Here is a 70,408-nt window from a genome sequence, read left to right as displayed (position 1 = left end):
AGAAATAGGGAGAGAGGAGAAAGAGAGAGAGAGAGAGAGAGATAAGAGGAAGATGCAATGAGAAGGGGAGGGGAGGGGAGTGCAGGGTGGTAGGGTGCGGGGGTGCTGCAGAGATCGAGTTAATTACACTTATATCTCCTGAAGTTTTTAGTTTTTTCACATATACCCCATGAGATTTCAATAATTACACACACCCTTGAGGTTCAAAATTGTTGCATATAACCCTCTATAGTGAGACGAAAAATGATGATAAATTATGCAAAAAGGCATGCGAAATGGTTAAATGACTTAATAAGATTACTCAAGGTGTAAGGTCCAACCTCAATACAAATTTTTTTTTTTTTGTTTATTTATTTTTTTCTCTTGTAAGAGGTTATATGCAATAGTTTTGAAAGATCAATGGGTGTATGTGTAATTATTGAAACCCCAATGGGTTGTGTGAAAAGACGATAAACCTCAGGGGGTGTAAGTGTAATTAACTCGGCAGAGACCAGGTGACGGAGGAGAGGGTGGGTTCGATGGTATTAATATTATTTTTATTTTCATTTGGTTTGTTTCTTAATTTAATTTTCTTAGTCATTTTCTTAATCCGACTTGGCACCTATTTGACATGGTATCAGTCCCACTCATCTCCATCTGCCAGTAAATTATCAGAATGCCTATCCACGTAGGCACGGACTCATGGACGGAGCTTACGGAACTTGCCTTATATGAGTAATTTGTAAAAATTGGGGGACAAAATGGAAAGATTTAATTTTAAATAAGCAAAATGAGAATGAAAGATAGTTTCAGAGAGTATTTGTGCGAAAAAACTTAAAAAAAATTTAGAATTTGACTCCAAGTTAGTTAGCAAAGTACTCATGGGTGGTAGGTGAGATGTAAAGCAAATAAAGCAGCGCATTGCTTTGCTAGTAAGAAGAAGGAGCATTACCAATTGAGCTATTCAATAGCACAAACCCATAATCTCCTCCACCAAAAGACTCTGGAGATTTTCGAAGTTGGGTTGGTGGGTGTTTTCACTTTTAACTGTTTTGGGGGCTTGGTTCCATACTTGCATCAGTTACTGTTGAGAATAACTTACCTGAAACGGGGATGCTGGTATCCCTCTCTCTCTATCTGTCTCCTCGCTAAGATAGGTTATTCTCGTTATTGTTTCATGTGTTCTGTTGTTTGCTGGTGGTTTTCCTCGTTTGTATCGGCCAAACAAAATCTTTGAAGTGTGTGTGTGCGTGTGTTTTCTTTGCCTTTTGGCTTAGCCAATCCAAGCGAAGAGGCAAAGCAAAAATGAACCCACTTGAACAGAACTTATTAATATTTTTTGTCTCTCTATTTTATGGATAGGAATAGGATAAAAGAATTGTAAATATTCAAAGCCTATATATATGACAGAGCTGCATGCATAATTGATGAGGGCAAATATATCTTTTTCCCCCTTTGGCTTGAAGGGCAAACAGGTCTTTATATGTTGATATCCGAATCAGCAGATCATGTATATCCATATCCCATAAAAAGAAAAAACAATAATCCAAAAATAAAAGGAATCATTTTACTAAATTTTTTTTTTTTTTTTTGAGTGGGCATAGAAACACAAACCCTCCAGCCACCACCAACAAAAAAAACAAAAAAAAAAAAGAAAGAAAGAAAAACTACCCAAGTTGCTGTTTATGTTCTTCAAGATCTGAGAGACAGTAGCAACTCCTTGTCTTGAAGCTCTTGAGCCTCCTCTGAAGCATTTTTGGTGTTCTTCTTCCCTGCAGCTGTTCCTTCTCATCAGATGAAGATTGGTCTGATGGGTCTTGTTCTTGTTCCTTTTCCTCTTCATCATCTCCTTCTTCGTTCAAGGCCAGTAATGGCATGGACTTTGGGTTGGGCCAGTTGTAGAAGGAGGATGACTTTCTTGACCACTTGGAGGCAATCAAAACCCTCCTCCTCTTGTTGAATGGGTTGTCTCTCTTCTCCACCTCCTTCACATTACTCACACAGCTCACCTCTGATAGTGAAGCAAATGACTTTGATTTTCCAGAGAAGTAGTTCGATAATCCCCTCCTGCAAAAATAAATTAATTAATTAAAATTGACCCGAATTGATCAAATTAAGATTCAACCGCAACATATACAAAACCCATTAAACATAAATTATAGATCTAATCCATGCAAGGCTTACTTGATTGGAAGAGAGTCTTCTAATGAATCCAAAGAACCCAACCCTCCGCCGTTGAACTTGCTCTGGACCTCGTCGCCGTCGTCGTCTCCGCCTTTAGAGTCGTCTTCGCTATCATCCGGAGCCCCGATCGAGGACGAGCTGTCCGACAAGTCTTGAGTCTTTTGTGGGCCGGAAACCCCGATACCCGACCCGACGCCGTTCTCTTTCAGAAACAGGCAGGCGACGGCGTGGTTGTCCTGCGGCGGGACGTACGGCGGCGAAGAGACATTGATGGTGAAGGTGGGTCCCACCAAGACATCCATTAACAACAACAACAACAACAACGAGGTTGTTAGTTGTTGTTGTTGTTGTTGGGTTTGGCTAGATGGGTGCTCTACAAGCTAATCAAGAACGAACACTGTTAGAGCAGGCGATGATGATGGTGGTGTCGGTGGGGATATTTACAGATTTACCCTTCGCCGCTACGCCTTCTCCTTCGTTTGAGCTTCCAGATTACAGGGCCTGTTGTCATCAATCAATTGGGAAACTAGAAGATAGATATGGATCCTGAAATTAAAAGCGAGAGAGAGAGGGTAGGGGATGCGCAGGTTAAGGAAGACGAGGAGGGTGGAGGATAAGCTTAAAGATAAGAGAGAGAGAGACAATACAATACAATACAATACAAGTAATACAATGAACAGAAATGACTCGAAGCTAAAAGCCTAAAACACGCTAGTATATATATATATACACTGATACACATGTAACACATGACATGAAGTGATAAGCATAGAGAGAGAAACTAGAAGAGGAGAGAGAGAGAGTTGTAATTTTTATGTATGTGTTTGTAGGGGGGAAGGCTAACGTCCGCCGCCGGCGTAATAGGGAGCAACGCGCTTTGACACGTTCCAGATTACGTGGCAAGGACAGTGACCAGAAAAATCCACTCTCACTTATCCTGTCTCCTTCTCAGATCAACAAAAAAAAAAATTCTTGATTCTTTATGCTAATATATCTATTAATCTTGACAATTAAAATAAATTATTTGTTTAAAGAAAAATAAATTGTTGATAATTAAAATATTTTGCGGTATGGTACAATTAATAGGTAGTCCCAATGCAATTCCACCTCATGCCTCATGGTCCTTATCCAATTTATACATGTCTTGTTGAGAAAGGTACCTATTACCATCTTTTTTGTGATAATGTATCTTTAAATAATTGTATCAATATCAACAATGCTTTTTATCTTATCTCCTAGTATTTGGTACAAAATGATAAGTAATGGGATATTTAATGTATTTGCATGGTTTTATATCGAAAATATAGAAAAAAAAAATCCTTTACGCACAATAAAATTACCCTAAAATTAGATAATAATCTTCTATGTATATTGGATGTCATAATTATAATTTCCTCCCCTATTTGATGCCCTTTCCTTAGTAATAAAGTTGCGATTTTCAAGTAATCTTTGTTCAAATAAGAAAGGGAGCAAATTACTCATATTGGCAAAAGGCTATGGTTTTCGAAATCTAATACAAATTCAAATAACTAATAAATGAAGACAAGAGTAATACATTCCTAGTAACTAGTAAGTGATGGAAAAATAAAAAATAAAAAAATATGTTTGATTATTGAATTTTATATTTTTTTCTTTTATTAGTATCAAGACAATATTAATTAATGATATATTTTACTTATGATCATAAGAATATGTGAAACAAAACATATATATATTTAACATATTTCATTTATAAAAAATATTTTTTTGTTTTATAATAAAATCAAATTATTGAAAATTTAGAATGAAAAAAATTATAATAATCATATGACATTAATAGAAGAAAAGACAATATCATAGCTTGTTGAGTTTTATATTGTAAGTGCATCAGTTGGGTTGTGATTTTGTGAAGTGAGAAATAAATGCATCGCTATCCATTTTGCCTAAAACATCTGAATATCTTCGATTCCTTTAGACGACTTGAGAAATTTTGTGTGCTTACCTATCATGTCAATTTAGTCAAATTATAAAAAAATTTCTCTTACATAAGTGCATTCAAGCCATTTCTTATACTTTCTTAAAAAAATATAAGAAATAATTTGGGGAAAAAGTTAAATTTAAGGGAAGGCTCTCCAATTCTAAAATTAAAATTTTCTTAATTATATAAAATTTGATCATCGGAGGTTTGGAGATTTTTATTTATTCAATTTGATTTGGAGAAAGTTTTAAAAAAATTTCAAATTTGAAAGATTTTAGAGAAAAGTTGAACCTATATACGGATTGTTATTTATTGAGATTTGTATTGTCCCTTTTGTTTAGAGATTCAAATTTTAATGGTTACAAAATAAATCCATGGATATGTAATAAACCGACGTTGTACAGTACTTATTTAATTACAGCAGTTAATTACCTTTTCTTGCATCATGATATTTTTCCTGATTTAGTGCCACAAGTAAAGCCCCGTAATAATCAAATCAATAAAAACTTAATTACCAACAAAAGGACAAGAAAAAGGGGAACGAATATTCCACAATTATCTCTTACAAAATAATATGATCACTCAACTTACGTCCAATATTTTATAAATAAAAAATGAGCAATGTTAAAAATTTTAAATTTGTATTCTAATTTTTTATCTTAAATGATATGTCAGTACTTTATTAATTTATACATGACTTATTCTAATAATTATTAATTTTATAATAAGTAAAAAATTAACACGTATATTTGGAATTCAAATTTGAGAGATATATTTGGAATCTAAATTTGGAAGGTAAATTTAGGATCCCTGGCTATCATTATTGATAAAAAATACTACGTCCAATGTATTGAATATATTGATACACGGTAGAATCTAGAAGCAATGGGTCAAAAATTGTGTCCTATCTTGAGAAATTTATTGAGATTTGGATTAAAATCTTACTTCTCAATATTAAAATATTGATTAAATCTAAAATTGAGACAAACTAGTCAATGACTCTAATATTATTAGATGCATGAACGAAGTACAAATAATTTTATATGAAATTAATATAGTTATATGAAATTAATATAGTTGACAGTCACTGGCATATATGACTAATTAGAAAAATATAATTTTTTTGGTCGACTTTAAAGCTTATGAACAGCAACATTTCGCTAGATAATAGAACTGGATGGGTTTTCCTATTTGGTAAAGGTTAGAAATCATGAATAACTAATTGACATGAAAACGCATCTTCTAAACAAGATTCTAGTTTATTATCCAAGTTGTCTATTCTATATATAGCAATGTTAATGTCGTGTCGTATATTGGTTTGTTAAAACGAATTTCATAATATTTCTTAATGCTTAAATGACAGATGGACGTGGCCAAAAAAAAAAATGACAGATGGACATTGAATATCTTATACATTAATTGAAATTACCTTTTGTACTCAACCAAAAAAAAAAAAAACCGTTTGCAAAAATACAATTTAAATCACTTATATAATTCTTTTTTAGTTTGTTTTTATTGAGCCATTTAACCTCAAGCTCGAAACATATATAATCAACATTTTAATATAAAGTTAGGTCGAACTTATTTAGAAAACCGTTTATCATATAAATGTTTGAATATATGTATTAAAAAGATGATATGCACTAAACTATAATAGAAAAATTAATTAATAGTGAATTACTTGGTTAATTTTCTTACAACCGTACCGATGATTCAATCTGGATCTATGTCCTGGCCAAAAAAAAAAAAAATCTGGATCTTTGGTACGATTTTCCTAGAAAATGACAAAATTAGGTACTTCAAATTAGAACTTACCAAATAAGGTGATAATATGATAATATCACAAGTTTTAAATTTGCAAAAGATTGACCTCATAAGTCATATCATAGGGATTAAGGGTTCCAATAATTGATCAACTCGGTCGAGTCGCCACTCAACAATGGTCACCACACAATGGTTAGGTTTTGGATTAGTTTAAAAAAAGGCCGACAAGGGACTATTTAACATATTTTAGGGTAAGTTGTCAACAATTCAGTTAAATAATGAATATGACTAATAATCTAAGCTGTGGATGATAAGGATAATTAATGTGGTTAATTAGCAATATCGATCATCGACACGATCCTTTCATTCAAATCTTATCAATCTTGGATGAGTCAATTAGCCACACACAAAAGAGACTAATGATGGACAGATTACACCAGCTCTACTTTAATTGGAGGGCAGGACCTAACTGTCCAATTTAATTTTCTATTGTGGTTTTTTTCCTCCGATCCAACCACATCAACAAAATAACTGATGTTATAATTACATTTGATTTTTTTAAAAATTACTCATTTGAATTATATTCTGATTTGAAATCACCACCTATGTTTATTTTTAGACCACATTATATGGTAAATATATAAAATCCATTAATATACTCTAAAAATACAATATGATTAATATTATTGCATGAAAATAGTCATTTAATTTGCAAGTGATAAATCGTTATCAACTACATCATGTGTCTATTATGACCATCACACAACCAAAATTTTGTCTTGGTTAATTGGTCCTCTACATGTGAGGCCATGTAAACTTTGGGAAAGTTGACTTGGGAGCTGGCATATTCCAATTGAATCTCCAAAGGAAACCAGCAAAAAGAACAATCAAACTAGAAAAATCTCCCTTTCGACCAAAAAAAAAAAAAACTAGAAAAATCTCCCACTGCCCCAATCCTTTGCGTCGGTCGCAATATAAACTATTACAGATCTTTAAAAAAACAAATTCACAAATTATTTTAGACCAGCCATGCATGCCACATATATAGAATAATAGCATGCTGCTATACATACAGATCCAGTTGCAAAAAAGTTAATTATTCTACATAGATGAATGAAATAATATTGAATAGTACAGTTATAAGGTAGAGAGTGATCTAGTTTTTGAAAAGCATATAAGATTTCTTTATTTGTTTAAGCTTTGAGGACCTGGAAAATGACCACTAACACAACTTTGGGAAAAAAATGGCAAATAAATTAAGAAGCTGGTTGATTAAGGTGGACTTTGCCTTATTGGCAGACAGATATTCTAACCTAGGCATCATAAACAAGTAATATATATGAAAAATATACAATTCAAAATTATTTGATTGGTGAGTACGAGGTCCTCTTACCCATCTACAGACCTACCTTATCTCTTTAGATAAACTAGTTTAATTCATTGAATGATCAATAATGATCATATTGGCTTGCTTCTAGGTCCATGTTATATAATATCATTCACTTGCGTAAAAGACTTTATTGCCCATAAGATTGAATAAAGGCCTAAAGGAGGTCAAGGCATTTTAAAATTCATATATAAAACCTTGTAAGATAGATCCCAAGACCTTTTATATTAATTCTTAAAAATTCTTGCTTGTTCATGTAAATGAGTCAGCATATATATTTATTCAAGCATGACTCTTGGTGTTAAAGAAAACACATCATCCAATTACAACACATCATCCAATTACAGTATAGGAATCTTTACCCATGAATTAGAAAAAGAAAAAATCTAAAGTAAAGATCAAATTTTTAAATAAAATAGAGATCATACATTCAAATTATAAATGATCAAATCTCCAACCCAATTTGGTATAACCAATAAAAAACTGTAGCTTGAAAATTGTAGCTAGAGCATAACCCAATTTGGTAAATATGTGGTTCATCTCACTCATTTTTAAATTTAAGATAGTTAGGGTCATCAAATTTATTCATTAAACTTGCTATTTAAATGATATATCAATATACATTTCAATTTATTACTTATTACAAATAAATAAGTGAAAAATGTGTCCAAACGCATCAATTTTTTTAGGCAAAAATACAGCACATCATTTAGCAGTACATTTCTAAAGTACATTGTAAGTGAATCAAACCACTATTTCCAAACCTATTGTTATTGAATTTAATTTATAAAAAAAAACAATTTTATTTGAAGGCAAATTGAGGATTCTTGAAATGGGAGCATGACCCAAATGAATGAAACACACGAGAAAGATGTCTCAGTTCTCACCCCTCTCCTCCAAAATAAGGAGCAAAAAGGGATTCGAGAACGCATCAATAATGCGGTAGAGAGTGTCTTTCATTATCAAATCAGTAATGAACATTAATTGTTATCTTTAGTGTTATGGTCTTCATGCACTTTATTTTCTTCCAACTGCAGAATGACACAACAAGAGAGTTGGTGTTTTTGGAATTTTCATGCCTCGTTAATGGAATATTGTAAGACTCACACGTGGAACAACAAGTATATGACAACTGGTTGTTAATCACAAAAAAAGTTATTTCTCATGCTTCCCGAAAATGCAATCCATGCCTTTTGAAAAATTTGATGGACTAAGGGACTAGTTTTTTTTTTCTTGTTTTTTGGACAGGGACCCCAATAGTCCAAGAGCCTCTGCCCATAGTTGACATTGACTGGTCAAAATTTGAATCCAAAATGCGTGTAAACTTATTGTTGCTGTCACATTGAGGATAAAAAGTACCGGAAAGCAATATTTGTGCCGTGTTTACCACAAAATTACGTATGGATATTAAATTAAGAAGATTTCGTGGGATGACAGACTTAGGAAGTTGATTAATTAGGAGCTCGTATGTGTATAGTAATGAACTAATGATAATAATAGTTTATAGTTTTGGCTAATAAAAGAGAAACTTTCTTAGGCATGATAATATGATTTTAGTCAGGAGTTGATGATAATATGATTTTAGTCAACTTTCTTAGAGAGAGAGTTGGCTCTTGAGCACTTTTTGATACTCAACGGTTAGCGGTTTAGAGGGAGTTGAAATAACAGAATTTGTCACTAATATGATTAGAGAATAATTATAGTGTACGAGTCGTAGATTTATGTACCAGACAAATTTAATGATAGAATCTATACTTTAGAATAAAAACTATGAATTCGTAAAGATTCATAAATCGAAAACGTGTCTGCATAAACATCCGGTGGTGTTTGCATCACAAAATTTTCCAATGGAAGATGTTTAATGCGGTCTATTGAAAGATGTTGCTGACGTGGGAAATCTTGGTTATGGATATTGGCTCGCAACAATGAATGCTCATATGTGTGAAAGATGCCACTAACGTGGAAATCTTGATACCGAACAATATTGAGAGCATGTCACATATGTGTTTTTTTAATTAAGATTAATATTTTCTGTTTGAAAAATTGAACTTTCTTACTGAACTGTTTTTCAAAAAGAAAAAAAAATACAATAGTGAAAGACTTGTGCCAAGTTCAGACTCATTTTGTGCTCGTGTTGTGTCTAATGAACTAAAAATTTTGACCCGATTTTAATCATTTACTTGTGTCGTACGCGTGCCTGACTTGTTTCGAGCTTGTATCGTGCAGTACTCATTCTAATGGTGTTGTCCTTGTGCCATCCGGGACCATTTGACACACCCCAGCACCATGTAATAGCTATAGTGCAAGCTGGCTCTTACTTTTGAAATACTCAAGCCAAGTCATCATCATGTGATTGACTTGAATTTCACTAAGCTTGTAGTTATTGATAAATTAAATGTATTGTTTGATTGATTTTGTATAAATTATAGATCCACTTGTAGAGTTGTGGGGTAATTAAGAATACTCACTTGTCATATTAGTTAATTTAAACACGAAGAGTGGTGCTCTGTGTTAAGTTTTGCGCACAATCTCCCCTCCTGAAATGAAACTTGAGCAACATCATGCAGTCAATTTGGTTTCCGAAGATTAGGGTTTTAAAGGAGCTGAGACAACAAAATTGATTAGGATTCAACGCACCACTATGTGAAAGATGAACTAACCCGTTGTAGGAGGAAATGTCCTGTTATTGGTTAAGATCGTAACCTTATCCTTAATATAGGTTAAAGGCTCCTCTAAGTTGAATTGGGTTGTACTTAGTTTTATGGAAGAAATGCTAGAGATTCTAAGTTTATATCTCAAATTTGGATCCAAATGATTTGGCATTACATATCACACATGTAAGGTGTATGACTTGTTTTGAAATAAGAGTGGGCCCATGTATAAATAAAACGAAATGTTGTCACATAATTTTTTAAGATCCAAATTTAGGAAACAAACTGAATTGCTAAAAATGATATTTAAACATCCAGAATGAATTTCGCTTATAAGCATGAGATCGTAAACATCAAGACATGTGAAAAATGCTCAATCAACACCTACGTGTGGAGTTGCTGACTATAACCATCTTCAATAGTATCCTTAAAATATATAAAAATCTCATGAAGAGGAGGGGCCAAAAATAAAAGAAACAAAATATTCCAAACCATCTTGAACACAAAACATGAAATATGAACACTGGTTATGAAAATGATAGGGGTAGACCCCTAAGCTACAAAAATAATCGAACTAGACGCAGGTGGTATCTCCCTGTCTGCCACAAGCACCATAAGAGATGGAGCTTTCACTACAACTTGCAACTTGATTATGGGAAAAAATTGGTAATTAAGGAAACTTTATTATAAAGTAGGTGTAGACATTGAATTCATGGGTGCAACTAAAAACACCCTATTTCCTTTAACAAAAAGTGTTACATCATAGCCGTCCCAATGAACAAGGTTTGATTAATTCGAATCATGCAAGAAAGGTGCCATTACCACCAGCTTTCTTATGCAGAAAAAGGGCAATACGAGTTTTGCCCTTCTACTTTTTTATTATAACTTGCAGAACACACCAATTAAAGTTCAGCTAAGCACCAAGGCAGAGAAAAGTAAAGCAAAAAGAGAATCGCCAGCAGCAAATTACCAAAAGCTAAAGTAACAGGTCTTTCAAAACGAGTAGGCACTTTATTGTCAACAGTATTCCAATGGCACATGGCTGTTATACAATTTTAAGTTCTCAACAATGTTCATATTCATAACACAAGAACAAGCCCTCATGAAGGTCCCTAAATTATAAGCTTTCCCATGTTCTGACAAGTAATTAATTCAATCACAGCTAGACCTTTTGATGCACTTTATATCAAAGAATTGTACATGGAATTTAGCAAAGCTATAAGGTTTCTGTCCTGCTGCCTAACCTAATAACTAAAACTAATGAGTCTGAGATATGGAAGAAAAATGGATAGCTATACCTGAATATATTATCTACGCCAGGATCCAACAGGGTTGTATATTTGTTCATGGTCATGCATGGAATCTGAGACTCCACGTCCTAAAACCCACCAGGAAGTAGAAACGGTTTTCAACTCTTCATTGCGTTCAGATGAGTTGCCAGGATCCCATCATGGGATAGCAATATTTCGTTTCAGACCCCTGAGGATGTCATTATATACAAGGTGAGAGGCTAACCATCTAGAAGGGAGGATGGTCCTGTCATGCGATTCCACAACGAAAAATAGTTCGACAATTACATAACCGCAGAGGTAGTACGACGAAGATCTACTCCATTGTTGAATTTCCCACTAGGTTGCCTACCTTTGAAACTGCCATATCTAACAGGCTTTGGCTGAAAGAGAGACATGAGCATTTTTTCCAAAGTCTCCACTGAATACTTTGCATACTTGCTTGAACTTACATCTTGCTCAACCAAGGGCCCATAATTCTGCATGTAGCTTCTGTAAACAGGCACAACTGCCTGCACTATGAGTTGGCATGTCTTCTCCCTTAGATCTTTATCTGAGATTACCCAAAGTGATTGCCTCTTATACATGTCATCAAAGGCTTCATTGAAGGTTTTTAGCCTCTTCTTGACAAGATCACGGGCAGTGGCACGCCCACCTGAAAACAGAATCAGACCCTCCCTACTTAAATGACTAGGAAGCTTCCCCCAGCTCTCTCTCAAGAAGACTGTGGCATAATAGTCCTTGTACTGTTCCTGTTCTTTTAACCATGCATCCCCCTGAAGAACTCCCAGCTTAGTTCCCTTCAGGTGCTTGTACAGATGCCAATGGTTGTTCATCGCAAAAAGGTTGGACAAGGTAGTATCCTCATAAGCCTTTATCCATGTCTCCAAATTTAACTCAATGGCTTTAACAATTTCCAAAACTTCGTTAATAAGGAGCCTCTCTTGAAACTTCTCATGCTTCCAACTTCGGTAAATTACCAGAACCTGAGTTAAAATTGGCTTATAATCATCCCCAAGCAGTTTATTACAATAATCAGTAATGATACTGACCAATTTCGGAACACTCCCATCCTGGGGAGGCGGGTTCTGCCTTTGTAACTGCACCTGAAGAAGAAGCTCCCAGAAAATTTCAGCTGCTCCATCAATGACACTCTTAATGAGATCCCTTGTCAGGTTTTGGATTTCAATACATGCTGCTCCACCAAAAAGCCGGTTGAAGTCCAGTCTCAATTTGTTCAAAGATGCAAATATATCCAACAACTTCAAAAGCTTTATCGGATCTTTCTTGCTCTCTGTAACTGTCTTCCCAAATTGTAGAAATGCAAGAATACCAGCCTGAGCAGCTATCTTTGCAAAGCAACCCATCCACACATCCAATCCAATCCTCTCAAAAACATCATTGCACAACTTATACTCCGCCTCAAATAAGTGTTTCACTGCAAACTCCAAATGCTTTCCCCACTGTGCTATATACCCCTCTATGCTCTGCACATCATTAAACTCCGCAATTGATATCTCAAGGTAATCCAAATTGAGAGCTTGTAAACTTGCCCTTACATTTGAACTTCGAACTTCAACATAAATAGATATACACTTCTCAAGTCTATTGTTAGCAATCAATCTTCCAAGAATTGCTTGCAACTTCTGGATTACTAGAACAGGTAATGGCGATGGCGCAATGCAGGCTTGTTCTCCAAGTGACGAGGATGACGACATTGGAAGTGGCACACTATGTTCCGTGAGGAGCCGCCGGAACTCATTTTCTAATTTTTCCAACGCAGCCTCCAAAAGCCCGCCATCAAGGTTGACCCTTTCTTCATCATTTTGCAATTCTCGGAGACCTTTCAATGATTTCTTCAGATTCGAAAGGTACCGCTCATCCGCAACAGCATTATCCTCCAAGTACTCTACTATATCCTCCAACCACTGAATTGCCAATCCACAATTGTCACCCAGAAACCTCAAAGCCTCCTCCAGACGTTTCAACACGGATAAGTAACCAGGAAGATCACTACGCGGATCCGACAATAGCGACTTCTCAAGCCCATGAACAGCATCAAAAACTTTAAGCACAGCTGCCGCAGGACCAACAGCACGGTTAATGTGGCCACCAACTGCAGCAAGGGCTTCCTTGTCTGCGCGAATGGGTCGTACCGCAGCTTCAAGAGAGGGCAATCTTTGGTTAATCTCTTCAAATCTGGACCCTGCTTTATCTAGAGCCAACTCTAAGCCCTTTGATTTCTGTAAGCTTAGCCTCAATGACTTGCTTGCAGATATCAAATTCTCAATGCTCTTGTCATTCACCGAATGCGCCATTCCAATCCTAACAAACAAAACCGAAATCCAAAAGATCAAAAGGGCTCTCACTCAAATTGGGAGCAAAAAGAATAAGAGTAACTTTAAGCAGCTAAATCCAAAAATTTCAAAATTGGGGTTTTAGTTTATTCCTTTCTAAAGGGTTATTTTCTCAATTTCTCTAGGAATCATCGAAAATCAAACCAGGACAAAGTTACAAGAACAAAACCTCATCTGGGTCATCACCAAACTTCACAACTAATAAAACCCAAACGCTAAGAGACAGCAGAAAACGCTACTGAACCCACAACAACCAAAGCAACCCAGATTTTCTTGAGTGTTAAGAAAAAGCAAGGAAAACTCACTTGAAGTTAAACAGAGATCCAGTTCACCCGGCCGAGTTGAATCGGATTCAGAACCGCTTATTCGGGTCAGAGAGAGCCGGAGAGAGAAACCCTAATAGTGAATGTAATGTGAGCGATGAGGCTGAGGAGAGTGATGGGGAACACAGAGAGGAGAGAGCACTTTTTACAGAAGAAGTGCTATTTTTCGCAATGTCCGACGAGAGTGGTGCCAAAGTGCATGACAGTAAGGCAAAACCGCAAACCCTTCTGTTGCGTAGTTGTTAAACTCGTTTTACTCTCCCTCTCTCTCAAAATTTGTGTTTTTGTTTGGTTTACTTTGCCTGAATCTGAGTCCCTCTAGTCTCAATCAAAAGCTTTAATATACTTATATACTTGATTAATAAATCATTAATTTCTAATTTATTTTGGAGGTTGGCTAGTTGGGTGGGGAAAAGATTCAAGGAATGAAAGATGTGGCCATGTAGAATTATAGAAAAATAAAGAAAATATTTGTTTTAAATTTTTAATACATGTGCGCAAGTAAAGTTGAAGACTGGGAAATTTGTCCTAACTTTCTAACCATGTCTACAATTCTTTCCTTTGTTTTTTTTTGTTTTTTTTATGTGGTAACTTTCTTTGAAATTTTCAAATTTATCCCTTTGAATAATTTTCATTGAATTGTTAGGTTTGCTTTTTAGCCCACCTCAAGACTCCAGTACAAAGATAGTAAGGATAAGAACCTCAATAAAGTGTACCATACAGAAAGACATGAATAATATTCTACCTTTTTTGTTTTTCATAAACTTCTCTTTTATATTTTGTTTGTTTATATGAAAAAATTATTTAAAGTTTTACTATCTGTAAGAGTGTAACACATCTACTAATCACGTCTCTTATAAATATGAGATTCATACGGATTTTTTTTTTTTAGCCATGAAGTTCATATAGAATTTACTTATGTGAATAAGTCTAGTATTTATAAGATGTATAATTAGTAAATGTGTTACATATAACATGTTCTTATTCTCTTTAATTGGAATTTTTTATTATTGTAATCTCCATTCATGGGCCACATGAAAATGAAACCTCATGAATGTGAAATAAAGGAGAGGATGGTTCTATGTTACCCCCCTCTTCTACAAATTGCCATATCGTTTATGGATTTGCTTTTCGGTTAGTTGGCCTACTAATCATGCATGGGTGCATTGTCTCATTATATGCTTATGTTTGTGCAAGATTGTCAAACCAGCTAATGTTGAATAAAAATTAAACGTTAAATGAGATTTGGACAAATTTGTAATCAACATCGATCTATATCATCAGAAGTGGGGTTTTAACACAAAGTGTACCAAATTTATTAGTGATTTCATCTTATATACATAAGAAGACTGTTATGTTAACTATTAATTTTGTTATCATTCATGGTTTGTAACGAATTACATAATTTATGTTAGGAGATAATGAATTTAGACCATTAATTAGATTTATTATTGTCGGAATATGTGATTTACAATATGACAACATAAGCATATTAAGTCATATATAAAAATTACAATAAAAAATTCTTAAATATTTCCTTTATTTACCCTTTAAGGGTCAGCATAAGGTTAATACTTATGGGGACTGGGGGATGTTTTCACTAATGACTAAGCAAAAGCTTAAACACCATTTGGCAGCCTCTTAATTGCAGTGGACCCAAAGCTTGTGCTTGAAGAGCTGCATTAAGAAATAACAAAACCAACAGTTGAGCTGCCTGTGTAGCCAGCAGGAGCAGCTAGCAGAGACCATTCCTTTAAGTCCACAAGAATCAATGTAAAGCCAGCAAGCAAAGCAAGATCCACCACTAGTGACAAGAATCACCTCATTTTTTGAATACCACCTTCACCAACTTTGATAAAGGAATATTCTACCCTCTGCCCTCCTCTCTTCCACATTCTACATATACAAGTTAAAAATGAAGGGCACACCTGTCATGTTAGAATTAGGATCAGCCCCAAATTCTATACAAGATTATGCCCATTTGACCAAGTAACAGTAAGGTTTTTTAATTTCTGTCTATTGGGTTGAGTGCTGTGGTCCAGGTCTTTTGCCAGCAAGAGTATGGGTATGGCCAAGCTTCATTAACAAATTTCAACTACTATTAAGCCCATTCTTTTTCCACCAAACAAAAAATTAAGCCCATTATTTCCAATTTATGACCCTCCAGTCTCAGAAAAAGATGTTAATATGTTATTGTCACCCACATGCTTCTCTCACAATCCCAGTCAAACATATTAAAAAAACACATTACTCAAGCAACCTCACCTGCATTCCAAAATATACTAAGCACTAATCTTAAACTCTAATCCTTTTCTTATAACCCAAAAAATAAAAGAAAATTGTTCCCATAGTCAACCTTGGTTGCAATATATCTATTGGAGAGCACCGGCTGGCCTTGAACATAACTTAATTGGCTACCTTTTCTATCGGTAGCAATAGGACAACCTAAGCCAAAACCAATTGACAATGAATAGAGAGCCTAACATTTTCAATATGAGATATATTTTTGACACGCTTTTTTACGTATAGAATGACTAAGAAAATACATTGACAAACTATATATTGAATAATGTGGAACACCGAACACGTGTATTATTTTCTCTAAAATCATATTAAAATAAGATCATTAATTTAAGAGAGATTTAGAGTCAAGTCCATTTTATGAATCTTTCTTAGACTAAGACTAGTAGTGATTTAGGGTTTTTAATCAAGTCCTTTTATTTTTCTTCGTTGAAGACTTTATGTTAGGTTTTAAACTCTAGAATTTTGGGCTAACTATATTGAATAATGTGAAACACATGTATTATTTTATCTAAAATCATATTAAAATAAGATCATTAATTTAAGGGAGATTTAAGGCTCGTCTGGTAACGTTTTACAGAAAAAATTTTTAAAAACTGTATTGTAAAATAAAAATGACAAATTAAATTTTGCATTCTCAAAATATCAGAAGGCGTCTGGTAACGTAATTGAAAAATAATTATATAAATAAAAAATAATGAAAACACATTTGATATTAACCAATTATTACAACCAAATAGTTATATTCACAAAATATATTAATTATAAATTATTATTAACCAATTTCATAAAATATATAATTAACAAAAAGAAGTTTCATAAAACCCAATCCACCTTGGCCGACGCGACTATCTTGGAGGTGGAAGAGTTGTTGGTGGTCGTATTATTAATGGAGACAAGACTGCAAGCACTTATGATCTAGTTGAACGAATGTATTTTCTCTATATAAGGGTTGTTAAGGCTCGTAAGCTTCCTGCCATAAATGCTATGGGGAGTCTTGATCCGTTTATTGAAGCGAGAATTGGAAACTATATAGGGATTATAAAGTACATATTTTGAAAGATGGGTAGAGAGAGAGATAAAGAAATAGAGGAATAAATGAGAGATGGGTGAGGTGGCAGTTGCGGGGGGTAGGGCTGCCGCATGAGGTGGGTCTGGCTAGGTGGGGAGAAGGTGCAGATCATATGTTTTTTTATTTTTCAATTATTTTTTAGTTGTAAATTCGTTTTTTATTTGTATGCGTGTTCTCTATGTTTTCTAAATTCACTGAAAACATCATTTAGTTGTTTTCTGAATTTACACTATAAACTATAAATTCTATTTTGTGTTTTTCAAAAACTGTTTTCTCAATACGGCAACCAAATGCATTTTTGTCATTTTTTGAATTTGTAAAATGAAAAACCGTTTTGTAAAACGTTACCAAACGCACCCTTAGAGTATAGTCCATTTTATGAGCCTTTCTTAGACTAAGATCGGTAGTAATTTAGGGTTTTTAATCAAATCCTTTTATTTTTCCTGTTTGACGACTTTATGTTAGGTTTTAAACTCTAGAATTTTGGGTAGCCCAAAATTCTAGAGTTAAAACCTAACATGCAGCCTCTACAAAGCCCACTCTATACCCTAAGTTGGGGAAAACTTTATTATGAATTAAAATGATTTTCTTATAAATTTTTAAAACACTCCCGATTTCTATCTAAAAATTGTTTTTAAAGAACCTAAGTCTAATTATCTCTTAATTTAATCAAAAATTAATTGACAGTAAGTGAAATGATCTATATATTATTGAAGAGTGTTTGCATTCCAAAATCAAGGTTTATATTGGTCAGTGATCAAATGCTCAGTAAGTCGTGAGGTTATTTTAGGGAGGTGAAGAGGTCAACAGACGGCTGTTGAAGGCATGATAGCCTGAATTCTTTTCTTTGATGTCGAAGCTAATCTTTGATACAACATTCTGACTATTTGTGATGATTTGTTTTTTTTCTCTCTTTTTTCAGCCATTTGAGTTGAACTCTTCACTCATTTTCAGTGGTTGGACAATTTTCCAGTCTACTAAACAGAGAACAATGTCAAGAGATGGAAATTTGACAAGTACTCTAATTCTAGCTACACAACCTCGGCACTCCTCCCTTGAAAATAGCCAATAGAGTTCATACATATGGTTCTTTCAAAGGGCCTCTACGACTAATTGTTTTGGACCTTTTGATAATGAAATTCCACTACTCCTACAAGGCTACAACAAAAACCAAACAGTGGATTTCTATGGGGGACTCAAAACTCCAAAGTCAAGAAAGAGACCCCATTTTTTTATATTCAAAAAAAGCTTTTAGTGTTTGAGGGGGCTTAATGAGACCCAAAGTCCAATGCTTTGTGCCTACCACCAACACATTTTAAAATTCATTGGAAGGTAGAGCTTTTGACTTTTAACACACACATGAATCATGATACATTGATGCATAGCTTTAATCTTAATATTCCACCACCTGTCCCCCAATTTCAATTAATTAAGAAACATAACCGGCACTATAAGTTGAACCTAATCAATCAAACAAAATAAAATACAATTGACCGCCTCCTCCCAATCTTTATCTCTAAGACACCATTGATTCGGTCTAACTTTGATCCAAAGTACCCACTAAAAACCTTTATTTATTTTTTCCAATTTTTTTGACTTTCTTTGTCATAGCCTCATAGGATGGCACTCTTTACCTATAAAGAATCACAACTCACAAGTGACAGACTCTGATAAACCTTCCAAATCCAAGTTAATAATTTCAGAATATATTCCCAGTTTCCCACCAAATAGCAATTAATTAAATTAATTAAAAAAAGTAAAATTATAATTAAGCAGAAGCTTTGACAGATTTGGAGATTCTGCCACAGTTATCCTATTAATTTAAAAAAAAAAAAAAACCGAAAAATTTACATCCAACCTCTCTCTCTCTCACAACTCAAGTCTCAACTACTTCAATGTTACTCATTCCTTTTTGGCATTTTCCACCCACTTTCCTCACGTTGACTCAAACACCAATCCCACTTCCCCACTCACGTTCTCCGGCGCGTGACGGTGCTCCCCCTCGTAAGTTACGATCAGCATCGCCGGATCGTCCGGGGCACGCTCCACGTGTTTCCTCGCTGGGCACCCCCTCACCGTGCTACACTTGTAATAACCTCTGAAAATGATAAAGAATATTAGACTCAATTCTAACCGTCGGATCATATACCCTTCTGATTTTATATAATGGACGGTTCAAAATCAAATTGAGTTTACCTTGGGTAGGGTGAGCCCTTGATCGGCTTCTGACCGTACTTTCTCCACGAGTATTCGTCGGGTGGAATATCGGCGATTTTCGAACTAATTGCTGGGACCCGAATCGTTTTCTTCACCCGATTTTTCCTGGAATTAGAAAAAGGAACTAGTATAAATATTTAATAATTTATTTTTTAATTAAAAATTAAAATTAAGTTAATATTTAGGGTCAGTGGTCGGTCAAATTTTAATGACCAAAGTCTTTTGCCATGCGCGGGAAAAGACAAAATAGTCCCCATTCCAAGGTGGAAATTTCTTGGACGCGCCGTTCGAGAAAGGGCCCCACATGTCAGTGTCAACGCGTGCCTACTTCCCATTAAATGGCCCAACAACCCAACACGTTGACCGTAAACTGGGACGGGTCCACCAATTATAGGTGAGTTGACTCGGACGATTCAACTCACTCCCTTGGATAATCAACTCTATCGTCTCCGGGTGCAGGTTAGCTTAACATGGACCAGTAAACTAAAGTGCGCAGACAGTGAAGTTACCTTCTCTTGGAGCAATGGCACTTGCCGGAACCAGAAGCGGAACCGGAGCCGGAGAACTTGCACGAGACGTCGTCGGAGTGGTCGTGCTCATGACACCTCTTCTTAAACGGCGCTGTGGAGAGCGGCGGTTTCCCGCCGGAGACAGCCGGCGCCGGGGACAAGAAGAGCGACGATCCTTGCTTGCCGTTGGAGACGCTGCCGTCGCCGGTGATCGCCGACGACATGAACGACGAGCTCGACGAGACGCTGAAACTGTCTTTGGTGAACTCGATCTCCGTACTCTTGAGGTTCGAGGCCGCTAGGATATTATTCGGCTTCGTGAAATCAAGCGTCATGCTGTGCGGCTGAGAAGCGGCGATCGGAGCCGGAGGGGCGATCGCCGGAGAAGCGACCGGCGCCGGAGCTAGGCTGAGGATTTGCGAGGGAGGGAGAGGCAGAGAGGCGGAGGAGGAAGACGAAGGGTTAGAAGATGAAGGAGGGAAGTGGACCGGTCCACGTCTGAACCGGGCGTGGCCGGTCCGGTTGAGGAGGGAGATGACCTTTTTGAACTTGGAGACGGTGTGGTCCGTGAGGTCCGTACAGTCCAAGCGGGCTGTTGTTGTTGATTGGTTGGTTGTTTGCTGGTGGTGGTTCTGGTGCGAGAGGAAGCGGATCAAGTGCTCCATGCTCTTCAAGCCTTGCGACGCGGCTTCCTGTATGGCCTTCTGGTCGTCCATCTTCAGAAAGCTCATGAGCTCCACCGCCATTGAAAAGCAAGAAGGTGTGAAAAACAGAGACGAGGACGATCGAGCTCGAGCGAAGCTCAGGAAGCCATGGGAGATCTCAAAGAGGTGTTTTTGAGAAGTGAGTAGGGGTTTGTGTGGTGTGGGGTGTTGGTGTTGATATAAGGGAGCAGAGGTTTGATCCAACGGCTGAGATAGGAGTCAAAATGATTATGTGATTGGATGGCTGAGATTAGATTGAAGGTTTCTAGGATGACTGACTGACTGACTAAATAAATAAAGAATTTCTAGACGCTGGGTGGTGTGTTGAACTGGTAGGGGGTGGTGGGTCCCACAGTGGGAGAAAATTAGAAAAATGATCAGAGTGGGACAACTAAAAGCTGGTTGTATTCTTTAATCCGAATAAAAGCTCTCGTGATTACAAGAAAACAAAATGAAGGTTGACCAAACTAGAAGGGGTGAAAATGGGAGCCACGAGGGGAGTTGGAGTTCAAATTGGGTTTGGTTAAAATAATTAATTAGTTATTAAATTTTACAAAAAATAATAATGTTAGATTATTAAATTTATTCATTATGTGGCAAATAATGTGTTGGAACAAATTCTATCTATATTTTTTGGCCTATTATACAAAGCAGTAGTGCTAGATATACCACATTTTTATACCATAATTTCATACCACATTATGTGGCAACTTACATGGCATTTATACACTGGATACTAAAAAATAAAAATAAAAACCTAAAAATAAAAATAAAAACTTTGTCCAATAAAGGAATGACACGTGAGATGGTATAAAAATATGGTATAAGAATGTGGTAAGTATAGCATTATTCTATACAAAGTGATCCTATAATCTTAATTATTTATTTTTTAAGTCCTTGTTCAAAGATCATCATTGTAAATTATTATTGAATTAAATTTTTTTTAGCCATTTGATTATTATCATAATCGTTTCAATGTTTATAAAAAAAAATTGTGTTTGTCTATTTATTTAAGCACATTTGACTTACTAAAAGTTGATTAAATGATAATTAGTTAGTTTTTTGTAAAGATAATATTTGAATGGAGACATAAAAATAAATTGTTTAGATTATAAAATTGCATTGTATAGTGGAACAAAAAAGGTAGTTAGCACTATATTATTATACTACTTAGTTAACTTTAGAGCTCTATTGAATATATATATATTGTTATCTTATTTGTTATCAATAAATGAGATTAAAAAAAGTTAAAAACTCGAACAAACAATAATTATCACATCATTTTGGTGAATAAAATGGTCAATGAAACATTTACTAAAAAAATTGTGCTTGGTATTGAGTTTTGTAACTTTTGTTCATGCCAAAAAGTAGTTCAAAGTATGCAAGGTGACTGTAACTCCAACTTGAAAGACAAATCACTTGAGAGCTAAGCACTAACATGCATGGAATTAAATTTTAAAATTTAAAATTTTTTTTGAGATTTCGAAATATTATTGAAACAAAATTTTGATTGTTTTAAAAGTTTGTTAAAAGTTTTAATTGTTTTAGTTTAAATTTCCAACAAAATATAAATTTGTTTTGAAATTTTCATATTTTTTAATCCTAGAAATCCAAAATTTAATTCCTTGCTAATATGGTACTAACCCTAGCAAAAAAAAAAAATATGATACCGACCAAAGCCTCTATTAACTTATTTAGGTTGGAGAGAGTTTAATGAAGTTTTGTAGACAAAGTTGTACATCCTATTTATAGAGCGAAAATTATCGATTTATTATAAGTACCTTGGTATCACACTTTATGTGTGCTAGGCCTAAAAAGCTTTCCAACTACTTTTTAGTCATGCCTTCTTTATAGTTTCACTCTCAAGACCTTTTTTTGTAGTCTTTATTTAGTTTTGATATTTTTGTCTATGGTAAAATTATGGTACAACAATCTCCTGGACAAATATTATATAAAGTACAAACAATTGAAAAATTCTTTTACACAATATTATTGCTAAAAAAATAAAGAACTTGAATTACTTTTATTTGAATTTAAATACTTCGTTTGGAATATTTGGCAGAATTTAATAAGAATACTAAAGTATTATCTCGAGTTTAGAATATAATGTAAGATTGAAATATTGTTGAATTTAATTGTAGCTGGTAACATCATTTTTTAGGTCACTAAGTATGAATTTCAAATTATTATCAAGTTTAATTTTTTATTTGAGTTTCTTGTGTCTCTAATGAAGCTTAAGAGGTTGATTCAAATAGTTAGAAATATATATAGTCCAAAAATGAATTGGGTGCTTTAAAAGTTTGGATGCTTCTTTTTTTGGCCAAGAAAAGTTTGGATGCTTCAAGTACCCAAAAAAAGGTCATACTTAAATTTTGTTAGACTCCTTGAATAGTGTAGGGATACATAGTTACTCATACAATAACATGGTGACAATGCCAAGAGACTTTTTCAATAAGCAATATGGGTAATGGGTTTTAGAATTATTTCAATTGGTCTAATAAAAAAGTGAAAAACAGAAATTTTAGTTGGATTGCCAAGTGGCATGGATTGGTGATTCTTGTCAATTGTAATCACAAAATATAGAAGAAGAAAGTTAATTTACAAAGTAAGATTAGCAACCTAACTTGATATAAATTTAGTACATTTTAACATTATTTTTGTACCTATGTCACATCTTTAACATATGTATATATTTTCCTTTCGGATTGATCCCTCAGGACATTAGAAGCTCATAATCTTTGTCTAGACTCTAATTACTATTTGGAAATTAGGACCACATATGTGCAAGTCAAAAGAAACAAACTTGGTTGTCTTACTTTTTCGAAAGAGACTAGGGTGTTTTTGTGATTTGAATTGGTAAAACGGTCAGACTTCAACCAACAATAATCATTTTTTCAGAAAAATTTAATTTGACCAAGAATTCAACGCACCTAAAAGTGAAGTGCCTTCCAGAATAATTAAACTCCTCACAATAGTCTTCATGCCGCTATGTGAATGTGAAATGCCCATTTTCATCCATTTTGCTTCTCATTTTTGGATGTGTGAATCACTCCATTTTATTGGTTGATTGAATCACTGAATTGTAATATGGGCTTATGATTTTAGTCATAGTTTGTAATATACGTGAGAACAAATTAAAATGCATACGTACATTATTTGGTTTATTTTATAAAAAAAAAGAGTGAAAATTGCAGTCATATTATTATATTTTAAGATTTTTAATGTTTGAGTTTCATCTTAAAAGTGTAGTTTATAGTTTTTTCATGAAACTAAGTGTATAATATGTGTGTAATTGAAAAATGCGTGGACAATATATGAAAAATATTGTGTATAGCACGTTTGTAATTTTTTGTTTAATGAATAATTTGTAATTTTCTTAGAACCCAAAAACCATATTTGACATATATAATAATTCTCACTACAAGTTAATCTACTTTCGGCACATCATTAAGTTAATACCAATATTAAATCCAAAAAATCTTTCAAATTAATCTCACTAAGAATCATTGATGATCTCCTATTTGACTTTGCACACCATTATTAAATCCAAAAATGAAGTGCGACCTTTAAAAAGAATCATTTCATTGTGGGCATGGTTGATATGCATAAGGATTTGATTCTTTGCTAAAAACATTTGTGTGCATATAAAAAACACATTCGAATATATGATATCTTTTCAAAATCTGATGCTCCTCACACTCAAAAAAGTTGAAAGTCAAATAAAAGGGGTCGTCTATAACATTATTATAAACAAGGTTTGGAGTACTTAAAGCTTGTGAACGTAGATAACAAAGATCTATTTTAAAAGCATCCAACTAGCAATGTGACTTTGTAATATATATATATAATTTATTTATCAGTCAATACATTATAGTTTCTAATTATTCTCTTTTTTTATATGTCTTCTAGTTCACACAATATTAGACATTAAATATTGTAGGTTTTTGATTGATACAACAAGGCATTAAACATGTTGCTTAAAATATAGTTTGATTGTCGTGAAACTTTAAAATATGATTCATAGCATCTCGATAGACGTTGAATTCTGTAGATCGGCATAATATAATTTTGTAACAAATGTGACCACTTGTTAAAGACTTAAAGTATGATTCTTGTGGTAGTTTTTTCTTATTTTTCATTGACTTGAAAACAAATACAAAGATGGAAGGTCCAACGCCTAAATTCCAGGCTAAGCCCAACACATAATACAAAAAGGGACAAAAACAGCAAAAGGGTAAACAGAACACTATAAAGATGAAAACAGAATAGGCCCAAAACAAAACAACAAAAGCCGAAAGCTATAATGGGTGGCGAATCGAATTAGGTGTAGAGCGCGAATTAGTTATTGGTTTAAAAGTATTTTTTATGAGTTATTTACACTCACGCTTTTTGAAGTTTCAAAATTGTTGCATATAACTCCCTACAATGAAAAGAAAAACAATAAGAAAATATGCAAGAAGACATACTAAGGGGGTGAAATGGCCTAATAAGATTACTCAAGGTGTAAAGTCCAACCTCAATACAAATATCTTCTTTGTTTATTTATTATTTTATCTTACAGGAGATTATATATAACAGTTTTGAAACCTCAAGGGGTGTATATGTAATTTTTAAAATTCTATAAGATGTATGTGAAAAAACAATAAATCTTATGAAGTGTAATTGTAAATAACTCATTTCTTTATACTCTATTGGCGGAGATTTGAAGTTCGAATGCTTCCTTTTCAAAAAAAAAAAAAAAAACCAAGTGAGGAGATGCCGCAACCACCTCCATTGCAAGGAGCAAAGTAAAGACTTGGGCCTTAAAGATTCCACCTCCCCTCCACCTTGTGTTGGGCCACTTTTGGTGGATGATGTTTTAGGGGCTCGTAGGCCACCGTAGGCTAGTGTGGCTTTTGCATTAGCTTTGGGCCATTGACCCCCTTACTAGCCCAAAATATTTTAAAAATAGAGATTCAATATTAGAGGTGACAATTCCATGTGTTGGTGTTAAATACTAATCAATTCTAGTATGATTAATTGTGTCAAATGATTCAACACATTTACAACGTGTCATGCTCGAGTTGATCTATATATATTGTGAACTAAAACCTTAAACAAAAATCTATTTAATCATGATATTGACAAAATCATATGAAAATAACTCTAAAATTATACAATGACTCAAATAATACATATTAAAAAATAAAAAAATTACTCATTTTTTCATATACTAATTGTTTAATTGTTAAATGTATTTATCATGTTACATGTGGTTGACACTCACCCAGCTCGTTTATTATTCGTACTTAGTAGGTCGTGTCATATTCATATTTGTGAGATTCATTTTTGCTCACCATGGTGAACATTATCATCATCATGGATGGATGACACGTGTCCCACTATCCATAATGGTAGGACACGTGTTACTCATCCACCACTTTTTTATGGAGAGCAAAAATAAACTCATATTTCATATTTGTGTCAAGCAATGACCAACCCAAACCCACTAACTCGGTGCTTATCAGGTTATTTGGTGTATGGATAGATTTGTCCTTCTAAAGTTCTAAACAAATCTTCTAGCTGAAAACTGAAAAATGATTAGTCGACCCCCAAAGTGGCCCAACTTCTCAAAGTCCAATCTCAAGGCCCATTGGGCTGAATACCAAGACACAACGGTTGGTCCAACTAATCACCAAACCAGCGACGTTTCATTTCTCTTCTCTTCCGAATCGACATTTCACCTACACAGGTTAATGAGGTAACAGAGGAAAACGCAGGTTGCGTTAGATCCAAGGGACTAAATCCAACAATACGTACACAGAGTGACACAGAGAGAAAGAGAGAGGGAGAGAGACGAGCGGAAGAGACTTCCATTAGCAACAAAGCAATTCGAAAACAATACGATTACCCGCGACGGCTCAATAGATCGAAGCTGGTGCTAAATCCAGGTACGCCTTTCTTCATTTCAGTTTGCGAATCAATCTCTTTTTGATGTTCTACGATTCATACTGTTTTCGTTGTTTTATGTCAAATTAGGTTTTGTAGTAAGTGAATTAGGTTCTAGATCTTCCGAATCAGATTTCATTTTGATGTTCTGTTTGGTTGCCGGGAAAGGAAATAGAGCAAAAATGCTGTTCTAATAGAAATTGAACCTAATAAATTGGGCATGGAGCTGGCGTGTGCCTCATTTTTCTGAAATCAGCATGAAACTTTGAGTTTCAATTTTGATTTTTCTTTTATTTCTCGGCACTTATCTCAGCAGCCAAACGAATGTTTATCCAATGTAATGGTGGTTGTGTTTTAATTGTTGAGGGGGCAGGGTTTTAATGGTGATTGAGACGTAGCCGTGGTGATATTCAGGGAGTCAAAGTGGGGAGCAAGAACGGAGTGGATCGGATGGACAAGAACAAGAGCCGTACCGATCTGCTCGCTGCAGGCCGAAAAAAGGTACACATAGCACACTGATTTCCGACCAAGTAGAACATTTATTTCGTGCCCTAATCCGTCCATTTGCCACCCCTAATAAAATGTAACTTATCTAAGTTGTTTATTTTTATTAGGTTTTTCTAGATATGTTTTTCTTTCTGTAATGCCTATAGGTATTTTCTTTCTTTTTCTGCTTTCATTTTCTTAAATGTCATAGAAACAAACCAGACACTGAAAATGAGCTATTGGATTTTAATTTGGAGTCTTGTATATTTATCACCAGCTTCAACAATATCGTCAGAAGAAGGATAATAAAGGCAGTGGAAGCCAAGGAAAATCCACAAAAAAGTCTGGTAAATCAGAGCAGCATGAAGTTGATGCTGATGCAGTCTCGACTGCAGGCAGTGGAAGCCATGAAAAATCCACAAAGAAGTCTGGTGAATCAGAGCAACATGAAGTTGATGCTGATGCAATCTCGACTGCAACTAAACCCACAGCATTGCCTCAGGTCCCTGAAGGAGAAACGGAATCTCCTATAGATTCTAATCCAGAAATCATTAACTCATCAGAGTCACATCCTGTGGAGAATTCTATAGCTTCTGACACTAACGTTGCTGCTATTGATCCCTTGGCAGTCCCCATTGCACATGAGAGAAGTGTAGTTGAAACTGTAGTGGATCAAAATGCTGAATCACCATCACAGGATGCGGGGGTCAGTAATGATGTTGATTTCTTTGACCGGAATGAAGGGGAGAGTACTGGGACCGCTGATGCTGAGGTTACAAGAGTTATTTCATCGGACACTTCACATATAGTGGATTCTGGAAGGGAAGCCAAAGATGCCAATATTTCTTTACCGGTCGATGTTTCAGCCCAACCTGCTTCAGTTGATGTTACAGAGGGGATGCGTGTTACTGTTGAAACAGAGAGTTCGATTAGGGAAGAGGATTCATTGCCTTCACGGGAGAATATTAATACATCCTTGATGCAGGAGAGGGAAGATCAGGTAACAGATGTAGGTTGTGCTCTTCTCCTTTCGTTTTTTAATTTTAATTATGTATTTCCTTTTAGGGTTATTGGGGAAATTAACCGGGCAGATTAAGAAAACTGATGGGTTTGATGTATAATTAGAATCTCATTTGTTGCTGGGTAGGGGCAATGCAGGAAGCTGATGGTTCGGTTGCAAAGCAATCTAATCGTAGTCTTGAAGCAGAAGTGGAACTTGAAGGAGATGACAGGCTTTCTTTGTCTGAGTTTGATAGGAGTGTTGAAACTTTCTCTGGTCTAGCTTCCTCTGTAGATGAGCAAACCGGTAAGGTGGATGAAGCATCTGTTTCAACTGGTGCAACCATGTCTGATGGACTTCCAGCATCTGCTTTAGCTTTACCTGAGGCAGATGGATCTTCAGTTATTAGCGCTGATGTGGCAAATCAGCAGAAACAGGAAGCTGTTCCTGGTTCTTTTTATGAAGAGAAGTCAGAAGTGCAGTTAGGATCTGGTTTTGGGCAAGGTGGGGAAGAAAGTGTTCAAGTTGATGCAGAACATCAAGCAGTTGCGGAAGATTATCATCATCAACATATTGTGGATGACTGTAAAAGGCCTCTGGAAACCAATATGGTGAGTTCAGATAGAGGATGGACTGTGTCTCCTGTTGCAGATGTAAGCTCAATCAGTCTCCCACAGCTCACAGAAGTAATTAGGAGGCTTAGTGAAGAAGAGTTCCGGAGTCTGCTTAAGACAATTGAACCAGTTTCTAATACCTTGCTGGGGACTACTAATTCGGAATTGTTTGAGCGACTTAAAGAAGAATTGATCCTCACAAATTTCACAAAAGATATATTTCACTTGCAGCTCACACAACAGTCTGAGATGCAACTGGAGTTTGATTGCCAGCATCATCAGTTGGTTGACGAAATATCTTTTGTCCATGCTTCACTCAATGAAGTTCGTGGGAATAACCAATGCCTTGCTGAAGAGCTTGCACAGTGCACACATGAGCTCCAGGCTGTTGCTAGTGGGAGGGAGGAGTTCCAAAATCAATTTCATACTGCGAGGGCAGAGGTTGAAGAATTTTCTGCTAGAGCAACTGAGTTGCATACCAGCCTGGAAAGGTCACAGCTGGATTTGTTAAGACTGTCAACAGAATTAGCTGAGTGCAAGAGGTTGGTGGCAGATTTACAGGTGGAAAATGAGAATTTAAATGGGACTATAGCTTCAGTGGATGAAGTTAGAATTAAACTTGTTCAGCAAAATGAGATTTTTCTTCATGAGAAGGAGAAACTTGCAATAGAATTGGCTGACAGTAAGAATCTAGTATCGGGTTTGCAGGAGGAGAAAGAGCATCTTTCCGGTGAAAATGAGAAACTTGCAATAGAATTGGCATTCAGTAAGAGTCTAGTATCGGCTTTGCAGGTAGAAAATGCCAACTTGAATGGGAGCGTTGCTTTGGTTACAGAGGAGAGAAAGAAGCTCGAGGAGGAGAGGGAGCATTCTGCTCATGAGAACATGAGACTTTCATCCGAACTTCTTGTTCTTCAAGAGCAGTTATCTGCAGAACGTGGAGAACAAATGAGGGTTGAGGTTGAACTAAAAGAAACAACAACGCGCCTTGAACAACTCACCGAAGAAAATATTCTTCTTACTAGCAATCTGGACGCACTTAAGGCTAAGATGAGAGAGGTTGATAAGAGTGGAATTAAAATACCAGCTCAAGCGGGAGAAGCTGGGAATCAAGTTGAAATTTCAGAAGTACAGAGCAGGGGTCATGAAATTGCAACTGAAAATGAAAATTCTCACCAATTTCCAGGGAAGCAAGATAGTGAAGTTCCCGTTATTATGTTGGAAAATTCTTTATCTGATGGCTGTGCAGGAGGCTCACCATTTGTGAATCTTGGCCAGGAAGTCTTTGATGATTCTTTTGGGTTTGTTGCACTTAAGGGAAACTTGAAGGAGGCAGATAAAATGTTGCATAAAATTGTAAAGGAAATTGAAGCCATCTGCTCGTATTCAGCATCGTTGAGCCGGGCAGCAGGTGATAAAGTTTCTTCACCTGGCATATCAAAACTGATTCAAGCCTTCGAGTCAAAATCGCATATTGATGAACAAGGTTTAACTGAAAATCAATCACTTGAAGATTCAATCTCGTCAGTAAGAGAGAAAGCTGGAAACTTGAGAGCAATATTTGAGCAGTTGCGCCTGGATGCTGCAAATGCCAGTGTACTGCTCAAGGAGGAGCCAGATGGTAGGAAAACTGCCACTGCCACATTCAGGGAGCTGAAGGATCAGTATGAAACCTTGGAGGAACATAGCAAGAATCTGGAAGCAAACAACATTGAGCTGGGGGTCCTATATGAAGCTTTGGAGCAACATCGGGGCAGCATTGAAGCAAAGAACAGTGAGCTTGTGGTTCTCTGCAAAGCCTTAGAACTACAAGTTACTGGTCTTAAAGAAGAAAACGTTGAAGTTGGTATAAAGCTACATGGGTATGAATCAAGAATTAATCAATTGCAGACTAGATTGCATGATTTACATCTAAGTTCAAATGACATGGTATCTCAGATCTCTAATCAATTAGAAAATTTGCACAAGGAAGCGGTTGAGAGGGTTTTGATACTTCAGCGGTTCTGGAATTCCACTATTTCCCCAGTTGTTGAAGCAATTGGGAAGCTTAATGAGTCTCTTGGGAGTTTCACCACAACTGCATTAGTCTCTCATGATGGTTTGGACACAATTAGCCATTGTGTTGCTTCTATTTATGCTGCCCTCAGTGTTATTGAAGATCAGAAGGAGAAACTTGAAACTTCTCGTACAGATCGTGAAGCAATTGGTATTTTATACAAAGAAGTGAATGAGAAATGTGGTGATCTTCATGGAAAAAATGAATTGGCCAATGATATGTTGCTTAAGCTGTATGGAAACCTTAGAAAACTTCCTACTGTTCTGCATGGGTCCATAGATGAAAGTGAGATGAACCTGCACGACGAGAAGCCTCCTGATCCTCTAGATTACAGTAATTATGAAACTATCATGGAACAGCTGGAGAAATTATTGAGTGAGAGGCTGCAACTTGAATCTGTTAACAAGAAGCTAAATTCAGAGTTGATGAATAGAGCAGAAGAATTTGAAGAACTCAAACAAAGATGCCTTGATTCAAGTACTATTCAGAAGCTAATAGAAGATGTTGAGGGTGTGCTAGAAGTGGAACATGCTGAGATTCAAGTAGATAAAATGCCTGCTTCACGTTTGGAATCACTGATATCGTGTCTTGTTCAAAAATACAAGGAGGCTAATGTGCAGGTAGGCTTATCAAAAGATGGTTTTGGATCTAAGGTGATGGAGTTGAATTTAATGCAGGAAGAAATACAGCAGTTAAATGCCTTGTGTCTCCAGCATGAAAATGAAATAATTGTTCTCAGGGAAAGTTTACGTCAGGCGGAGGAATCTCTTCTTGTTGCTCGTTCTGAGTTACAGGAGAGAGTAAATGAACTTGAACAATCAGAGCAACGGGTATCTTCCCTTAGAGAGAAGCTTAGCATTGCTGTCACCAAGGGGAAAGGCTTGGTTGTACAGCGAGATGGTCTCAAGCAGTCCCTTACTGAGAAATCTAGTGAACTAGAAAGGTTCTTGCAGGAGCTGCAATTGAAAGATGCCAGGCTTCTTGAGGTTGAAACAAAACTTAAGGTGTATTCAGAGGCTGGTGAGCGTGTGGAGGCTCTGGAATCTGAGCTTTCATACATCCGCAATTCGGCTACTGCATTAAGAGAATCATTCCTTCTCAAAGATTCTGTCCTTCAGAGAATAGAAGAGATTTTAGAAGACCTTGATCTGCCAGAGCATTTTCATTCAAGAGATGTTATTGAAAAGATTGATTGGCTAGCAAGGTCAGCTACCGGTAACACTTTTCCTCTGACAGATTCAGACCAGAAGAGTTCTGCTGGAGGGGGTTCATACTCTGATGCGGGTTTTGTTGTTATGGATTCCTGGAAAGATGATGTACAGCCAAGTTCAGATTCCAGTGATGATTTGAAAAGAAAATATGAGGAACTTCAAAGTAAGTTTTATGGGTTGGCCGAACAAAATGAAATGCTGGAACAATCCTTAATGGAAAGGAACAACTTAGTCCAGAGATGGGAGGAACTTTTGGACAGGATCGATATGCCATCACATCTGCGGTCCATGGAGCCAGAAGCTATGATTGAGTGGTTAAGAAAAACACTTTCAGAGGCGCAGTGTGATAATATGACTCTCCAGCATAAGGTTGTTGACCTTGAAAACTCTTGTGTATCACTAACTGCTGATTTGGAAGCCTCACGGAAGAGAATATCTGACCTTGAGGTAGACATTCAAACATTTATTCATGAGAGAGATCATCTCTCTGAAAGATTTGAGACTCTGAACATTGATCATGAGAAACTTTTAGTAGAGGCAGCTGAGTTTGAGCTTCAGAATGAAAAGCTGCAGATGGAAGTTACTGATTTGCAGGAGAATGTGGCCAAGATGCGTGGGAATGAAAAGCAAATATTTAGCTTAGAAAGTGAAATAAGAAGATTGCAGAGTTTGGTTGCTGATGCATTGCAGGATCCTGGAACAAAGTATGAGTCTTCTGGTGGCAGTAGCATTGAGTGCTTGGAGGGTTTACTGAATAAGCTTTTAGAGAGTTATGCAACTCTTTCCTCTGGAAAACCTGTGTTTGGGGGTGCAGCTGATGGTCTCTGTACTGAAAATGCTGATGCAATGGTTAATGAAGCAAGAAGCATATGTACAGTTGATACTGGGGAACCAGATATAGCTGTTTTGAAGAAAGAGTTGGAGGAAGTTCAACGTGAATATTTGGATGTGAAGGAGGAGAGAGATGGATATGTGGAGAAGCAACAGTTTTTGGCTTGTGAATTAGAATCACTTAATAAAAAAGTGAATGAGTTGCAAGGGCTCCTAAATCTGGAGGAGCAGAAGTCTGCTTCTGTCAGAGAGAAGTTAAATGTTGCAGTTAGAAAGGGGAAGTCATTGGTGCAACAACGTGACAGTCTGAAGCAAACTATTGATGAGATCAATTCTGAGGTGGAACGGTTGAGATCTGAGATCAAGATAGGGGAAGGTAAACTTGCAGAATATGAACAAAAGTTCAGGGATTTGTCCACTTATCCCGAGAGGGTAGAAGCCTTAGAATCTGAGAGCGAATTCTTGAGGAATTGTTTGAAAGAAACTGAACACAATCTGCAGGAGAAAGGAAATTTTTTGAGCATGATTTTAAGTATTTTAAGCAACATTGATGTTGCAGATGATGTTAACTCTGGTGATCCAGTTGTGAAGTGTGAACAAATCGGGAAAATGTTATTTGACTTGCGTGCAGATTTGGTTTCTTCAGAACAAGAGGCCAAGAAGTCTAAGAGAGCAGCAGAGCTACTCCTTGCAGAATTGAATGAGGTTCAAGAGAGAAATGATGGTCTCCAGGAAGAGCTAGCAAAATCTGCGAGTGAACTTGCTATAATCTCCAGGGAAAGGGATCTTGCAGAGGCCGCCAAACTTGAATCTCTCTTACGTGTTGAAAAATTATCTACTGCTCACTCCGTGGAAAGAAAAAACAAATTTTCTGAATTTTCAGGATTAAAATCTGGTGTAGATCAACTCAGGAAGGGTTTCCATGATATTAGCAATTTATTGACTGGTGTTTTTCACAAGGACTTGGAATTTTTGCTCAACCTGGAGTCTGGTATTGACTTGTGTCTCAAATCAAGCAGTGGTGCTAACATGGTTGATGTGCCCCTTTTTACTGCAACTGGTGGATTTATAACAAGCAAATCAGATAAGGTATCTTTACTATGTGCATGTATGGCTTGTTAAAGACCATTTCCTACCAATTCTAGGTTCTTTGTCTAGCAAATATTCTGTTGCATCAATACAAGTAAACTTCATTTTAAAACAAGTATGGTGGTTTAGTCCACTGCACTAAGCAGGTTAGAGAATGAATCCTTTTGAGTGTGGAATGATGATTATAAAAGAATTCATTGTGTATAAAAGACCATTTCCTACCAATTCTAGGTTCTTTGTCTAGCAAATATTCTGTTGCATCAATACAAGTAAACTTCATTTTAAAACAAGTATGGTGGTTTAGTCCACTGCACTAAGCAGGTTAGAGAATGAATCCTTTCGAGTGTGGAATGATGATTATAGAAGAATTCATTGTGTATATTAGTTCTTTGATCTCTTCTATAATGCCAACTCCCAATAAAAAGTTGGATTCACATCACTTGCTATCCAAAGTTTGGATTTATTCTGGCTCCTCTATTATTATTCTTATCATTATCACTAGTAAATGCTATTTTTATTATCATAATTATTGTTTATACTATTAGTCTTTATATGAAAATTATTATACTATTATTCTATGACAATTCTAGTCTTTATATTTGATCGGAAGCATTGTTCTCTTGTATTAGCGTAATTTATAAAACAACGTTTTATAGCACATATTTCATTTTTCATATCTTCTAATTTGAGCTTCCCTGTTCAGGAGAACTTTATTTCGATGAATTCTTGGTCAGACTCCAACATGCATGGCCAATTTGATGACAATTTTGTAATTGAAACCTTTAGTTACGTAAAGCATTATCTGCAAGAACTCATGATGGAGATTGGCGCTCTTAAAGAAAAACTAGATGAACACTCAACCTCATTGCATGAAAAATCTAGCAGTGTATCTAAATTGATGGCAATTGTTTGTGGAGAAATTACTTACAAAAATGACTCATTTGAATCCTTGAAGAGAGACTTTTCACGTATGGAACTTGTTGAAAAGGAAAAGGACAAGGAACTTCTTGTCTTGCGTAGAAATCTTGTCTTGCTCTTTGAAGCATGCACTAGTTCAGTTACGGAAATGGACAGAAGAAAAGCCGGATTGGTGGGAAATAGTTGGGCTGTTGGAGATTTGGGGGTGAGATTGAAATCAGCAGAATTTCCTGCTGAAGGACTTTCTTTGATTGGAGAGGATCAGTTTTGCTCTGAGGAATGTGTCAGGAATATGACAGACAGGCTATTGTCGACTGTGAGTGATTTTGCGACTCTGACAGATGAAATTGTGGAAGGTAGCCAAAAGGAAATGAAGATTACCATTTCAAAGTTGCAGAAAGAGCTTCAGGAGAAGGACATTCAGAAGGAAAGGATTTGCATGGAGCTTGTAAGTCAAATCAAGGAAGCTGAAGCGGCTGCAACGAGTTACTCAATGGATCTTCAATCTTCAAAATCGTTGATGCAAGATTTGGAGAAGCAGGTGGAAGTGATGAAGGGTGAACGTAACCTACTGGATCAGAGAGTAAAGGAGCTAGAAGATTGCCATGCCACCTCTACCGAGTTACAAGAGAGGGTCAGATCACTGACTGATGTGATTGCTTCCAAAGACCAAGGTCAGTTTTTCATTGACATTGGATCCTCACCTTTATATCTCCTATAATTTCAAATGTTTATCTTTGTGGTGAAATTTAAAATGGTTATTTTAGATGATCAGTAATTATGAAATTTTCTTGTGATTGCAGAAATTGAGGACCTAATGCAAGCACTTGATGAGGAGGAGGTGCAGATGCAAGGTCTCACTTACAAGATTAAGGAGCTGGAAAAGATTGTGGAACAAAAGAACCTAGATCTGAAGAACCTTGAAGCTTCTCGTGGAAAGGTTATGAAAAAACTTTCCATCACTGTGAGTAAGTTTGATGAGCTACATCATCTATCTGCAAACCTCCTTGCTGAGGTTGAAAAGCTCCAATCACAATTGCAAGATCGGGATGCCGAGATATCTTTCTTAAGGCAAGAGGTCACTAGGTGCACCAATGATGTTCTTGTTGCATCACAAATCAGCAACAAGAGAAATTCAGATGAGATTCTTGAGTTATTAACATGGTTTGATATGAATATTGCTCGGGTTGGGGTGCACAGTGCGACTCTTGAGGAGAAGAACAATGATCATCTCTCTGAACAGAAGGAAATATTTAAGAAAAAGATTGATTCTTTTATATCAGAATTGGGGGACCTGCGGGCTTTGGCTCAAAGCAAGGATACATTATTGCAAGTAGAAAGGAGTAAGGTAGAAGAATTAGCACGCAAGGGAGAAACTCTTGAGAAGTCTTTGCATGAGAAGGAATCACGACTAAATTTGCTTGATGGTGTGGGAGATTCTGGCAGGGCAACTAGCAGGACCTCTGAAATTCTTGAAGTTGAGCCTGAGGTGAGATATGTTTATTTGTTTATTTACTTACATGTTTTATGCCTTTGTCGTTTTAACTGTTGGATTTTTTATCCAATGACTTAAAATATGGTATGTGTCTTATTAAAATACTCAACCTCATGTCTGACCACTCCTCTAGCATTAGTAGCATCCTTTATAGTATATTTGCTTTTAAACATGTGTTTTGGACGTTGGAGTTTTATTCAAATGTGTGCAGTTTGTATATCTAAATCTTATTTGAATGTCAACTTTAACATGCAGATGTGATGTTGAGGTTTTATTCACACGCTAGGGGTTTAATCTCACAGAATGAACTGTAGTGAGCTATGTGTTTATGAGTAAACCACAGCTGATAAAAAGGAGGAAAATTTTTTTTTTTTAAGGGAAGATGCCACTCATTCTTCTTTACTAGATATGGATACTGTATTGCTATATTCAAAGAGTTGGTTATATTATGTGTGTGTGTTGTTTTTGGGTCAGAAGGGTTACTTGTATTACTGTGGTAACCAAAACTCTGGATATTTGAAGATTGGGTTGTTTTCCTGGAACACAAATTAAGATGTTGTATGAACCTATATGTGCATAAGGATAGAGTATAGCTTTTGCCTCAGAATATTGTAATGTCATTAAGTACTCTATTTTCTTGATTTTGTATAGGTAAACAAATGGGCCGTCGCACCTCAAGTCCGCAGTTTGCGCAAAGGCAATAATGATCAAGTTGCAATTGCCATAGATATGGATTCTGGGAGCACTAGTAGGTTGGAAGATGAAGAGGATGATAAAGGTGATCCTATACCAATATAGTTACTGTCCTCTTTTACTGTTTTGACTGTTTTGTTCCCCTAATATACCAAGTCAGATAAGTCACTGAAGTTGCTTCTTACTTGGCTTTGAACTTTCTTTGTTTCTTGTGCTGTAGTTCATGGTTTCAAGTCACTCACTACATCAAGAATTGTTCCAAGATTTACAAGACCTGTGACGGACATGATCGATGGCCTTTGGTAGGCATATCCAATTCTTTCTTCATAGTATTTTGATTTGAAACTTAGCTAAATTTTGTGAATGTGCTAAATCTTCTTGTACAATCTGCCAGGGTTTCTTGTGATCGGACTCTAATGCGAAAACCTGCTTTACGGCTTGGTATTATGATCTATTGGGCTATACTGCATGCCCTTCTTGCTACGCTTGCCATTTAAAAGCCAAAGTGGCTGGAGATTCTCATTTTTTCAGGTGGTTGATTTTATGGATATGCTTCTTTAGTTGCTGATTTCTTTTCTTCCCTCACTATCAGCAGTTCTTGAGTACTTAATTTTTTTTTTTTGGGTAAGTTTTTTCTGTTCATGCTCTATTGATATGCCTGGAAAGCCTGTTTGAAAGTCATAATGTATGATCCTTTTGAAGTTCAAAACTTATGTGTCCCATTTCCTTGTGTTGCAGGTTCACATTTGGTTTAAGAGCAAGATGGGCTTGGGTTCCCGACTATGGTTATGTTTCTATTGGGTATTAAATTGGAAGCATAATCTGCAATTTTTTTCTCCTTCCTAGTCTCCTAGATGTGGTTAGATTGATTTATTATTTTGCTCAGCCAAGCAACTCAGGTTCCCATTTTTTACCTTAATGAATCTCAGAAGCTCGGTTGCATCTAATAAGAAAAAAATTTCCATCATAGGGAAGATCGTAGATTATTTGTACTCAAAACCCAACCGAAGGTTGTACATCATAGCTGTTATTATTATAGGTTTTCTCAATAAAAATTAGAGAGAATTTAGTTGTAACAAAAACTCCAATGTAGTGCTTTGATGGTATTTCGTATGTATAAATCAGGCATGCATTAATGCTTTGCCTCATTTTTCTGCAAGCAGATCTTGTACATGTCTACATGTTCTTTTTGTTAGTCAAATCTGTTTCTGCAATTGTCCTTGGTTGAAAACTTGAAATTGGTTTAATTTCCTAGAATATTGACCATTTTAAAATCCTAGAATTTGGCCTCTGTTTTTTACACATAAAAACTGTAACTATTCTCTTTTGAATACATGACTTGCAACAAGTAACGGATTATATGGGTACTGATCAAATTCTAAAATCGTTCAAAAATATGGTCTTAATGAAATGCAGTAATGCCTTGAGAACCGTAGGAAGCAAACTTTTCTGTACTCTCTGGTCTAAGGTGTTGGTTGCATAAGCAGGTTGTACTCGATCTCCATGCCTAGTTTTCGTGGTTGAATTATTGGATGTGTGAAGTTGAACTTGTTGTGGAGGAAAGAAGTGTGTTAATAATTTGTCAAACACATAGAAACACACATACAATTACAGACACACCCTTACACAGACACTCGATGGTTTTGATGATGACCCGATATTGATAAGAAGTCAATGGCCACAGATGTAGTTGCTTGCTACGCTTGCTACATGGACAAGGCATATGGGGTATTATTCAAATTTAGAAGCAGTGATTGATTTAGAGGAAGTCTTTAAAATTGCCTTTGGGATTCTCTTGAAACCTCGCTATCCTAAAGTGCTTTAGCTCCACTCCTTTGGTCTCTCCACTCAGCGCAAGGTCAGCCAAGATCCGACCCACCACTGGCGACATCTTGAACCCGTGACCCGAAAACCCGCCACCCACCACCACATCCTTCCCAAACTCCCCTCCCAAGAAATCAATCACAAAATCCTCATCTGGGGTCATGGAGTACATGCACAACTGGGTTGCAACCGGCCCACCCGAGTCAACCACGCCTGAGAACCTGCCCTCTATCCACTCCTTCAACGGAGCCAAGGGGTTTCCGGGGCCCCAAGGCCTCTTATCCGGGTCACACGGGTACCCGCCATGCACAGTAATCTTGATGAGACCCGGGTACTCCAAAGAGGGTGTCCCATAGATGTAGGGGTCTCCCAAGCTAGCAAAGGTTGGGAAGTCACCTCCAATGGCGAAGTGAGCCTGATGCCCCTCCTTGATCCTCCAGTAACACACAGTGGTCTCCAATGGTTGAATAGGCAGTTCAATCCCACCAACCGTTTTAACTAACTTTTTAGTCCAAGCCCCAACTGTGACAACACACTTCCTCCCCCAAAACCTCTCCCCACTTTGTGTATAAACCCAAATGCCTCCTTTAGCCCCATCCCTCTGAATGTCCTTCACTTCCATGTTGTCCCTCAAAACGGCGCCGTTCTGCAGCGCCAGCGTCTGGAACATGGACACGGCCTTGGTGGGCTTAATGACCCCGCCGTGCTCCGTGTCCAGGCCCACCCAGTCGTCGGGTATCCGGAGCAGACCCGAGAACTCTTGCTCCACTTGTAGGCTGCTGAGGAGGCGGTGGGGGAGGGAGTTGGTGTGACAGCTGGCAACAACGGCCTGGAGGACTTTGTCGTGGGCCGGGCCCATGTCGAACTGGCGGGCCTTGAAGTAGACGCTGTAGCCAATCTCGGACTGGGCCTGCTGCCAGAGCGAGTAGGACTCGAGGACGAGGGGGGTGTAGTAGTCCTCCGGGTAGGTGGCGCGTATGGTTCGGGACTCGCCGTGGGAGGAGCCGCGGTGGTGGAGGAAGTCGAACTGCTCCAGAAGGAGGGTCTTCTTCCCGCGCTTGGCCGTCTGGTAGGCGGTGGCGCTGCCCATGATGCCCGCGCCGACTACAATCACGTCGAACTCCTCGCCGGAATATTCCATCGAAGACAGAGAAAGGCAGTTGAAGTGATCGAATTGGCTTTGAGCTGCTACTTGCGCTTTGGATCTCTGACTTGTGAGTGTGTGTGTCAGTGTGTGTGAGAGGTAGTGATCGCTTGTTTTTAACGTGGGGATTTCTTGAAAACCACCAACTTTTTGTTGTGAATTTCACAATTGCCACTGGTTGACTTTTACAATCACCACGTACTTAGGCTCGTAAGGTCGGATTGGGTGAAAATGTGAAATAATCCAGAGTGGCTATGGTACATACATCTGTATTACATGCACACAAATCAAACAATCTATAAATCTTCTATACTACTTACTACGTACTTAGCTTGTGGTATGTAATTTAGTGGTAAGGTTGTAAACAATTCTACGTTGTGGCACAATATAACTGAGTGAAAATGTGAAATAATCGAGAATGACTATGGTAGAGACATCTGTATGACATGCAGACATACCAAACAACTTATAAATCTTCTATACTACCTAGCTTATGGACTGAAGTTTAGAGGTAAGGTTGTAAAAAATTCTACCTTGTGGCACAACTTAACTTTGGGTGAAAATATGAAATGATCAAGAATGGCTATGGTACAGACATATGTATGACATACAGACATATTCGATAACCTATAAATCTTTTATATTATAGGTAAAGAAAAATGATAAATTCATCAATATTCTAACAGTGAAAAACACATTTGTATATTACCAATGTCGGCATCATAATAATTTTTAGGCATAAATTCAATTTAGACACATAACTATATAAGCTATTTCAACGGGGTCCATGAACTTTAAAATATTTCAAATATACACCCGATCTATTATCTAAATTGAAAAATGAGTTTCTGTCCATTGATTCGTTGAGAGATCAGTTAAATGACAGCTTGGCTTTTGCTGACCGGGATTACTTGGCGACGTGGCGACGTGGCGCTATCTCAGCAAATATTTTCCGCCAAATGAGCGACACGGGCCCACAATTTAATAATAATAGAGAGAGAGTTTGTAGGCCTGTGTCAGGAGTTAGGTGGACTCGTGTCGCTCATTTCCCACCAAATGAGCGACACAGGTCCACCTAACCCCTGACACGGGTCCACAAACTCATCATCTCTTTCTCGCTCGTTGAACACAAGTGAGGGATTTATATTCAAATTTGGGGGAAAACGTGATGTTTTTTGGAGACTAAATGGTCAAGAGAGCGTTCGACGAGCGGGAAAGAGGTGATGGGTGTGTGGGCCCGTGTCAAGTGGACATGTGTTGCTCATTTGGCGAGAAATGTATGATGAGTTGGTGCCACGTCGCCAATTAATCTCCGTTAGTAAAAACCAAGCTAACATTTAACTGATCTCTCAATAAATTGATAGACGAAATTTCATTTTTCAATTTACATAATAAATCAGGTGTATATTTGAAATATTTGAAAGTTCGTGGACCCCGTTGAAATAGCATATATAGTTATGTGTCTAAATTGAATTTATGCCTAATTTTTAAAACAATCTATCTATTACCCACCTTTTTGGTCCATACAATTTAAAGATTCACTTTTACTATTGTACTTTGGTTAAATTACACTTTTCATAATTATAGTTTAAAGATTTAGGACGATATATTTGGGTTTTTATCTAGTGATATATGAATCTTAAATATAGGGCCGGTCTTGACTTTTGACTTTTGGAAGGCCTAGGGGCGAAAATTTAAATTAGGCCCTAATTTTAGTTGTAGAAAAAAAAAAAAAAACTTTTGTAAAACAATTGACAATTGACAATTTGGAATCAATGCATTATAATACTTTCATTAACAAAAGGTCTTCTTTTAACATTTCTATAAACAAAATCATTAATAATAGTTTCAAATTAGCTATGACAAATTGATAAAAGAAAAATAGGAGCAACATCACGCTTTTTCTATTAGCCACATCACACTAGCTTCAATAAAATCCAACTATCCAATTTAGTTAACACAACAATTTTTTAATTCATTATCATCTAATTCAGTTAACTTCTTTAAATTAAACAAGAACCCAAAAATACTTTTATATATTTTTAACTGTTCAAATCTATTATTTAATGAAGCAAGAGCATTATCGCTAAGACGGGAAGGCGTAAAGACTGTATCGCTGTAAAGTTTCCTCTTTCTTTGAGTAAGGAGAAGCATGAAGGGCCAAACGTAAGTTTAAAGTTTCTAGACTTTTGTTTTTTGAAATTTGAATCACATTAATTGAATCAATTGATCATTAACATTGGACCTCCGTGTAGTTCTTTCTACTAATATTGGATTTGGCCATTTGGGCCTCTGTAGGCAAGTAGGCTTATAATTTTGCTTTTCTTTTCTTTTTTAAAGCAGAAATTTGTTTTTAAATATATATATAGTGCCTAATTTTAAACCCTTAAGTTACAGTAAAAATTTGCATCTGCTCCCCACCTTTTAGGAACTCTCCCAAAACCCCCAAACACTTGCATTTCCTTTTCTACCCTGCTATCAGCCCATGCATCAGCTGACACAAGCCCACTACCTCTGCTCTTGAGCTCACGCTAAGCAGCTAGCAACCTTACATTAATTTTCTTATTATTTTTTAATTTTTTAACGGACATGATGTCTGCTACCTTAAGTTGAGTAAAAAAATTGTTTTTGGCTTCAACTGGGGATTGAACCCAAGACCACTAGAGACATTTAACATTCACCCAACAATGAAGGTTTGTGACTTGTGTGTTAATATAGATAATTAATAATATTTATAAACATTTTAACATATTTGAAATCTTTCTTATTTCAATGTTTAATTTTATAAATTAAGTCTAATTATTTTTTTATTACAAATTTAGTGTAATTTTTTTCATTTAATTTAGAGTAATTTTTTTTATTGAAAATTTAGTGTAACTGTTTTTAATTTTTCAATGATCAATTTTTAGTTTAGTGACCGATTTAGTTTTCAGTGATCAATTCAATTTCAGTGATTTTTTTTTTTTTTTTTGCAGTTTTAGTTATCGATTTTTCAGTTTTAGTAATCATTTTTTCAATTTCAGTTATCAATTTTTCAGTTTTAGTGATCATTTTTTTAGTTTTAGTTATAGATTTTCAGTTTCAGTTATCATTTTTCCAGTTGCAGTGATCAGTTCAATTTCAATTATCGATTTTTCAGTTTAAGTGATCTTTTTTTTCAGTTTCAGTTATCAATTTTTCAATTTTAGTGATCATTTTTTCAGTTTCAGTTATAAATTTTCAGTTTTAGTTATAGTTTTTTTAGTTTCAGTTATCGATTTTCAATTTTAGTTATCAATTTACTTACAGTGATTGATTTAGTTTCAGTAATCGATTCAATTTCAGTAATCAATTTTTTAGTTTTAGATATCGATTTTTTAGTTTTAGTGATCGACTTTTTTTTTCAATTTTAGTGATCGTTTTTTCAATTTCAGTTATCAATTTTTAGTTTCATTGATCGTTTTTGTTGGCCCGTCCCATTGACACACTAGCATAGTCCGCTACTTCTTGAGCCACTACTTGCCACACAGGCTCTACTATATAACAAGCCTTTATGTGCAAAAAATTATAAGAATTTGCACACAAAGTGACTCGAACTCAAGTCAAGCACGTACGAAAAATTAGTTACACTACTTTGTAATAAAAATAAATAATTACACTATTTTGCAATAAAAAAAATAGTTAAACTAATTTGCAATAAAAATAAACAAATTAGAATTAGAAATTAAATATCTATAAAACTGTATAAATATAGTTAATTCTACTACACTTACACAAGTTGCAACTTGGTTGAGTTGGTTGGCTGTGTTTCCCACTTGTACAAGCTTTGGTGTTCAAACCTTGATTTGTTCATTTTTCATCCAACTTGTTTTTTCAATTTTTTAGATATGGGATGGAGATGGCGCTGGACCAAGCTGCACCAGTTGGGCTATATCGGCGAGTGGATCATGCAGTTGGGGCCCTAGGCGATGTTAGTGAGTGGATCATGCAGCTGTAATGTCAGCAATGTGCACATGTGTAGTAATTAATTTTTTAAATATGGGATGACGCTGGACCAAGCTGCACCAACTGGGCGATGTCAGCAAGTGGATCAAGGCGATATTAGTGAGTGGATCATGCAGCTGGATGATGTCAGCAATGTGCACATGTGCAGTAATTGGGAAGGGGCACAACCAGAATTATAACAAAAATAAAAGTCAACAGTAGTTATATATCTATTGACTAAGGGGTTTAGACAAAAATTTAAGTAAAATAGGGGGTTATGAATTAACTATAAAAATAATTGGAAGCTATGTATTAACTAAAATAGACTTAGGAGATTTATAATTATTTACTAATATATATATAATATAAAAAAAATTATGGGCCCCTCTTGAAGATGGGCCCTAGGCGGTCGCACTCGGTACCCCGCTTCAGAGCCGGCACTCTGCTTAATATTAAGTTTTTTTAATATAAATACAGTATTTGTATGGTATATAAATATAATTAATGGCATAAAATTTATACTTTAATTGTTGTCAATATTTAAATGAAATAATATGTGATGAATGCATTGTAGATTTTTATTTTATTTTTTATTAAAGGTAAAAGTGTTGTGAATAGTTAATCCACTGCCCTTTCACACAATTGCCCTCTCACAGCCTCAAAGGATTGTATTCCTCCTTTGATATATCTGTTGAAGTTGACACACGGCCAATAGCAGATACGGCCAATAGCAGATATGAGAGTTTGCACTTAAGACAATGTCATGTGGTCGTTTTGTTGTATGTATCGTGTCATCAAGATTCTAAATCTCTATATCTTAATTTCTTTTTTCTTTTTTTCTTTTTTTGGCCACTCTCTATATCTTAATTTCTTAACAATTGATGTGATGTGAGATAACAATTGATACTTCACTTTTGGTACTTTGAATATAAAACATGATTGTTTATATGCGCAAAACATGGAATTCAAATTAAAATAAGAATAAATCAGTATATTATTTCTTATCGCAACTTTGATCAGTGAAAATATATAATAACTTAATAAGCATGTCTTGCATTGTATGGAAAATAAGTCCTCATACTTAGGGTGTGAAGAGTGAGGATTATACAACATGGTCGTGGATAGGTACATCAGCATACACAAGATGGGAAATAAGTCTTCGTACTTAAGGTGTGAAGAGAGAGAATTATACAACATGGACATGGATAGGTACATCTTACACAAGAAGTAAAATTTTGAATTTCGCAGAAATTTCGATGAAAATTTTGAAAAATTATAAATTTTGACAAAAATTAGACATAAACAACAAAAATTATTATTAAAATACAAAAATTTTGAATGAAACTTTACTATATGTTTATTTCAACATATTATTTACTACATTGATAAAAAATATTGAAGAAACCAAATTGTATAGTAGGTTTCATGTGATATAAGATGAATATAATGTATGCTGGAGACAAATACTATTAAATAAAATTAGTATAATAAATAAATAAAATTAATATATTATTTATACTCTATAATCTATACACTAAATTTTAATATTAAACCCTATATACCTTAATACTCTTTATACTCTATAATTTATACACTAAACCCTATATACCCTGTAATCTATACTTTATAAGTTTATATTGTTTAGGATATTAAGGTTTAGGCCCTTTAGGGTATTTTAATTATTTTTTATATAAAAATATATTATGATTTACTGGTTTAAGATTAAAAACAACTAAACGAAACTCCAAAATGGCCAAATCAAATCCCAAACAAAACCTTAAACTTTTTTTTTTCTTTCCAATTGCCCAAAAAGTCCCAAATCCCAATCAACCATAAACCCATTTTTTTTTCCTTCATTTCCCCCCGTGACTCTCCACTTCTTCAGTCTTCTCTTTTCTTTTTCTTTTTTCCTTCTTCTCTTTTCTCCTCATCCCCCTGTACGTGCTTCTCTCTCTCTCTCTCTCTCTCTCTCTCTCTCTCTCTCTTTGCATCTCCATCACCAGCCCACCTTCACCTTCACCCTCACCCTCACCCTCACCCTCACCCTCACCCTCACCCTCCTCTCTTTCTCCCTCATGTCACCTCTGCCACTGAAAACCCAGCCCATCCTCTCTTCCTCCCTCACTGCTTGAGCTCCTCCCAAAACCAATCCCTCTCTTTCTCCCTTGATCTCCCAAAACCCAGTCCCTCTCTTCCTAGAAAAAGCTCACCCGTCGAAAATTTTGTCAAAATCATCGAAATTTTGACAAAATCTTCTTGAGTTCGTGTTAAAATTTTCATACCCTTACAAAAAAAAAATTTCGGCAAAATTTTTAAAATTTAACTCCTTGATCGTACATGACAACACATTTTGAAAATTTAGGTCTAAATAGTTATATTTTTATAATATAGATCCAAAATATTATGTTTGCGTCATTTCAATTCAAACTATTATAATTTTGTGAATTTTGAGTCCCTTTCCTCCATTAAAAATTTCTAAATTTTTGGGGAAAATAATTCATTTTAAATAAAAGAAAGATACAAGTTCACAAGCATATATATCATAATAGATATCATATTTTATTTTATCTTAAGATAATGTACTCAATTGATAAAGTTATAAATGAGCGAATGGTAGGAATTTTCTTCAGTTCTCGATTTCATAAGAGATGACTATTTTGGGAGTCTTAAAAACATTTATGCTTGTAAATATTGAATCTTTTTGTTCATCTCCAAAATAAATTTAATTATATGGTAATTCATACCTACATTAAATTAATAGTATAGTTATCCTCTCTAGGTTTTGAAAAAATAGACATAATCAGCATTAATTATATATACCGTAAATCACTTATTGACAAAATGACCTAATGATCACACTATGTGTTTGAAAATAAACAAAGTATATAATGCATGTGGAGTGAACACAAGCCAATGAGAAGATTGAATTTTTTTATGGAATGATGTCATGGAGATCGAGTAACAAACACCAGACCTGACTTCTTTTATAATATTCCATGTGCGCCACTGCAGAGTTGTATAATTTACGAACTTTACAGTAAATCTTAATTTGGTCTATTAATTATAAAAAGTGTCAATTTGATCCATGAATTTTTTAAGTTGTACCAAAGCAGTATAAACGTTAACTTTCATCCGAAAATTAATGGAATTGATCATATGAAAATGTAATGAATATACTGAAATATCCCTAAAAATATGGTTACTTGCTATGCACATAACCAGTTTCCGTTAAATTTTTCAATAGAAGTTAACGTTTGTACTGATTTTGTACAACTCGAAAAGTTTGTGAACAAAATTAACACTTTTTATAATTAATGAACTAAATTGAAATTCACTGTAAAATTGGTGGACCATTTTTATATTTAACTCAATTAATATTCAACTTTGAAAACGTGACTTAAGGCGTCACGACAACCATTGACAGCCGCTGAACAACGCAGAGCTTTAATCGTCCCATAATGTGTGGTTGGTACTAAATTTGCCTAATGCCTACTTGGTTGTCGAATATTTTGTTCTCTTCTGTCACCATCCATTATCTCATGCTCTACAACACTACAACACAACCACCTTCTTTTCTAATGACTTCACTATGTGTGCTACAAAAAAGCCAGTGTTCATTATTTTAACTCTATAATGGGTGGTCCTAGTTCACATGATTTGTATTGATACTGAAAGCGTGCGTGCATGACTAAAAGAGTGGTAGATTTCTGTTATGTATGGGGTCCAATACGAGAGGAAATGGAAAAAAACAAGTCATTAGTCATGCAATGTAAAACAATCATATGTGTGTCAGTGTGTGTGTGTGTGTGTGTCACTTACACATTTTGAAAGATGGAAGGCAACTAGCTTGTTGGAAAGTAGATACCATGAGTTCAATTAATTCTATATTTAACACAATTAATCCATGGATGCATTTTTGCTCCATTTTTAGCATTAATAATAGTCTTTTTATATAATCGAACGACACACTGCTTTGAACTCTCAAAAAATTAATTAAGTGAAACTTAATCACATAGTGTAGAACAAGCTAAAATATACAAAAATGTTTACCTTGTTTGGATGAATAACATCTCTGTGTTTGAATTGAAGTAAATGAGCAAAACAGAATATGAAGATGATTTAAAACTTTCATTCTGCAACTTAGAAGATGTAGTAGATACATAGACTTGCCTCCTAATTGACAGTGACACAACCATGGTGAGTTGATCAAGTCTTCTTGTTGGGCTCAAAGACATATTTTATGATTGAATCTTTGATGGATAACAATCCAGGGAACTCCCCCTTCAGCTTTGAAGCATCCAATTCATTGTTACTCCTTGGTGCTACAATCACCTTGGCTTGTTCTTCCAGGTCAAAATTTTGCCACTTGAATTGTGGGTCCATGTAGTCCCTGTACATCTCCAGGATCTCATTGTGGCTTATGACTCCTGGGTTGGTGAAGTTCCATATTCCTCTGCAGTCCCTCCTGGCCATGTCTATGGAGATGGGTAGGAGTTCATCCAGTACTGTCATGCTATTGGGTATGTTCACCACCTTGTTGTACCTTGTGATCTTTGTGATGAAATTTCTTGGGTTGCTGAGGTCTGATGATATTGGCATTCTAACTCTCAGTGTGCAGACATTATCATATTCCTTTATGAGCTCCTCTACCTGCACATTTAACCATGTCCTTTGTGATATTGCTTATATTCTTGAAGATCTGTGATGCAATTCAAAAGAGCTCAGCTCCCTCAGTCTCAAATCACTAGTTGCACATCACACAACCAATGGAATTGTACACACTAGCATTAGAAGGACCACATTAGCTACCATAATATATGTGGACATGTCATGTGTTTATTGACAATTGGTCATCATAATTAACTTAATACGTGAAACCCATTTTTCATATAATATGATGAGTCAATTAATGTGGTAAAAAAAAATATGGTACATTTAGCATTATTCAATTGTATATAGTTTTAGAATGAAGCTAGGATATTGGCTGACATGACAGAACACTCTCTCCTTGGGCATATATACATTATGTTTTTTTCATAGGATATGCATGTCCATGCATTGAGGAGGAAGGAGCCAAACCTTGAAGCATGACCAATATTAGAATTGAAAACCAAAATAAGGAAAAAAATAAAGTTTGAAATTGTTACCTTGGCTTTGGTCTTGGAATAGAAGGAACCAGTGAAATTAGGCTTGTCCTCCTCTTTGAATCCAATACCTGATCCTAGGGGATGTTCTTTGTCATACTCAAATATGCAGCCAGTTGCAAAGTTCATCATTAATAGACTTTTTTCCTTGCAAACATCTGCCAAATTAAGTGTACCAACTACATTAGTCCTAATTGTTTGAGTCTTGTGAGACTCACACCAATCAACATTAGGCCTTCCAGTAATCCCAGCAGCATTGAACACATGGGTTGGTTGTGTTCTTATTATGTCAGCTAGCAAAGACTTCCTATCTTCCAGTCTTCCCCTTCCATACTCAAATTCTATTCCTTCATCCTTGCAAAGCTTCCCCAACAACCCTCCAATCCAACCAGTCCTTCCATATATCAAGAATTTCAATCCAGCTGAACTGTTGCCAAGCTCACTGCATGATCTTGACAGCTTTGTGTACCCATATTCAAAGAACCAAGCATCATCATTGGAGTGGTTGATGATTGAGATACTTGGGTGTGGGTGAAGTGCAGCAGACACATTGCCCCACCAATCTGGGTTCTTAGTGTACCACTCCATTGTCCTCTTTAGCCCTTCCTCCCAAGAAGTCCTCACATCCCACCCAAGCTTTTTCAGTTTTTGATCATCCAAAAAATACCTTTGGTCATTGAAAGGCCTGTCATGGACAAAACTTATACCCTCCTCTGGATTCAAACCAAACATCTTGCAAATGTCCGCCGCCACATCTAAGACACTCCTTTCCTTTTTGGTCCCAATGTTGTACACATGTCCAATCACCCCTCTGTGAAGTATTACATCAAATGCCTCAGCAACATCCTCAGAATACAGATAGCTTCTGACATTTGACCCATTTCCATGAATTGGCAATTTCTCACCTTTCATTGCAAGGAGGATGAACTTTGGGATAAGCTTTTCTGGGTATTGATGGGGTCCATAAACATTATTGCCTCTAGTTGTTATTGTGGGCAGGCCATATGATCTATGATATGCCATGACCAACATTTCAGCCCCTGCTTTTGTGGCAGAGTATGGATTGGTAGGAAGGAGCTGAGAGGCCTCAGGATTGCCAATGTCAGTTTCCATGTCAGTCTCACCATAAACCTCATCAGTACTAACATGAATGAACCTCTTTACGCGCCTTGTGACCTTGCAAGCCTCAAGAAGCACATGGGTGCCATAGACATTGTTGTTGGTGAACTCAAAGGAGTTCCCAAAGGAATTGTCCACATGGGTTTGTGCAGCAAAGTGCATTATGGTGTCAATCTCCTCAGCAATCAAGAGGTGGTTGACAAGGTCAGCGCAAGCAATGTCACCCTTTATGAACTTGAAGTTGTGAGAGGATCGACATGGCTGGAGGTTCTTGAAGCTAGAGCAGTAGTCTAGCTTGTCAAGAGCCACAATCTTGTAGTTGGGGTAGTTCTTGATTAGCCTGTTGGTCACATGGCTGCCTATAAACCCTGCTGAACCTGTTATAAGGATGTTCTTTGGTGCATATGGAGTTGCTTCAGATACCATATTTGTAGCCCTCTCTCACTCTATCAGTTAGTCCTCTGCTACCACTGAAATCATTTATTGAAAACAACAATATATGAAACTAGGACATCACAAAATCATTAACATATATATATATATATATATCATAGCACTGCAATCATTTTATATGTTTGCACATTATTTGAAAGTTTCCAATTTGGACCTATTTGGAAATGCTTCTGCACGTACTTAGTTACATACAAAATTTCACTAAACCGCATTTTGTTACCCCAAAAAGCCCTTTTGTCCATTCTACCAAAAGGGGTTGTAACAAGCACTCTCAAACATACTCTTAATTTTCTAGAATTATGATTGACAATATTTTCAATCATAATAATGTTCTAGAAATTTAATCCTACCACCAAGATTAAGCAATACAATAGATCTGCATTCTCTGGCCAAGATTATATATCTATATATATATAAAATTATAAATACAATCCTCTTTTAAAAATTGAATCTATTGGTTGGGGTTCAATAAAATATAAGTATGTACCTACAGCTTACAGAAACCAAAAAAATGCAGAATATACTCTCTTTATACATAGAGATATGCATGTATACTTACAAGTGAAAAATGGCACATAGAAGTTATTCATGGAAGACTCCAAACAAAGAAGAGATGAGCAGCAATGAAGAAATGGGTTATGGAGGAGGACGTACTTAATTTGGTAAATTGGTTTGAGATTAAAATGGAAACGATGGATGGGAGATGAGAGATGCGTAATGGCCGGTAAAGTTAGGTCTGTTGGAGTTTTGACTATGACTCTCTCTCTCTCTCTCTCTCTCTCTCTCTCTCTCTCTCTCTCTCTCTCTCTCTCTCTCTCTCTCTCTCTCGTTACTAACACGTGGTGCGCAATGCGCAGTGTTGTATATTGCATGATGGTATCATATTTTTACCAAAACGTAGCTAATTGTAGCAGATGGGAGCATGTAGCCCACGGTGTGTGAGCAGTATTGTAACATATTTCAATTGTGAGGTTTCAGATATAATAGGTAGTTTAACATCCTAATCCAGGTTAGGCGGATGAGTTTAATTGGGATTGGGAGACTTGCTATCATCCCTACTTTAATTAATGTGACAATGCTTCATATTTAAATTTGGACTCATTGTGAAGACTAGTAAAAGGAAGGATCAAGAATGTCATATATTTCAAGAGCTAGATCAGTTACCGATGAACAAGTAAGAATTGCCTCAACAAAAATTGATGGAATTGGACCTAGCAATTCAGGTTTATCGTAAAGTTTGACACTTTGTACTCAAATTCGATTCCTCCTTTTCCCTAAATCTTAAAAAAAAAAAAATTGGACTCATTGTAAGTTTTATTTATTTCTAATAAAGAAGATATTGACATGCTATATTACTAACAAACAAGTCTTGAGTTTTTTTTTTTTTTTTTTATCAAAAGGGAAGAGTGCATGTATTATGAGCTTTGTAAATTGGTTACATCAGCAACAAGTAAAGGGTCCAACCATGAAGGACCTTCCTCTAAACCAATACACAGCAGCATCTAGAGAAAGCCTAGCGAGCCCATGAGCAACCGAATTACAAACTCTAGGAACGAAGTTGCACTTCACAGAAGCAAAAGATGTTAACAAATTATAGGGTTAGTCTAAGTGATAAGGGAGGATGAAATAATAAATTAGGATTATGATAGGTTTAAAGTTTGATTCATTCCGATAAAACCGAAAAAAGATATACAACTAACAAATTATTTAGTAGGTAAATTTGGTGCATGCGTTGCATCCATGACCAAAATGTTCTACGATGTTGGGCCTGCATGGGCCATGGCAAAATTGGAATCTCATCACTTGACTACATTTTGTTCCACCTACAATGGCTCAAAACCACGGCCCAGTAGGCCAGGACCCATCAGTCAACCCTCTATTCAAATCCAGCCCATACTCCCTAAGCCAACTCTTCAAGCAACTTCTTAAATAAATCTGGCTGCACCCAAAACAGTTGGGCTCAGTAGATTTGGCATTTTGGCCCAATTTCATCTCCCTCAAATGGATAGCATAAATCTTTTACGAGAAAAATAAATAAATAAATGGTAATAATTGTTTTTGTTTTTGTTGAGATCAAATAAAGGTTCAAGGTTCCGGCGGCGGAGGTAGAACTTATCTGACATTCTGATGATCTCGATGTTATTAAATACATGTGACAAAGTATTACTGTTTGTAGTTGAATTTGTTTGTATTGGGGGGCTCTAAATGTAATTTCTGTTCCAACTGCTTAATTAAAATAACAGGAGGGTGATGCTATATATCACCGTTCACTATCATTAGTTGTCTGTATGCTTCATGCCGGCACCCCTCCTTATTTTCCTTTCTTCTTTGGTGGATAAATATATAAAATATATTTTGTTATCAGATTGTTAATAATTTAATTAAATTGTATACTTTAAACAATAATTTTTCTAATCAGTAATTTTGACTCACAATTCATCGTTGACCATACAATACAGATTAATCAAGTCTTCGCATGGGTACATAACATTTGTTGAAGCCTTGAGGAGCTAGAACAAGGTGAACCAAAGTCGAGGCAAGTTATGAAAAGGACAAATTTGGACCATATTGAAAATATTAGTAAACTATAAGGATATATTGAAATTATAACCATATTTTTAAGCTTCCTGCCAATAATAATCTGCTCACTATCTCTGCGGTTGGACCAAGTATAGAGCGGTCCCTTAAAAGGGAGGTCAAAATAATTACAATGAAATCAACTTTGACCGGTATAGGTTGAAAATAGATTGATTGATGGCTTAGCTTGGATGATTGTATATAAATAAAGGATCTAAATTCTATCTGCACTCTAATTTTTTAATCTTTCTAATCTTTTAATTATAAAGTATTATATATATTTTATAACATTCTATGATTCATACTCATTTAAAATTATAATTATTAAATTAAAATAAATAAAAATAAATGTAATTCAACCACATAAAAATAAAAAACTAAGAAAATTATTGGCTATGGTGGACGTTTTCATGGCATGCCGATGGAGTAGACGGCTTATAAATTTATATCACGGCCTAAAATAGACAAATTTGATCTTATTAATCTAATAATAAGAATGTGTATATTACGGAGGAGGTTCGTTTTGTAACTGAAGAAATTTAAGCACTTATTCTAAAATCAATTAATAATGAGTGGATTATAAGTTATTATGTAAATTTATGATTTTCAAATTTAGGACAACACTCCACATTCTCACACTAGTAAATTTTAAAATATATGTTATATATATATTTGTTTGTGTTTTTTCTTAGAGTGTATATGTATCATTTGACCAAATTAAAAAAAGAATATATGTATCATTTGCATTGAGTGCCTTACACTTAACTTATTAATATCGTTGTCATTTCCCGAGTCATAACATGGATTTATTGACTGAGCTCGATCTTGAAGTTGAAGGGTCACAAAATTCAAGCTGTAAGAAAGCATAAAATATGATCAAATGGTCCAAATTACACATGACCTCCTAAAATCGTTCTTGGCATTACATGGAAGCGAGTAGGCAAAACTTTCAAGTTGCTTTAGCTCGACAAAAAATGTTGATCCTCCAATTATTAATAAATTAATAATGTTATTTAACGAGTACGTTATTTTCTTTCAGGATGTTGCAAACGAGGTTATAGATGTCTATCAAATCAGGTATTATCCCCTTTTATACATAATAGAGCGTTTACTTGTTATGAAAATTAAATATATAAAAAATGCATATATGAATCTTCTCAATGTTTGATGCCGTTGGTAGCTAGGCTGTTTTTATTTATTTATTTTGTGTTGCATGCTGCTAGGCGGTGCACGATTGTAATAAATACACCATTCTTATTTATATTAGTCATTCATATAATCTCACTTCCCAAGGGTTAAGGGTACTATCAAACGATAATTTTTTCTATGTAACTGATATACTGTCATGTGTTATAATTAATTAAACGTATAAGAGTATTGTTGAACAATATATTTATCTTTATAGGGTATAATATTAATAATATTAACTCATATTATGACACATATATTGATTACACCACGTAATAGTATATTAGTTACACAAAAAAATCTCTTCAACCAGGTCATCACATTGGTCTAATTAATATGAAAGACTATGAGGTTGCATTATTGGTAAGTTTCTTTTAGAAAATAATTTCTTCTCCACCATCTAACTTGTCAGTATGAATAGAATCATTAATTCTCACCAAGAAACTAAAATCAATAATCTCACCAAAAAACTAGAATCATTAATTCTATACAAAAGATTCTTATCTCCGCTCACCAGCAATTCAAAATTTCTAATTGCATATTGATAATTGATTTTGGTGATCATCACATGGATCTAGCGAATAACTATTCATATAAATATATAATGGCAGATTAATTTGCATTAATCCAATGAATTATTTAGTAGTTAATTAGCAGACAGTCCCAAATAATCATGTACTACGTACTGTAGTAGGCAATAGTCTTGCATTGTTTGAGTTTTAGGCTTTTAGCCTCTTAGCTGTGGCCAAAAGGGAGAGTTGAAAATAATTCAGTGGTTGACTTGGTGTACAGTCAAAAACGAAGGGACGACCACCCACTATTACATTTATAAATTTATTTTTTGGTCGAATTTACATTTAGACAAGTATTTATAACTTGGTCTCCAATTCATAGAAAAAAAAAAATATATAGTCCAATTCGGTTTGGCTTTCTAACCGAGAATCTGAATACAATAAATACTTTGAATGTCGCATTCTCAATTGAGACATGAGATAAAAGTCAAAGTTTTTTGCTTAGATTTTGCCTTCACAAATTGGTCACGTGACTAATTTTAAACGGCGGTTATGACGGAATTGATGGAAAATTCTTGATTGGTACTTAAGTAAATTAGAAGTCTTTAATTGTAATACATTGAATGTTACATCCTCAATAGAGAAAATAAGTAGAAATCGTTGCATTTTGTTAAAATTTTGGCTTCTAGATATCTGTGGACCATGACCATCCATTAATACAGATCGTTATATCTTAAGCAAATAAAAACACGCCATACAATACAGATTGGTAGCTCAAAATTTAGTAACGGGTCGATGCAGCAATCATAGAATAGTATTTATTTCTGGTTCATCTATGAGCTAGCATTAGTTATTGTAGTACGTCTTTTTTGTTTTCGTATTGTAGGCTTTGTAGCCTTTTTTATTATTGAAATACCTCATCTTAAATTATTTTAGTCTTTTAATTACTTGTCTATGTTGACTTGCGAATCATGCCACTAGATCTACCATTTTTTGATTATGTACACAGTGGTGACAAATCATTTATGTATATGATTATAAAGATATTTGTTAGTATGATTGTAGTGCCCCTATATATGTGGTGTTGTCTACATTTATAGACAACTAATTTATACTTTTAAAGGTTTTTTTTTTTTTTTTGAGATTGCAGAAGAGGGGGAGGGTTCGAACCCGGTGTGTAGAGGAGAGTTTTTGACCTCGGCCAAGCAGGCCAACCCTAATTCACTACTTTTAAAGTTAATATTAATAATAAATATACACGAATTATAATATAGGTGAATTAATAACATCATGTAGATTCGTGATCAAAATATTGTTTCCATACACATATATGAGCAAGTATTATATATGGACTTACCATTAACTTCTATGTTGAAATCTTCTTCCTTTTCTTTTTTGGATAGATAATATATATATATATATATATTGAAATCATTTTCTTCTAGTAAACATTATGTTGAAATACCTTCCAAGTTTCATACAACATTTAACAGAACCAATAATGCTATATATTACAGATCGACCATCTTTATGGACTACACGATGCGAGCTGAGAACTAATAAATTTGTACCTACGTACATACCACATCAACACACCAAACGTGTGAATCAGCTAAATGTAATAATAAGTAAAGATATATAGTATGTTTAGCTTTTACATTTTTGTTCATCCCATGAATAATTGTAGTTATTATATTAGCATATATAGACTTACAAATTTGGTGGACTAAATATAAGGGTTAATTATATACACGGAAATATCACACACGTATATGAATGTTTTCTTATCAAACATACTGACAATATGTATGCAATGCTTATTGCTTACGTTGTTGTTTGACTGTAAACTATTAATATTTAAATTAATTCTTCTATATATATAATTTAAATTCATAATTTACCACCATTTATATATATATGGTTATATTGTCAAATTATCTGGCAATAGAGCATTGCCAATAATGCATGATGTATGATACATGCATATAAACATACAAGTATTTACATGATGCATGTACATAAACAAAGAAAAAAAGGAAAATTAAAACATTGCCCATGATGCATGATGCAGGTACATAATACATGCGTTACCCTATATAATGTTAAAATTGATTCTTGTATGGATGTATAATTTAGATTCATAATTTACCAACATCTTACATGGTTATATTGTACGTTAAACTTTCTGACAATTACTAAAACATTGCCAATAATGCATGATATATGCGTGATACATATATATATATATATATAAACATACAAGTATGATACAGATGTATGATGCATGCACATAGACACAAAAAAAAAAAAAAAAAAAGGAAAAAAAAAAAATTTTTTAATTTAAATATTGCCGAAGATGCATGATGCAGGTACATAATAAATACGTTACCCTATATATATATGTCATATGAGCATAGTGAGAGACATTATATATATGCTGTATGCACATGCAACACTCTATACAAAGAATAAGAGAAACATGGCACCAACACCATTAACACCCCATGTTGTAATGTTCCCTTTCATGGCTCAAGGCCACACCATCCCCTTACTCGACCTCTCCAAAGCTCTTTCCCACCGGAAAATCAAAGTGACAATCGTCACGACACCATCCAACTCAAAACCAATTGTGCAAAACGTCTCAAACCACCCCAACATCTCTCTCATCGAAATCCCATTCCCCAGAATCGATGGCCTTCCCCAAGGCTGCGAAAACACCTCCCAACTCCCATCCATGGATTTCTTTGTCCCATTTCTCATGGCCTCCAAAAAACTCCAAGAGCCGTTCGAACGGCTCCTCCAGGACATGAAGGAATCCGATTCCCTCCCCATGTGTGTTATCTCGGATTTCTTCTTAGGCTGGACTCTGTATTCATGCAAGGCTTTTGGGGTGCCCAGGTTGGTTTTTCATGGTATGGGTGTGTTGGCCATGGCCATTTGCAAGTCTGTGTTTGTGTACAGCCCACACTTGAAGGTCGGGTCGGATTCGGACCCGCTGGACTTTCCGGGTCTGAAGCTTCCCTTTGTTTTGAGTGCTAAAGAATTGCCAGACACACTCATTCATGCCACAAGTGACCAGAACCAAAATGACCCTTTAACCCAATTTCTGTCTGAAGTGGGAGAGGCTGATGTGAACAGCTGGGGGGTTATTGTGAACAGCTTTGAAGAGTTGGAGAGTGAAGCGGTTTCACCATTTGAAGCTTTCTATCAAAATGGGGCTAAAGCTTGGTGTTTGGGTCCTCTGTTTTTGTATGACAAAGTGGATGATCATCAAGGTGTAATTACCAAATTGCCCATCAACCAGAAGGTCCACAACCAAGAACAACCCCTTGTGTTACTGAAGTGGCTCAATGAGCAAGTGGTGGCTGCTGAAGGGTCTGTGATCTATGTGTCGTTTGGGACACAAGCTGAGTTATCAGATGCCCAACTTGATGAAGTGGCTTTTGGGTTGGAGGAGGCAGGGGTTCCATTTGTGTTGCTGGTGAGGTCTACCACATGGGATCCCCCAAAAGGGCTAGAAGAGAGGATAGGAAAATTGGGCAAGGGCTTGATCATAAGGGAATGGGTGGACCAGCGGCAAATACTGTCACACAGAGCTGTTGGAGGGTTTTTGAGTCATTGTGGGTGGAACTCAGTGTTAGAGGGCATATCTGCTGGTGTGCCCATTTTGGGCTGGCCCATGATTGCTGAGCAGTCTCTGAATGCCAAGCTTGTTGTTGAGGGGCTTGGGGCTGGGCTTGGGGTCAAAAAGGAGGAGGGTTTGGGGTTGGGAATTGAGGTCTCAAGGCAGGAGATTTGTGAAGGGGTTAGAGAGTTGATGGGAGGAGAGAAGGGAAGGAATGCAAGGGAGAGAGCACAAGCCTTGGGAAGGGTGGCATGGAGAGCTGTTCAAGAAGGTGGTTCATCACATCAAGCATTGGACAGGTTTATAGACCAACTATGTGCAGCTAGAGCTTAATAGTTTGTTCCGAATCCCAAATTCCCAAAGAATAAACAAACTTGTTTGTAGAATGGAAGTGTGCGAGTATAGCATATTTAGTGCTATAACCTGTCTTCTTGCCTTCTTGGTATCATAATAAAAAAGTTTGATATTTACTTTGGTTTATTTCAATATTGTTTCTTCTTGTATTGTATATTTGATAGAGATCAATGTTTGTAAAGTTCGGATATTCTGTTTATATGTTTTCCCAACCTAAGAACATGAATTTCATAAGATGATTTGGCCAAAGTCAATTTGATTGGATTTTCTTGTGAAAGAAGTTTGGTATTGATCTCTGCATATCTACTGATCTTGATTGATAACTGTTTATAAACAAATAGTATACTAACTGATCAGCAATTAGTTATCTTATTTGACAATGCTAGTCTGCTTGAAGCTAAGAGGTTAGTTGCTAACTCACATAGTAGTATACTACTATACTACTATACTTAGTTGGATATATTAATTGAGTGCCTCTGTTGCATCCTAAGAGTTGCTCTTTCTTTATTGGCATCCTATTGCCAAGAGAATCACCCATATTTAATATTCTTGAGGCATTGTTTGGATTAACGTACAGTTTGGACTGACATAAATTTTTTGATAAACGTCTTTTCTACTGATAATTTACTTTCCTCCTCTTGAATTAATGAAGATGTCATTCATAAAAACAAAACTTCGACCAAAAATAAAAATTTCCTAAAAAAAAAAAAAAAAAAAATCATAAAGAGAAGAATTAAGGGGGTACCCAATTACCCATCAAACTTTTTTTATTTTTTATTTTGGTTATATGGCAGGCGAATTTTTTTTTTTTCACCCATCAAATTTTTGGGTGCATTTAGAACTTATAAGTCCGCTTTTACGACTCACCGCTCAGGCCTTATTTAAGATTGAGCAATGTTGAAAAAAGCCCACATATCAACCACTGAAGTACATATAGTTCGGCGCTGGGCCGAGAAGCTCACACTTCTCCTCCCACCCATGTTGGGCCTTCTTTGCTTGAGAACTTACTAAGGGTCCCAAGCATTGGTGTAGTTGTTTGCTTGTTTGGGCTTTTAAACAAGTAATGGCTTTTAAGCATTAATGACTTATCATAATTTTAATTAATTAATTTTTTTTTATCTTTCTCCATCACTGGGATTGTTTTTAATAGACAATAATATAAAGGAATGATAAAATAATTTTTCTTAAGAAAAAAAATGTTTCTTTTATACAATTGTTATATCTGTCAATTGACAGATTCTAAACCAAGTCCTTCGGGTTAGTTTAAGTACTGAAGGATAGTGAAAAAAAAATATGATATAATTGGATAAATTAAGGGTTCGATTCATTCAATGTTAAGAAAAAAAAAAAAAACACACTGCATATTTACTATGGAAAGCATATTATATACAACTTTTATATACAATTTCCTATCACATTCAACGATCTTCATGTGGCAAGTGAATGTAAGAGACTCATTTTACACAATAGTTGTATGTAAGATTTTCTGGTCACCAAGACTTGATTTCATGATAGATAGATCCAAGTATGATAAATCATGATAAATGGTGATTCTAATTGTTTTTAGAAGTTTTAGAATAAAATATAAAAATAAAAGTGGACGAGGATATAATAAGAAAGTGATGATAATTTTTTTAAGTGAAAGGCGTGTTGAGAAAAATTTGTATGCAAATTGTGTTGTGTTTTCTAAGGGGGCTTGCCTTGACACAGATGACTTGTATTGGCACGTAAGCTTTTATTTCATATTCTCATTAATTTTTTCTTCATTCACCTTATTGAATTACTTTATTGTTTTGTATGGTGTCACATGATATTTGAAAGTGAGGAGTGTGTTATACAACATGTTGTATGCAAATAGAAGCACCATGTTCGTGTTGACACATATGACCTATATCAACACATAACTTTTTATTTTTCATATATATGATATTCAAGTTTGTAATGTTTTTTTTTTTTATTTCCTTTTTCATGTTAAAAGGATAAAGAAGATAATGGCAAAAAAAAAAAGGATAAAGAAGATGTGGGAAATGGATGTAAAAATAAAAAATAATTAAGAATATTGTAAGTAAAGGGAATGTGAAGACTGAAGAGACAAGAGAAAAGAAAAATATATGAAACCTAGATTTTCAACAAAACAAAATTTGAGGGGTCAATATAAAATTTTCAAATTTACAGGGACACGGTGATAATTAACCTCTTATATAAAATCCAAAACCTTGGTGACTACTCCCAAACAAAGTCGAACTGAGTAAAGGTAGCTGCTAGGGTTTCTGCATCTACTTGCTATTACTCAAAGGTACAGAATTCAGATCTCCATCTTTCTCTGTCTTTCATCTCTTGTACTTGAATTGATTATTAATCCTCCAAATTTCTGCATTTCATTCGTTGTTGAAATTAATTTCTTCAAATTTTCTTTGATTCAAAGGACGATGTGTGTGTGAATAATTTGTTTGTTGCTATGTGCCTGTTTTGAATGCTTTGCGGTTTGTGATTCACAGATTGTTGTCAAAGGATGTCTCGTGTGTACGTAGGAAACTTGAGTCCTCGAGTTTCCGAGGGAGATCTCGAAGATGAGTTTCGTGTTTTCGGAGTTATTAGAAGGTAATTGGGGAATAATAACTCTATTTCTTCATTAGATTGCAATTTTTCTTATTTTGTTATGGTTTTTTACATTAATTTACATACTAATGTCTCAAATTTTGGGTATTATTGTGTTAGTTGGATGTTAATTTTTGTATTATTAATGCGCAGTGTATGGGTTGCACGGAGACCACCAGGTTATGCTTTTGTTGACTTTGATGACAGTAGAGATGCAGAGGATGCAATCCGTGAATTAGATGGTATGTTTTAAAACTAAGTTGTTATTGTTATTAAATGGGGTTTTTCCCAACTAGTTTATTTCATCCAAAGAGAGAAGAATAGGTTTCTCTACAGCTTTTTATTTGCGTGATAGCAGAAACCTCCATTTTTATTGAATAATTTCACTCTATTTGAGATTAGAGGCTTGTGAGCAAGTCGTTCACCTCATCTCCAACTTTTGCATCATTCTCTTAGGTTTGCAGGCCTACCTAATGGATTTCCCATAATTAACTATCAATGATGGTGTCAAATTTAGTTTGTTAGTGTTAAAAGATAGACAAGCATGTGGCAAACAACTCAAAATAAAGAGGGAGTGCTAGAGAATGAGCTGAACATTGCGTGATGGGTGTCTCTTGTGAGATGTTTGTTGATTCATGTGTTTTCACATGAATTATGGGTCAAAATCTGTGCCCAACTAGATCAAGTACTTTTCATCATATAAGGTGAAAATCAACTTACATTGAAGGTAGTGAACCTTGAGAATTCTCGAGCAAATTAATGCACATCATAGGATGTATAATTTAGTTGAAGAATATTGCCATTTTAGCTTGAATTATGAGCATTTTCTTTTGCTATCTCTCTCTCTAGAAGCATTTTTTTACCATTGTTCAAAACTTGTGAAACTTCCACTCTGTGTGGTAATTTTTTTGTTTACTTTGGAACAGGTAAGAATGGCTGGAGAGTTGAGCTTTCACACAACTCTAGAGGTGGTGGTGGTGGTGGTCGTGGTGGGGGTCGTGGTCGTTCTGGTGGTTCTGATTTGAAGTGCTATGAGTGTGGTGAGCCTGGTCATTTTGCTCGTGAATGCCGTCTGCGTGGTGGTTCTGGAAGGCGTCGTAGTCGCAGCCCCGCTCCTCGATATCGCAGAAGTCCTAGTTATGGTAGAAGGTGATGTCAAATAGTCTTTTCTGCATCCCATTTATTTTCATGTGACCAATGTTCTGGTGCATTTAGCTCTCAAAGATGAGTCTGGTGTATTTGTTACTGCAAGTTGGCTTGCTGGATGCAAATTCACTAGTATTTCTTATAGTTTTTGTTTTTAATCTTAGTTAGAGTTTATATTCCTCCATCTAATGCCTTTTGAGATCATTTTTTACTGTGAAGCAGGAGCTACAGTCCTCGTGGCCGGTCCCCTAGGGGGCGTCGCAGTTTGACACCTCGTGGGCACAGCCGCAGCAGGTCCCCCCCACCATACCGCGGACGGGAGGAGTTGCCCTATGCCAATGGGTGAGGTTCCTTTCACTAAGTTTTTAGAAAACTGCTGCAAGACTATTGAAACCCATGTTCTACAGCATGATAGTGATTGTGTTGAAGGATGACTTGTCATTTGGCTTGTGTCATGTGGTATATAACATGTGCATGTGCATGTGTACTTTAGTTAAATGATATACATGTATGATAGAACATGTGATTGGCTGTCGAATGTGTGGTTGACCTTGCTGATTTGTTTTACCAATCTATGTTGAACTTTTGCAGTAATGCTCTGAAGGATCGACGCAGGAGCAGGAGTTGAGAGTGCATACATGGGGCTTTATGGCTTTTTTAAGAGAGGATATACTGGGATTAAGTGTTGTTTTGTGTGCTTGGACCTCAGCACAACTCTGTTTAAATTGGGGGACGCCCTCAGCCTCTACTCTCTGATTTGGTTAAGTTCCTTCCTTTCTTCATTTGAGCTAGTTTTATTTTACCTATGCACAATAGTTGTAGGCATAAGGATCTTAAAGGTAAAGTGGTAAACATCATAACTTTGTTTAAGAGTGTTTCTGAGAATGCTGCTAAAAATCTATGCTTTTTTTTTTTTTTGCTTTTTGTGTTGAGGTGTCGTCTGGTTCTGCTTCATTGGTTTTGTGCTTCTGCACTCACTTGGCCCCTGGGATTTCTCCACTACTGTCCTGCTCTGGGATCTTCAATTTTGAATGGTTGTGGGTCCCAGCCGGCTAGCTATCTGTAGAGCTTCAATTTTGTGCTTCTGCACTTGCACTCCCTTGGTCCCTGGGATTTCTTCACTACTACTACTGCCCTGCTCTGGGATCTTCAATTTTGAATGGTTGGGGGTCCCAGCCTGCTATCTGTAGAGCTTCTTCTATTTTCATTGAACTTCGTCGGTTGCGATGTGCCTCCCTCAAACTACTATAGTGGCATTTAGTTTATAACTTAAGAGGATTGAGGAGCTGGGTGTGCGCCAAATATTTCTTGCAGGTACTCATGTCTGTTCTGTTCTACAGAAGTTGGGTTCTTCAAAATTGCAAGAGTTAATTTAAATTTGGCTTCGGTTGGAACTCTTAATATAAATGAGTTCATCTTCGAGTGCATACAGGAAGGCCACTCCTGATTTGGATTCTTCCAACACTGTTTAATGGGGAGTGGTTGCTGTTTCCTAGTCTGAACTATCCCAACCCTTGAACCTTGGTCTTCAAGTGGATCAAAAGACACTCTAAATAATAAAATTTTTGACCCCTTTATTTCTTTGGTAATGGCCTGTGAAATAAACCTGCAAGCACGAATATCTTGCCAAGTTTTTAAGTAGCGTTTTTGGATCAAGCAGCTTACACTCTTCATCTAGGTTATGCATGTATGTTTTGTTTAATGGGTCATCTGGGTTGTGATTGTTCCGATCTAAAATAGATTTGTTTAAAAAATCTAGATTTTTTTGGTAGTTTGGGACAATATAATGGTCACTTATTTTCCTTTACAAATTATAATCAAACAATTGACAGTGAAATAGTATTAGCTTTTTCCAAAATTTTATAAGACACCTCTAAGCAAAGAATATTTTGCGGAAAATGTCTATTTCAGGTATAATTATTGTATTGTATTTTACCTCCAAACAAACTGAACGCCGGATGAAAAGAACGAAAGGAACTGTCCACAAATAATGGCAAAATATTTTGCTATGTTGATATTGACTCGAGGGAAAGCAGAAATTGACTATACAAAATCTCTCCAACTGGAAAGTCTTGATGGCCTTTCCCAATCAAAATCACGCCTTGTTGCTTCATATGGACTGGGTTGGACAAGTGTTTATTGGGTTGCGTCATATCAAGATTAATAACCCTCTATGTTTTCTGCAACGTGCCTGCAGGGTGATGAGTGACCTAACACCATATAAATCGTCTATAAAGATCATTAGTAGTCTAGATTAAGTCATTAATTATTGTCATTGCCATAAGCTAACACGTATTTAGTAACACTTGACAATTCTAATTAATCATTAGCTAAAAGAATGTTATTACAAACTGTCAACCCTTCCCTGCCACAACATCAAACTTTTAGGAATTAGATAGGATCATGAGTGATGCAGATCATGCAGTCTATATGTGTCGCATTGTAATAAGAAACTTTGGTGATTTAGATCAAACTTTTGTGATGTGGCTAGACTCATGTGCAGGCTTACAGGCTCTGATAAGCATCTCTCCTCCCTGAATGGCATCAACCAGATATATAGCATCTGGAAATGCAAGCTGACAGAAATAAAAACACTTGAGTATAATAGCAAACAAGAAGAACCAAGAGATGGGTAGCAGAAAATCCATAATAAAAACCTAAAAAATATAACATACAAGTGAGAATCCCTTCATTGTTTTGTTTTTAGATGAATAAAAACACAAGTTGATGCATGAAGTTCAATCAGAAGCAAAACAACAACCAATTTGGGAAGCAATGGAGATCTACTAATTTTCTTTAGCAATCTATGTCCTTGTTTAGATAGACACACCCACACATCTAATGAATGAGGTGGGTTAGACCTACACATGGAGTTGAACAAAATATTCATAAGAAGTAAAAAGAAAGTATAATTTCTACGCCTAACCCATAATCCAAGAGAAGCATACCTGCATGATACAGAGTTTGGCTAACCCATTTCAACACAGTTCAACTCCCTCACAATTCTAAACCCCCTGCTAATAAATAAAATTTGTTGCCGCCCGGACCGCCACTAGGATAGGAATCTCTCCCAGTGCCCCCTATTGAGCAGCCACCAATATTTCATTTGTGCCTGTCAACCTAAGCATTTGTGCACTAAAAGTGTTACAGCTGCATAGGCAGTATAAATACAGTGCAAAATGAAGAGCAAGAATTGGAAGTAGAAGCAGTAACAATGTATTAGAACTGGAAGAACACTACTATATCCATAGTTCAACCATTCTACAACCCCACTTGAGGTCTATATGTAATATTTGGTAGCTAGCAAATTCAGTAGTTGACTTGGACAACCAATTGTCGAGCCAAAGAACTTGTGTTGCTTATGAACCAAATTTTGCTTGGCAAAATACTGTTGGATGGACATGATCTTGGAATTCTCCAATTGAAATCAGAACTAATTGTTCAGCAGACACTAGAAAAAATCATGTCACATTGAACTACAATCATTGTTGCTCATCGGCTGTCTACTATCTGACGCCTGGATGCAATCATTGTCTTGAAGAATGGTCAGGTTGTTGAGAGTGGCAGCGATTCAGAATTGATATCCAGCTCAATATCCTGCTCTGCAAGTTCAAGAAATTCTAGCTTTACAGAAACCAAACAATAAATATCGACAACAGGACAACCCATGTTTGCTTATTAATGTTCTCTAGGCTCTTTGCCATAAGAAATAAAGCAACTTATTAATTCTTCATATTATTTACACTATCAAGTCAAGCAAATGTAAGAAATCATTCTTGTTTCAACACTAAGCATCCTCGTTCACATCCTTACGTAGACCATCATCCTATACATTGTGAGTAAAAAGGGGCAGCAACGAGGATGATGTATGATTATCTAAGGTCATTACCTCTTGAAATCTAATGAGAATACACGAGTTATTCCCAAATGCGCAATCAAAACACACAATAATGTTCATACACATGAAATCTAATGTTCATACAGTTATTCTCAAATTCTCAAAGAACACAGAGATTTATTAATGCAGAAAACCCTCCACTAGATAAAAACCGCGGAACCTAGTCTAGATAATGATACCCACACATCAAAATGGGTCACACATGTACTCTCTAGTGTTCCATCATGCCCCAGGTCAACGTCCATCCATTGGTCTTCTAAAATCAAATTTTATGAACCATATAACTTAAATAAAAGTAAGGGAAGAAGAATAGGAAATTGCATACCTCGAATATGATTTATATTGCCTTGTTACACTGCTTTTGTCTGTAGCTCAATTTCAATATAAACATGCTTCCTGAATATCATGGATTTTTGTATTAATAATTTCATTCATGAGTCTATAAAAAGAAGATTTGGTACCAACACTAGACTCATTGAATTTATAGAGAGACTAAAAAAAGTCAAAATTAATTCATGAATGACGGGTTGGAAAACAATTTAGAAATGACAATGCAATTCTGCACTTTAACAACAAGGCCTAAGAGTTCCCTGTAGTCTCATAATGCCATTTGAGTGAAGTTAGAATTGGATTTTAGATCTGGACACATTATCAAAAGACCCAAGTAGTTATTAAGCAATAGTTGACACAAAAAATGATTAATGTCCCTCTTCAAGTAATTTTCATTTGGAAAGAAGGATCGAAATCAAAGTGTGAATATATAAGCAAATGGTAACTAGCTAGATATCTGGCCATCTGCTACCAGCTTCAACTGCTAACCTGTGAATATAAAAATATACACCGTTCTCTCTTCTCTTAATGGGCACACTCCACTTGTTTAATATAAACATTCATGTCTTTCACGTTCTCTCCCTCCTCTGTCCTCCCCCAGATTCACTAGCTTCTTAATTCAACATATATATGCATAAAATAAGACAACCCCACATCGTTTCACCCCCACTTCCAGCCTTGGATCAAGCTCCCACATTCTCTCTCTCTCTCTCTCTCTCAACTTTTTAATTTGTAATATTTGTTTGTATTTTGGAAAATTTCTCAAAATTGTGGTGCACTAGGCAATTGAGCTGTTGTCTCTTCTTCCTCTGAAAGGAAGCGAGGAGGAGCTGTGTCAAAAATGGGAAATTCAGAAAATTGCTGTTTGATTCCAACTCATGTGCTCACTGTCTGCAGATGTTCATTTGCATTAATGCAACTGTAATGCATAATTGTATGCATAATTGTTACCAAAAGTAGAAGCATGGAGTTGAAGAAAGATAAGCTAGTGAGGTAATAATGTCTGCACTCTACAATTACTATCATTTCCATGATTCCCACTTTGATTCGTTTCCAATTCTGCTAACTGTGTTTTCATATTCATAGGTTTTATGACAATGAGAAACAAGATGTTCACCTTTCCTGGGAAAAGAGGGACACCCAGAAACACTTAAAAGATCCACTTTCTGTGTACAAAGTCTCAGCAGCACCTTTGTTAATTCCTGAAGGCAGTAGTACTACTGGTGATAGAACCAAAACTCCCAGATTTGGGAGGTTTAAGGTTTTCCCAGAGAACCATGAACCACATCAGAAGCGAATTCTTGATCCTGGAAGTGATATTATCTTGCAATGGAACAGGGTTTTTCTGTTTTCTTGCTTGGTGGCGTTGTTCGTTGATCCGCTTTTTTTCTACCTTCCTTCAGTGCTGAATGTTGGCAGTTCATCTTGTATGGCAACTGATTCGAATTTGGGAATTGTTGTCACATGTTTTCGGACTCTTGCCGATATGTTCTACATGTTGCATATGTTCATTAAGTTAAGGACAGCTTATATATCGCCAAGTTCCAGAGTTTTCGGGAGGGGTGAACTTGTTATGGATCCAGAGAAGATTGCAAGAAGGTACTTGAGATCAGATTTCTTAATAGATCTCATAGCTACACTGCCTCTCCCTCAGGTACACTATCATCATCATAATTATATTTTTATGCAATTAGTATAGCGGTCTAGATTGATTCATCTGCAAATGATTTGGTATTTATGAAGAAAATCCAATGTATTATTCGATCATTTGGATTTTGATTTGTGAATTCGTTCTACTGATCATGATTAAATTCAGATACATTGATGCTCTTTATGTTTTTTAAGGAATGGTAGGAGACAAAAGGGGCATTTGGAATCTTATGCACTATTGAGTTGTAGTAGTTTAATTTTACCTCTCTCTCTCCCTCTCCTTTCACAATTTCTCATTTTGTATGGAACTTCAGACTAGAATAAATGTTTTTGTACATCCTATACTTCTTCACAACTTTTATCAGCTTCTGTAACAGTTCTGGGAATAACAGTACTTATTTTCTTTTTGGCAGATCGTGATATGGTTTATTATACCAGCAGTTAGAAGCTCCCATGCTACCAATAACACCCTTGTACTGATTGTTCTGCTCCAATATGTTCCCAGATTATATCTTATTTTTCCACTAAGTTCTCAGATTATCAAAGCCACTGGTGTAGTCACAAAGACAGCTTGGGCTGGGGCTGCATATAATCTGATACTCTACATGTTAGCTAGTCATGTATGCAGCTTCTTTTGTTTAACATTATGCGTTTTTTGTCCATTCAATTTAACTATGCTTCAGAGCTCATTAGCCTATGCTGCTCTATTGAAAATTCTTTATAAGATTTCTTGAGAGGTTTTGACAATGATGTGACAGCTGTTCTTATAGGTCTTAGGAGCATCATGGTATCTGTTATCTATTGAACGGTATGCAACCTGCTGGAAGTCTGAATGCAGAAAGGAACTCAGTCCCATGAAATGTATCCTCAACTACTTGGATTGCGGTACTTTGAACAACGATGATCGCCGGACATGGATAAACAACACTCTTGTGTTTAGTAACTGCAATCCACAAAACACCATCGGCTTCAATTATGGCATTTTTGAAAATGCAGTGACCAATAGTGTGGTCTCCTCAAAGTTTCTTGAGAAGTACTTATATTGTCTTTGGTGGGGCTTACAGAACTTGAGGTATGATCACAAGTTATGCTATGCCATTGCGTGCACTACAATAGTCACTTCCATTCTAAAGGGTCCTATGATTGTGTCCCTAATCATATGTCTCCGCAATTTGAATCAATATTGGTGAAGTTCATATATAGATTTTGATATGATCTCTTTTACTATATATCAGCTCCTATGGTCAAACTTTGACAACAAGCACATTCATTGGGGAAACTTCCTTTGCCATACTCATTGCTATCTTGGGTCTGGTTTTGTTTGCCCACTTAATTGGAAATATGCAGGTATGCTCAAGGAAGTCTGTTACCCTTCTATGCTCCATTGAACCTCTGAATGACCATACGTATGATCAAAATACCATATTTTCAGTGCTTAACTGTTGTAATTTGTTCTAGTTCAGTAACAATATATCTTTTTCTTTTCATATTGTTAATATATCCATGCCCATCTTTTAGACATATTCTATTTAGTGTAGACCTATTTGCAATCTATCACTGTGAGACTTGAGGAGTGGAGGCTCAAGCGACGAGACACAGAGGAGTGGATGAGACATCGCCAACTCCCCCAAGATCTGCAAGAACGTGTTAGGCGATTTGTGCAGTACAAGTGGCTTGCAACTCGAGGAGTTGATGAAGAATCAATCTTACATGCCTTGCCTACAGATCTTCGTCGAGATATCCAACGCCACCTATGTTTAGACCTAGTTCGACGAGTAAGTTTCTTCTCTGGTAATCTAATCTGGTGCTACAAATGTTCCCCAGTCCATGGTGTGTTAACCTGTATTCCATTTTTCTGATAATGTGTA

At 35.9% G+C, this 70,408-nt stretch overlaps 8 protein-coding genes and 1 pseudogene across 12 annotated transcripts in view; 4 read left to right on the top strand and 5 right to left on the bottom strand.

The window, feature by feature from the left end:
• Window positions 1–1,521: 1,521 nt before the first annotated feature.
• Window positions 1,522–2,812, bottom strand: LOC147278973 (protein OXIDATIVE STRESS 3 LIKE 4-like). Its single transcript, XM_086250917.1, has 2 exons — window positions 2,164–2,812; window positions 1,522–2,046 (listed from the first exon to the last, which is right to left on the bottom strand). Exons 1-2 carry the CDS (start codon window positions 2,463–2,465, stop codon window positions 1,647–1,649), a joined length of 702 nt encoding a protein of 233 aa, XP_086107043.1. The 5' UTR covers window positions 2,466–2,812; the 3' UTR covers window positions 1,522–1,646.
• Window positions 2,813–10,648: 7,836 nt separating this feature from the next.
• EXO70G1 (exocyst subunit exo70 family protein G1) lies at window positions 10,649–14,172 on the bottom strand. The gene is made up of 2 exons (XM_086249643.1): window positions 13,874–14,172; window positions 10,649–13,536 (listed from the first exon to the last, which is right to left on the bottom strand). Exon 2 carries the CDS (start codon window positions 13,527–13,529, stop codon window positions 11,496–11,498), a length of 2,034 nt encoding a protein of 677 aa, XP_086105769.1. The 5' UTR covers window positions 13,530–13,536; window positions 13,874–14,172; the 3' UTR covers window positions 10,649–11,495.
• Window positions 14,173–18,631: 4,459 nt separating this feature from the next.
• On the bottom strand, window positions 18,632–20,849 carry LOC147278971 (putative WRKY transcription factor 17). Its single transcript, XM_086249644.1, has 3 exons — window positions 19,991–20,849; window positions 19,461–19,586; window positions 18,632–19,362 (listed from the first exon to the last, which is right to left on the bottom strand). Exons 1-3 carry the CDS (start codon window positions 20,734–20,736, stop codon window positions 19,200–19,202), a joined length of 1,035 nt encoding a protein of 344 aa, XP_086105770.1. The 5' UTR covers window positions 20,737–20,849; the 3' UTR covers window positions 18,632–19,199.
• Window positions 20,850–26,454: 5,605 nt separating this feature from the next.
• Window positions 26,455–38,177, top strand: LOC147278970 (nucleoporin). Of its 5 annotated transcripts, none has more exons than XM_086249587.1 (10): window positions 26,455–26,624; window positions 27,037–27,123; window positions 27,386–28,121; window positions 28,256–33,909; window positions 34,613–35,501; window positions 35,631–36,316; window positions 36,974–37,100; window positions 37,236–37,317; window positions 37,410–37,639; window positions 37,754–38,177. In XM_086249587.1, the coding sequence occupies exons 2-9, from the start codon at window positions 27,073–27,075 to the stop codon at window positions 37,510–37,512; spliced, it is 8,328 nt and encodes a 2,775-aa protein (XP_086105713.1). In that variant the 5' UTR covers window positions 26,455–26,624; window positions 27,037–27,072; the 3' UTR covers window positions 37,513–37,639; window positions 37,754–38,177. The 5 variants fall into 5 exon arrangements, with proteins under 5 accessions (XP_086105713.1, XP_086105715.1, XP_086105714.1 ...); XM_086249589.1 differs by having other exon boundaries at window positions 26,996–27,123; window positions 27,386–28,117; window positions 28,267–33,909; XM_086249588.1 differs by having other exon boundaries at window positions 26,996–27,123; window positions 37,410–37,546.
• Window positions 38,178–38,563: 386 nt separating this feature from the next.
• Window positions 38,564–40,215, bottom strand: LOC147278969 (FAD-dependent oxidoreductase family protein). Its single transcript, XM_086249591.1, has one exon. It carries the CDS (start codon window positions 39,978–39,980, stop codon window positions 38,775–38,777), a length of 1,206 nt encoding a protein of 401 aa, XP_086105717.1. The 5' UTR covers window positions 39,981–40,215; the 3' UTR covers window positions 38,564–38,774.
• Window positions 40,216–48,152: 7,937 nt separating this feature from the next.
• Window positions 48,153–51,346, bottom strand: LOC147278968 (trifunctional UDP-glucose 4,6-dehydratase/UDP-4-keto-6-deoxy-D-glucose 3,5-epimerase/UDP-4-keto-L-rhamnose-reductase RHM3-like). Its single transcript, XM_086251478.1, has 3 exons — window positions 51,222–51,346; window positions 49,094–50,679; window positions 48,153–48,596 (listed from the first exon to the last, which is right to left on the bottom strand). The coding sequence occupies exons 2-3, from the start codon at window positions 50,633–50,635 to the stop codon at window positions 48,153–48,155; spliced, it is 1,986 nt and encodes a 661-aa protein (XP_086107604.1). The 5' UTR covers window positions 50,636–50,679; window positions 51,222–51,346.
• Window positions 51,347–57,418: 6,072 nt separating this feature from the next.
• LOC147278967 (UDP-glycosyltransferase 73B4 pseudogene) lies at window positions 57,419–58,958 on the top strand (annotated as a pseudogene).
• Window positions 58,959–61,106: 2,148 nt separating this feature from the next.
• On the top strand, window positions 61,107–64,243 carry LOC147278966 (serine/arginine-rich splicing factor RSZ22A-like). Its single transcript, XM_086250377.1, has 6 exons — window positions 61,107–61,214; window positions 61,417–61,519; window positions 61,670–61,758; window positions 62,443–62,665; window positions 62,885–63,004; window positions 63,254–64,243. Exons 2-6 carry the CDS (start codon window positions 61,431–61,433, stop codon window positions 63,288–63,290), a joined length of 558 nt encoding a protein of 185 aa, XP_086106503.1. The 5' UTR covers window positions 61,107–61,214; window positions 61,417–61,430; the 3' UTR covers window positions 63,291–64,243.
• A 3,522-nt stretch (window positions 64,244–67,765) lies between these two features.
• CNGC14 (cyclic nucleotide-gated channel 14) overlaps window positions 67,766–70,408 on the top strand; it is a 4,016-nt gene continuing 1,373 nt past the window's right edge. The window contains exons 1-6 of the mRNA XM_086249577.1: window positions 67,766–67,883; window positions 67,977–68,544; window positions 68,954–69,160; window positions 69,311–69,612; window positions 69,776–69,887; window positions 70,079–70,315. Of these exons, the coding sequence (XP_086105703.1) occupies window positions 67,855–67,883; window positions 67,977–68,544; window positions 68,954–69,160; window positions 69,311–69,612; window positions 69,776–69,887; window positions 70,079–70,315 (1,455 nt within the window). The 5' untranslated portion in view covers window positions 67,766–67,854. The remainder of the gene's footprint in view (window positions 67,884–67,976; window positions 68,545–68,953; window positions 69,161–69,310; window positions 69,613–69,775; window positions 69,888–70,078; window positions 70,316–70,408) is intronic.

Source organism: Dryas octopetala, chromosome 7, assembly GCF_963921425.1.
Source record: "Dryas octopetala chromosome 7, drDryOcto1.1, whole genome shotgun sequence".
In the NCBI taxonomy this organism is placed as follows: domain Eukaryota; kingdom Viridiplantae; phylum Streptophyta; class Magnoliopsida; order Rosales; family Rosaceae; genus Dryas; species Dryas octopetala.
The sequence above is the reverse complement of the archived record's forward strand: the minus strand, read 5'-3'. Positions and strand labels throughout refer to the sequence as shown.

Coding starts and splice junctions, on each gene's coding strand:
- EXO70G1 (XM_086249643.1), bottom strand. CDS start 13,529: ATGGCGCATTCGGTGAATGACAAGAGCATTGAGAATTTGATATCTGCA.
- LOC147278969 (XM_086249591.1), bottom strand. CDS start 39,980: ATGGAATATTCCGGCGAGGAGTTCGACGTGATTGTAGTCGGCGCGGGC.
- LOC147278971 (XM_086249644.1), bottom strand. CDS start 20,736: ATGGCGGTGGAGCTCATGAGCTTTCTGAAGATGGACGACCAGAAGGCC. Junction 19,587..19,990: donor TGCCATTGCTCCAAGAGAAG/GTAACTTCACTG, acceptor TTCTAATTCCAG/GAAAAATCGGGTGAAGAAAA. Junction 19,363..19,460: donor AAGGGCTCACCCTACCCAAG/GTAAACTCAATT, acceptor TATCATTTTCAG/AGGTTATTACAAGTGTAGCA.
- LOC147278968 (XM_086251478.1), bottom strand. CDS start 50,635: ATGGTATCTGAAGCAACTCCATATGCACCAAAGAACATCCTTATAACA. Junction 48,597..49,093: donor ATTCCAAGACCAAAGCCAAG/GTAACAATTTCA, acceptor TTAAATGTGCAG/GTAGAGGAGCTCATAAAGGA.
- LOC147278973 (XM_086250917.1), bottom strand. CDS start 2,465: ATGGATGTCTTGGTGGGACCCACCTTCACCATCAATGTCTCTTCGCCG. Junction 2,047..2,163: donor GAAGACTCTCTTCCAATCAA/GTAAGCCTTGCA, acceptor TTATTTTTGCAG/GAGGGGATTATCGAACTACT.
- LOC147278966 (XM_086250377.1), top strand. CDS start 61,431: ATGTCTCGTGTGTACGTAGGAAACTTGAGTCCTCGAGTTTCCGAGGGA. Junction 61,759..62,442: donor TGCAATCCGTGAATTAGATG/GTATGTTTTAAA, acceptor ACTTTGGAACAG/GTAAGAATGGCTGGAGAGTT. Junction 62,666..62,884: donor AGTCCTAGTTATGGTAGAAG/GTGATGTCAAAT, acceptor ACTGTGAAGCAG/GAGCTACAGTCCTCGTGGCC.
- LOC147278970 (XM_086249587.1), top strand. CDS start 27,073: ATGGACAAGAACAAGAGCCGTACCGATCTGCTCGCTGCAGGCCGAAAA. Junction 33,910..34,612: donor TAACAAGCAAATCAGATAAG/GTATCTTTACTA, acceptor TTCCCTGTTCAG/GAGAACTTTATTTCGATGAA. Junction 36,317..36,973: donor TTCTTGAAGTTGAGCCTGAG/GTGAGATATGTT, acceptor GATTTTGTATAG/GTAAACAAATGGGCCGTCGC.